This window comes from Lissotriton helveticus, chromosome 1_2 (genome assembly GCF_964261635.1).
Source record: "Lissotriton helveticus chromosome 1_2, aLisHel1.1, whole genome shotgun sequence".
NCBI classification, from domain to species: Eukaryota; Metazoa; Chordata; class Amphibia; order Caudata; family Salamandridae; genus Lissotriton; species Lissotriton helveticus.
Window position 1 is genome coordinate 267,635,996 of NC_136058.1, and position 72,089 is coordinate 267,708,084.

The following is a 72,089-nucleotide window of genomic DNA, read 5'->3' on the forward strand; positions in this document are numbered from 1 at the left end:
GGGCTCCATGCGTCCCGGGCATTCCTCCCCCCCGGGCGTCCGTCGCTCCCTTCTCCGGGCCGACGGCAGGTCAGATTGCCCAGGACGGGCTCCATGGGTCCCGGGCATTCCTCCGCTGGGTGTCCGGCTCTCCCTTCCCCGGGCCAACGGCTTGTCAGAGTGCCCAGGATGGGCTCCACGGGCCCCGGACGTCCGGGGCTCCCTTCCCCGTGCCAACGGCATGCCAGAGTGCCCAGGACGGGCTCCACGAGTCCCCGGCGTCCTGACGGGCTCCACGGGTCCCGGGTATCTGGGACTCCCTTCCCTGGGCCAACGGCATGCCGGAGTTCCCAGGACAGGCTCCACGGGTCCCGGGCGTCCGGGGCTCCCTTCCCCGGTCCGACGGCTTGTCAGAGTGCCCAGGACGGGCTCCACGGCTCCCGGGCGTCCGGGGTTCCCTTCCCCGGGTCAGCGGCATGTCAGAGTGCCCAGGACGAGTTCCACGGGTCCCGGGCAGTCCTCCCCCGGGCGTCCGGGGCTCCCTTCCCCGGGCCGTCGGCAGGTCAGAGTGCCCAGGACGGGCTCCATGGGTCCCGGGCAGTCCTCCCCCCGGGCGTCCGGGGCTCCCTTCCCCGGGCAGACGGCAGGTCAGAGTGCCCAGGACGGGCTCCACGGGTCCCGGGCAGTCCTCCCCCCGGGCGTCCGGCGCTCCCTTCTCCAGGCCGATGGCAGGTCAGAGTGACCAGGACGGGCTCCACGGGTCCCGGGCAGTCCTCTCCCGGGCGTACGTGGTTGTCCGACAGATTCGGGCAGATGTGCTTTTACGAACCGGATCGGAGTCGGCCCAAATAATAATAATAATAATAATAATCCACATTTGTAAGGCGCACAATCGCCCGTAAGGGTCTCTAGGCGCTAGGGGCCGTTGGGAAGATTAAGCAAGCTATTGCCCAGAGTCACATGGTGCTGGGCTAATCTGCCGCCGGTGCCGGGGATCGAACCCTGATCTCTGGGATGCTCGAGGGTTACTACGCGCTCTACAAAAACCTTAAATAAAAAAATCTCCAGATTCCGGAGTCAGCCGCCCTAGCCGCGGCGCCAGCTATTTCCCAGAGTCACCTGGTGCTGGGCTAATCTGCCGCCGGTGCCGGGGATCGAACCGTGATCTCCAGATTCCGGAGTCAGCCTCCCTAGCCGCGGCGCCAGCTATTTCCCAGAGTCACGTGGTGCTGGGCTAATCTGCGGCCGGTGCCGGGGATCGAACCCTGATCTCTGGGATGCTCGAGGGTTACTACGCGCTCTACAAAAACCTTAAATAAAAAAATCTCCAGATTCCGGAGTCAGCCGCCCTAGCCGCGCGCCAGCTATTTCCCAGAGTCACCTGGTGCTGGGCTAATCTGCCGCCGGTGCCGGGGATCGAACCGTGATCCCCAGATGGGGATATCCCAAAAATCTGGCATGGATACGGCCCGCCAGGACAGGTTTGGGCACCCCTGTGCTGGGCTAACCTGCCGCCGGAGCCGGGGATCGAACCGTGGTCCCCAGATTCCAGCGTCAGTCGCCCTGGCCGCGGCGCCACACCTCTTCCACATCACTTCTATGCTTACAGTGTATTGGTTGGCAATGGCTGTGTGTAGTACACTCAGGTAACAAACTTGCACCTTTATTGGAATTACATTTGTGTTTTCCAGTTTGTGTTGACTGGCTGAGTTCTTTGCTTTAAATTTGTTATTTTCTAAAAAGTTGTCTTTTGTATTTTAGGAGCACTGGGGTCGATGTTTTCAACCGTGATGTGACCAGTGATGTCATTTGAGATGTCATCTGTGATGTCATCAATGATGCCATTGAACAAATCATCAGTGATGAAATATGTGGATTTCACCCACTTGCTTCCAAACTGTAGTCTTGTCGCTTTTTGCATGGATTCCTTTGTTTTTTAATCTTGTAAGCTATACACTTAATTTTAATGCACACCTACATTCAGTGAATATATACATATATGTATTTTTGCTTATGATAAGAGGCAGTCAATAGAGTTGAAGTAATCTCTTGGCCAGACGTAGAAATAAAGACTAGAAAGCAGTCAATTGAAACTCAGCATGTGCTACTTCTATCCATCTGCTTCCTCTTTTATAAATAACTCAACGTTTCAAATCTTTAATACACAAAAGCCAGAACCTGCATTGTGGATGCTCCTTTCATTTTGCATCTTTTTCCATGTTTGTATTTATGTGCAAATCTGGCGCGGCTGCAACCAAGAGGTGTGCATAATAACAGGGTACTTAACAATGCATTATCAAGCGCAGAGGAAATTGTCTTTTTTTCATTCCAATTGTTTGCTTTTACAATTTGATAAATGAATTACTTGAAACTGCATAATATATTATTTCTAAACACATGCTGACAATGTGAATAAATGCCTTATCTTACGACCCAACCTGGTCTACTCTCTTTCAGTTTACAGCAGAATTATTTATTTATAAGGAATTACATATTTGCTTGATAATAGTATATCGTAATCTCACTTGCTGTGTTTACACGGCACTGTTAACTTATTTTTTATATCATATTACATAATGTGTCTACATTCTTCCTGTATATAATTGAATGATACTTCTCAAAACAGATAATGTAAACAACGTTTTCACAGTTAAATGATACATACAATATGGAAGCTACACTATTTTGATGCATAGCCATATGGGGTGCAATACCCGAGTGTCATGGGCAAAATATCACTCTATCAAACTGTTGTGGCCAAATTCCTCAATACCAAAATTTTGTGATGGTGCATATATATAGGTGAGTATAGATTTATTCTATATATATATATACATATGTCCGATTCTTCTGCTTTCTTCTGCCATCCTTTGGCAAAACAGACACGGACCACACATTAGGTGCAGTATTGCTGGTTTACTTTAGTTTGCCATTACGCGTTTCGCCCGTTCGGGCCTTGATCACATGATACATATATATATGTGTGATTAAGGCAGTATATGCCGAAACGCGTTGCAGCGTAATTCTAGAATAAATACTTTATTTCCTGAAATCGCCGTGTGTCGGTGTCCGGTTTATTGTGTGAGGAATCAGCTGTGGTGTTCACAAACACACACACACATATATATATATATATATATATATATATATATATATATATATATATATATATATATATATATATATATATATATATATATATATTTATATCTATAAAGCGCATAGACAGTTACGCTCTAATGATCTTCATCTAGCGTCTATTCCCAGAATTAGGAGGTCCAGAAGCGGCGGACGTCTTTTCTCATATAGTGCTTCCAAACTTTGGAATACCTTGCCGCTGCACCTGCATAAAGAATCAGACCACTCCACCTTCCGTAAGAGGCTTAAGACCTGGCTCTTTCAACACTGATTGCCTTAGTCTATTGCGGTTCGACTCTAGCGCTGGGATGCCTTTGGGTAACCATCCGCTTTATAAATGCTACTTCATTTAATTTCATTATATATATATATATATATATATATATATATATGCAAACAAACGTCACAGCAGTCATGTAGAATGACGAGACGAACCCAGGAATCAGTGCCAGTTATTTTATTCCGCTCACCACCACACCACCATATATATATATATGTTCATACCAATTGCCCTTGAGCTCACAGAGGTCACGCAATGCAGCTCCTACCATCTGGTCTGAGCACTTCGAGGCTGCTTGCAATTCTTTGCATCCATTTCATTTCTCCACTCCCGACGCGTTTCGATGCAGAACGCCTCTTCCTCATGGGCTGCTACACAGGGAAAATGAATGGCTCACCAGTGTTGTCTTCATGATTGCTTTATTGAAAACACCACCCACAATGGGCGTGGCACACAACAAATGCCCGATGTCATGCTGGTAATTGTGGTCCCAAAGGCGAGTATTTTATAAAAACCTTGAGTAGGTTCATTGTCTCTGTGTTAAAATTAGAAGCATATTCGATCCTTTAGTAGGTTGGATTCCAGAACTGCAAGCTCATTATGCTGTGGAACTGCAAGCTTCACGGAAGAAAGGGTTTCTCTCCAAGCCTTTCCAAGTCACAGTTCGTAGGAAATGGTGCTCCTCTGCCACGGCCAAGGCTGCCATGCGTTTAATGTTCATACCAATTGCCCTTGAGCTCACAGAGGTCACGCAATGCAGCTCCTACCATCCGGTCTGAGCACCTCGAGGCTGCTTGCAATTCTTTGCATCCATTTCATTTCTCCACTCCCGACGCGTTTCGAGGCAGAACGCCTCTTCCTCATGGGCTGCTACACAGGGAAAATGAATGGCTCACCAGTGTTGTCTTCATGATTGCTTTATTGAAAACACCACCCACAATGGGCGTGGCACACAACAAATGCCCGATGGCATGCTGGTAATTGTGGTCCCAAAGGCGAGTATTTTATAAAAACCTTGAGTAGGTTCATTGCCACCCTGCCCCTCCTCCTCCCCATGTCACCGCCCGGCAGGTACTTCCCTACCGACCGCGGCTGGCGTATTCTAATCCAATGTTGTGTATATATAAACACGAGCTTAATCGAATCCAACGTTGTGTCAAAATTTGAAAGCAATCGGTGAAGAACTTTTGGAGATTTAATATTTTGAACAAACAAACAGTGATATTTTTATGTGTCTGTTCTGGCTTTCGCTTAAAAACACGCGCGTATTCGACGGGAAACATCCTTTACAACGCAACTTTTACCACGCAGTGCCTTTACGACGCAACTTTTACAACGCCAACCATTACAACGCATTGCGCCAGGGGGCGCTCTAGGATAGGGAATAGGTTTAATTTACTATCCAACACCTTCCCTACTATCCACGGGGACTGGAGTTGGAATAGTAAATTAAACTATTCACTATCCAGCGCCCCAAAGCACTATGTGTTGTAAAAGCATGCGTTGTAAAAACAGCGTTGTAAAGGTATGCGTGGTAAAAGCATGCGTTGTAATGTCATACATCCGTATTCGACACCCGCATATTCAAATCCAACGTTGTGTATATAAAAACACGCGCGTATTCGAATCCAACGTTGTGTCAAAATTTCAAAGCAATCGGTGAAGAACTTTCAGAGATTTACGATTTTGAACAAACGAACATTTACATTTTTATTTATATAGATCTATATATACCTCGAAGGTAAGTGGATGTGTAGTTAAGAATAGTAAATATTTACCTAACATACACTTACCTTCATGATATTTTGTTACTACTTCGGGGAAGCCGGTAGGTGGGGTCGCGGCTATAAATCACCACTCACTTAGGTTTACTGCCCTAAATATCACTGGCATACCCTCAGTCGACAGCCTCATCTTAAAATTCGAATCCTCCCAGTTCCCTTTTATCTGCGCCCTTGTTTACCGCCCCCTCAACACATGCCCTGTTTCCCCTTACTGTTCGGCGAAATGCTGTCCCAATTGATCATCAACAACTCTAAAATCCTGATTATAGGTGACTTTAATTATTGGCCCACAGATGCTAAGGGGAGCACCATCTCCTCAGACTTCACAGACCTCCTATCCGGTATGAACTGCACTCAACATATACAGTCCGCTACACACATTAATGGACACATTCTAGACCAAATGTGGAGCTCCAACCTCGAAATCACCTAACCCCTAATCTCCCCGTGCCCTTGGTGGCGGGATGCCTGACTTTCACCTTGTGGATACCCTGCTATCTCACAGGGGAATACCAGGAAGGGTTCCCTAAGCAAGCGCCGGGAAACCCACTGCGGGTAGCTGTGCGCTATATAAGCTCAACTACATTTACATTTACATTTACATTTGGACAGACCACCACATCATTACATTCTCACTGGCCTGCGTCTCCCACATCAAACAGGAAACCATATGGCAAGAAACTGGAACCGGACCAACCTCAACGAGTTCTGCACCTTACTTAACGGCTCGTCGCCTACTGAACAGGACTCTCTATATAGTCAGGCTACCAGCATCAAGCATTGGCTTGAATCAGCCAGCAACATTGTCGCCCCTTTTAAGCAAACCAAACTTAAGCGCCCCCATGACGCCCAGCGTTAGTTCTCAGACAAACTAAAAAATAAGAAACTTACACTCAGGCAGGCTGAACGTAGCTGGAGAGGAGACTACGCCCCAGAAAAAAAAGCCCTATTTGTTGCACTGCTCAAAGACTATAAAAAATCAATCCTCCAGGCCAAAACTACATACTTCTCCCTGAAGATCACTTATTCTGCTACCAAGACCAAAGATATATTTTCCATAGTTGAGCAGCTCTCACACCCGGACAGAGTAACAATTAAGCCCCTCCCCTCTCAAACTCTTTGTGATTCCTTGAACATATACTTCACGGCAAAGATTGCCACAATCAAAAGCAGCATTCCCTCCCTCACACCCCCTACAACCCTTATTACCACTTTTAAAAAACCCCAGGTAGTGGACCACATACCCCCGATATCCAGGGATGAGTTGTTCGCTCTATTAAAAAAGGTTGGCTCAGGCTCCCCCTCAGATTGCTGCCCATCCCACGTCCTACAAGAAGTATTTGCCACCTGTCCTAACCCCCCTCTTGCACTCCTCAACCAACAACTCTCTCAGACTAGACTCCTTTAAAATAGCTGAAGTCCGTGAGCAAACATGCGCAGGACCTTTTTTACCTTCTTTCAGAGTTTAAACCTGCTTGTCTTTTCTTAACGGAAACATGGTTGGGCGAATCATCTGGTCCTGATATCGCTAATGCTCTGCCCCCTGACTACCTTATGCTGCGGAAGGATCGGGGCTCGAGCAAAGGGGGGGGCGTGGCGATGGCGATTGACCGTCGTTTCGAGTGCTCTATTGACACCACAGACGATATCCCGGGGCCGAAGCTATGGGATTTTGCCTGACTATCTCACCAGCTCAATCTTGTGCGGGCTTGTTAGTGTACAGGCCCCCTGGGCCGATTGGGTCCTTTCATGAGGGGCTATATTCTGTGATTTCGGCTATGAGTGTGCAGTTTAAGCACTGCGTACTTCTTGGCGACTTCAACATCCACATGGATATGCCGGACGCAGCTGATACTATCAGGCTGCTAGATACCACCAAACCTCTTGGCCTGTTACCCTATCTGGCTTCCCCTACCCACAACAAGGGGCACATGCTCGACCAGATTTTCTCTACAAGTCCCATCACTGTTGCCCTTCCTCAACCTGTGTTGTGGTCTGACCATTTTTTGGTCAAATTTGATATTCAACATAAATCAAGCCTCTCGTCCAGAGGGACCTGTCCTATCTCCCCGCCTTCGTGTGCCTTTCATAAAGTCTCTCCTGATATGGTCGCGCAGTATCTACTGTCCCACCCGTGCCAGTCAACAGGCTATTTGGAACAGGACCTGGACTTCTTTCAAACTTGGTTAGCGCAGTGCCTTAAGGAGCTGGCCTCTCCTCAGCGAAGTTTAAGAACTCTCAGCGCGCCTTGGCGCCTGGTTTACGCCCATGCTTAATGCCAGCCGTAGGCTCTGCAAGAAGGCCGAACGAGCTTGGCGCATAGACTATGATGAGCCCCTTAAGGAGGTTTACAGGCAGTGCGTTAAGGCTTACCACAAGGCAATTTTTGTGGAAAAGAAAATGTACTTTGCTAAGAGGATTGAGGAGTCCTCGAATACCAGCAAAGAAATGTTCCTGATTGTAAAGGAATTCACCTCTCCGGCCTCTATCACTCCTAAACGCTCCTTTTCGAAGGCCTGGGTTACTCAACTGGCAAGTTTTTTTGCTAATAAGATCACTAGTATCCAGGCAACTTTCTCTCCAGCTATAGGGGCAGCAACCTCCTTCATGGCTCAGCCCTCCCCCCTACCAGCGTTGTGGCAGCCCTTTTTAGCTAATTTCCCTCCTATTACACCACAAGACTCGCTGGAGATTCTATCTAAGATGCGATCTGGGTCTCCTTTGGACCCCTGTCCGGCCAAGTACCTGGCCAAATTGGCACACGCGATTAACCCCATGGTTAACCCAATCCTGAATTATTCCCTTGAGACAGGAGTCGTGCCTCCAGCCTGGAAGGAAGCCTTGGTCCTTCCCCTTCTAAAGAAGCCGGCACTAGACCCCGGCTCCCATGCCAATTATCATCCTATCTAGCTGCTCCCGGTTTTGGCTAAGGTGACTGAGAAGCACGTGCAGGCAGTTCTGGCGGATTTTGTGGAATCCCATGGCATCCTTCATCCTACGCAATCTGGTTTTCGGGCCAACATGAGCACGGAGACGGCACTGCTCGAGGTGTCGGAAGCGATCAAGGAGGTACAGGACAGGGGAGGAAAGGCACTGTTGGTGTTGTTAGATCTGTCGGCGGCCTTTGACACCGTTCCCCATGACCGTCTCTTGGTTAGACTCTTGGAGATTGGGCTAAGGGGAACGGTGCTCAGGTGGTTCGAGTCCTTCCTCTCAAATCGGCAACAGACAGTCTGGGCCCCGCCGTACTCGGCCGCTGTTCCGCCATTGGAGGTGGGAGTCCCCCAGGGGTCGATTTTAAGTCCCACCCTTTTATATATCTATATGTCCCCTTTGGCGGTGCTGGCCGAGGCCTGTGGTGCCCAGATTGCCTCATACGCCGATGACACCCAGCTTCTCTTCACCTGTAGCAGGAATAGGGACTTTGACGGAGAGCTTATTAAGAACTGCCTGGGTGCCGTGTTCGGCTGGTTTCATGTAAACCAGCTGAAATGCAACCCCGACAAATCTGAGGTCCTCTTCTTCGGGTGTCCACCGGACCCATGTTGGAAGTCCTGGTGGCCGTCTGATATCCACCCTCCCTCCGCGGAGACGGGGATGGCAAAGAATCTGGGAGTCAAGATGGACACTGGCTTGTCCCTTAAACCACAGATTTTAGGCCTGGTGGGCCAATGTTTCAGGATACTGAGAATGCTTAGGAAATTCCTTCCTCTCCTGTCCATTGCCCACAGGAAAAGTACAGTGCAAGCCTTGGTTGGATCCAGGCTTGATTACGCCAATGTGCTCTACCTCGGCCTCCCTGATTATCTTCTCTCACGGCTGCAGGTGGTGCAGAACTCGGCCGCTCGTGCAATCTTCGGCCTCGGTCGGAGGGCCCACACTACGGCCTGCTGAAATCTCTTCACTGGCTTCCGATACGGAAACGCATCGAGTTCAAGACGCTGACCATGGCTTTCAAGGCTCTCCATGGCACTGGGTCAGGCTACCTAAGGAAGCGTTTGGGATTTCATGTTCCATCTAGAGCACTTCGCTCTGCGTCCCTTTCATTGGCTTCCGTCCCAGCAGTTAGGCGTGCTCGCATCGGGGGTCGCTCTTTTGGATATCTTGCACCCCGTGCCTGGAATGCACTGCCACTGTCACTAAGAAAATGCGGGACCCTATTGTCTTTTAGGAAGGAGCTTAAGACGTGGCTGTTTTGCAATTAATCCCCCTCTGCTGTGAAGGTTGTGTTGTGTTGGGTCTGATAGCGCCGGGACACTCGGTTCGAGTAGCTGAGCGCTTAATAAAACTCTATATAACATAACAAGTCGTTCCTATTCTAAAAAAAAAACCATGCTGATCCTTCTCTGAAGAGCAATTTTCGCCCCATTTCGCTGCTCCCCTACCTCAGTAAACTTCTTGAAGCTCATGTCACTAATTTCCTTAGCTCTTTCACCGAACATTCACAGTTCCTTGATTCCCAACAAGCAGGATTTCGGCCAGCACACTCTACTGAGCTAGTCATTCTCTCAGTCATTGACGAACTGAGGAGGGGGGCCGACCACAAAATCAGTCAAGCCTTGGTGCTCCTGGATCTGTGTTCCGCCTTTGACACGGTCGACCATAACATCTTGATCGACCGTGTCGGCGAAACAGGCATCCAGGGAACGGCCCTTAGGTGGATTTCCTCCTTCCTCAGTAACCGACACCAGGCCGTCCGCCTCTCCAACTTCTCTGCGGAGAAAGTTAGGCTGACTTGCGGGGTCCCCCAGGGATCCTCCCTTTCCCCCTTCTCTTTAACCTGTACCTGGCTCCCCTTATCCGATCCCTGCGCGAAAGTAAAGTCGCTGCTTTTAACTACGCAGACGACATCCAGCTGGTGTTTGACATTGACTCATCGGACCACTCAGTCAACAACTTCCAGTCCACCATGTGCTTCATTAGCGACTGGATGGTGGCCAATCAATTAAAACTCAATCCAGACAAGACTGAGCTGATCCTGACTGGAGGCCCCTCCAACCCGTGGAATTCTAACTCCTGGCCCCCCCTCCTAGGCACTCCTCCCTGTCCGGCAGAATCTGCAAAAAGCCTGGGGGTTATAATCTGTAAAGACCTATCCATGAAGCCCCAGATTAGCACAGTGGTGTCATCCTGCTTTTTCCACCTCCGCAGAATTTGTAAGATCTCCAGATTCTTAACCACGGAGGCCTTAACCCTTGCTGTTCTGGCCCTGGTCATCTCCCGCATTGATTATGCCAACTCTCATTACGTTGGCATCCCTGCCTATCAGCTCCGTCATCTACAACTTGTACAGAACCAGGCCGCTAGGCTCATCTTCCACCAACCTAGACACCACCATGTTCGTCCCCTGCTCAAGAGTCTTCACTGGCTCCTGGTGGCCAAACGCTGTGAAATCAAATTAGGCTGCATCACCTTCAAAGCATTGGCCGGCATTGGCCCAGCTTTCATTTCCTCTTTGATTCACCGCTATCTCCCTTCCTGCAATCTTCGCTCCTCCCACTTGGCGTTGCTTTTCACCCCCACCTTCAAACGTAAGAAACACGGTGGTCTCAGATTCTCTTTTCTTGCCCCCTCCCTTTGGAACTCACTCCCCCTGGAATTTAGACTAACTATATCCTATACCCTCTTCAGATCCCGTCTGAAAACCTTGCTGTTCTGTCAGGCCTACGAGTAACGCAATGCCTCCTTTCACTTCTTTGCTGCCCCTATGTTCACAGCGCCATGAAACCGCCTGGTGAAAGTGCGCTTTATAAATAATTTTAACATAACATAACATAACAATGCCAACTCACACTTGCTTAACCAAGGTAAGGAAGATTCATTTGGTAGACACACACTAAGGGCCATATGTATCATGCTCCAGTTTTGCGATTCTGAATTACCGATTTTTCGCGAATCGCTAATTCAGAATCGCAAAACTGTATTTATGTAATAAATCGTAAAAAAATAGCGATTCCCCAAAAATCACTATTTTCATTGCGATTTCAGAAATAGCGATTCCTTAACGGAAAAAATCGCAAATTTCGCAAATCTGAGAAAGGAAACTCAGGTGCAGCTTGATGACATCACTACCAGGAAGTGTGACTACCCATGCTGCACCTGTGTTTCTGAAGCACAGTCAGAGAGAAGGAGTGGTGGAGAGGGAACTCTGTAGTGGAGGAAAGAATGCAGGACACAGGAGACATGCCCAGCCAGGACACCCCCCAGCAGCAGCAGGATGACAACCAGATGAAGAGGAAACAAACATTTTCAGAAGCAGAGCTGGAAGTTCTCATCCAAGAAATGGTCACAAGCCATGAGCTGCTGTTTGGCAAAAAATCTCTGAGGGTGCCTGAGACACGGAAGAGGTGCATATGGGCAGACATACAACAAAAGGTGAATGCTGTTGGGGTAACACACAGGAGTGGGGAAGACTTAAGGAAGTGCTGGTACGACATGCGCCAGCGCTCCAAGGAGAAGGTGGCTTCCAGGTTGGTGCAAGCCAGGAAGACTGGTGGAGGGACCTCCACTGCCACTGACTCAACACCTGTGGAGGAACTGGTGGAGGGAACCCTACTTCCTGAAAGCGTCATGGGCGTGGCCGACCTGGACAGCTCCGACCCCCCGGGACCAGGACAAAGTAAGAGGCATGCCATCACACCCCTGACCCCACCCAAACTACCCCCCACACACCCAGCAGCGACCCAGGGGCAGGACAAAACTAGAAGGCCTGTGCAGGTACACAAGCACACACTGCAGTGCATTATGGGAGATGTAGTCACATGCACATTACAGTTGTGCATTTACACTCGGCCAATCCCCAAATGCATGTGCACATCATGAAAGGAAAAAACAAGATACATGTAATCCCAACAAGTGATATTTAATAATTGTCAAGTGCAAGTCAGAACAGAAAATAAATGTGTGCTTTTACGTCCACAGCATCAACTGCAACTCAGGCAACAGGCAGTGGGAGACAGGGCAATTCCCCTACCAGACCAGCGGCTGCGCAGGAGGATGAAACTGAGCACGAGGCTAGCCCAGTGAACCCCCCACAGCGCCACAGGATGAATGTTGTCCAACCACTACCCCCTTTGGAGGACGAGGGCCAGGACACTGATGGCGATGGCCAAACTGATACCACACAGCCAGAACTACAACAGCGCCCCCATGTAGATCCAATACCAGAATTCCCAACCAGGCGCAGGTCCCGTGCTTCCAGCAGTGCTGCAGATCCAGGGGATGGGTCCGTGTTTGCCGGTCTTGAGCTGAACATGTTGCAGGTACAGCGCTTGCAAGCAAAAAATATAAAGTCTCTCCAAAGGGAAGTCAGGGCAGGCTTCAGGGGCATGACATGTTCTATGGAGGCACTCTGTGTCGAACTCAGGGCCGACCGTGCACCAGGCGTAGGGAGATGCAGCGCCTGGACTTGTACCCACGGGTGGTGAACCGCCTGTCCTCTGCCACCAATGTTTTAGCTAGGTGCAGCATCTGTATGCAGCGAGTGGTGGCGCACAACAGCTAGGACGTGGCAAGGGCCCTGCTCCAAATCACTACGGCTGTAGTTGAGCTGCGCCCAGTCCACACTACTGGGCCAGGAGTCCTGACTCCCACTGATGAGGACGCCCTACCAGGAAGGAGCAGCGCCACCCCCCCACTCACCATGGATAGGCGCCGTAGTGGCTGTAACAGTAGGCCTAGTGGCCCAAGTGAGGGAGGCACTGTGCATCCCCAAACAGTGGCTTCCTCCCGACAGCGTCGCTTGTGAGGAGATGTACATGGGACCACAGGATGGGTGCAGCTACCCACTGCACATGGACACTTGCCCCTGATGGGCGACTTGCACTGTGCATGAACATGTGCTGGACATTTTGATGGACATTGTTTGTCACTTAGCCTGTGTGAAATTAATAATCCTGATGTTAAGGAATAAAAAACACAGTCTGACAATTGATATATAGCATTGTGTCATTTTCTCTTGCCTAAAAATAGTTGCACGTGATCTCATCCCACCTCTGGCGCCCATCAGCTGCACCAACTACACCAGCTGGCATGCGTCCCGGAGAAGGCCCCTCCACATCAGATGTGTCAGATTCACTGACCTCCACCGGTGTGCCTTTCCTGGTGGCGATGTTGTGCAGCATGGCACATGCTACCACTATCTTGCAACAGGTCTGTGGGCTGTATTGTAGTGCCCCTCCACTCTTGTGTAGGCATCTGAATCTGCTTTTGAGTATCCCAAATGTCCTCTCAATGGTGGCTCTTGTTGCTATGTGGGCGCTGTTGTACCGCCGCTCCGCTGCATTGGCTGGATTCAGGTAGGCCGTCAGTATGAAGTCACGGACCGCATACGCACTGTCACCTGTGGGGTGGGAGGTATATGGTTAAACACTGTCCTGCACATGCTATCCTTAACAAGTGTGTCCTCTGTTCAAATGCATTTACCTAGTAGATAGCCCTCGCCATACTCCCCACTTGTGAGTCTACGGTGTATCCCACTGTGGCGGAAGATGAAATAGTTGTGCGTGCTGCCAGGGTATTTGGCAACAATGTCCATGACGATTTGTTTGGCATCCCACACCACCTGTATGTTCAAAGAATGGTAGGATTTGCGATTCCTTCGGGTGATTTTCACAAACTATTCGACAATAAACCTTTGTTTGCTTATACTAGGTCAAGCAACTTGAAAGAACTTTTGACAAAAAAGAAAAAAGAGAAACCAGAAAAAACAGGTACCTTCAAATGTTGGAATTGTATCCACTGCAGTAATGCGATCTTGGGTGATACCCTTCTACACCCACAATCAGGAGAAAAGATTACTCTACAGAATCAAAGTACTTGTGATTCCGAAAACATCATATATACCATCAAATGCCCTTGCGGGCTCTTATATGTCGGGAAAACCGAAAGAAAAATGAAAACTAGAATCTCGGAACATAAGAGTCGTATACGAACAGGCAATTTAACATCTCCACTGGCAACCCACTGGAAAGAAAAAAGACATACAATAGCACAGCTCAAATTATTGAACAGGTGGATAAGCAACCTGGATCTGATTACTCAAATAAGCTTCTTCAACGAGATGTTTACTGGATTAAACGTTTGAGAACCCTTAATCCAACGGGACTCAATGACAAATGTCGAATTTTCTCTGATGTGTTCATTTCACCCCTTAACAACATAAACATTTACACCTTAACATGACACTGTGATAGTAGTGAATACTAGATTTTGAATATAGTATAGTGAAAATATTATTGCAAGTATTCCGCAATGTATGATATCTGAATGACTTTAGTATGTATTAAGTATCTGTATGTATAACCTAAACCAGAGATAGAATTAGCCCTCTGTCTATTTTTATGAAGGAGCACTCAAAGTTGCACCTGAGTCTTTTTTTTATGTTTTCTTTTTTTCTTCCTTTCCTTCACTTTATTTTGGTTGATTGTAGTAATCTACAAGAGAGTATCTTGATAATTGCAATAAGAGTGGGAGAGTCTTATTGATTATTGAAGGAGAAATACTTATGTTGTACGAGAATGATCGTTTCGCGACCGCGAAATTAGAAATAATAGTAGTTTTTTATTTGTATAGGATTTACATTTGGTTCATTTTTTCATGGCCTAAAACACTAGAATATATAGAATATATATTTGCCATCGTATTCGATCCATACAGAGCTCCGTATTTACTTTGGTCCGTTTTTGAGCTTTATGATCGCCCCGCCGCGATCACGTGACGCGGAAGGACTATTTCTTGCCCTGAAGCAGGGAGAGCGTAATGGCGGTTGTTGATAGCGCTGAGAACGGGTGGAGATGCAAGCAGGATTCTAACTGATCGGTAAGATTAGTCAACCAGTAGTTTTATTGGAGGTTTCTTTGATCGTTAAATATACAGAATGTTAATAGTTTGCCCTCCGATTTTCATTTATAGATCGCTCTGGCTTCAGAATTATCTGAATATTGCTTTTAGGTAAGAGCAGGGTTATCAATTTCTCTTGTGTATTTTTGCTGTTGTGTTTTTCTGATTTTTGACGAGGGTTCATATAATTTCACAGTGCCAGGAATACAGGGTACGTCCCATCTTGGTCAGAATGTATCCTAAGAAACTAAGGTACATAGGTGTTGTGGTGTACGAGTTTAAATTCAGGCAGAAATTGCTGTCAGATTCTTGTTAAGTCTGTGTTTGTTTTACAGTGGTTTCTTGTAGGAATACATTGAGGACTTCAAGTAAGTTGGATTGATGAGGCATGTTACACAGGTGTTGGTGATTGGGCATGATTAATTGATTTACACAGAATAGTGCTGTTTGCTTTTTTAAGTCTTTTGCTTTTTTCATATGAATTTGTCTCATGATACATTTTCTTTTGCAGTTATACCCCTGACGAAGAAACCTCGGTCTCGAAATGCATTGGGTGTGAAGTTAATAATGTATATTGTGTTATTGGTTGTAACATATGAAATTGTACAAATGTAATTGAAAAGCTTTTGGATGTAATAAGTCCTTTAAGAATCTTGTGGAAACATAAAAGTTTATTTGAATGAACAAATGAAAAAAATTGATTGAACGTCTTTATTGCCAAAAATCATTTATATGTTGATGCATGTTGTTGTCCCAGTCGCCCTAGCGGGGCTGGGCCTCTAAGGTGATGTTGTGCAGCATGGCACATGCTACCACTATCTTGCAACAGGTCTGTGGGCTATATTGTAGTGCCCCTCCACTCTTGTGTAGGCATCTGAATCTGCTTTTGAGTATCCCAAATGTCCTCTCAATGGTGGCTCTTGTTGCTATGTGGGCGCTGTTGTACCGCCGCTCCGCTGCATTGGCTAGATTCAGGTAGGGCGTCAGTATGAAGTCACAGACCGCATATGCACTGTCACCTGTGGGGTGGGAGGTATATGGTTAAACACTGTCCTGCACATGCTATCCTTAACAAGTGTGGCCTCAGTTCAAATGCATTTACCTAGTAGATAGCCCTCGCCATACTCCCCACTTGTGAGTCTACGGTGTATCCCACTGTGGCGGAAGATGAAAGAGTTGTGCGTGCTGCCAGGGTATTTGGCAACAATGTCCATGATGATGTGTTTGGCATCACACACCACCTGTATGTTCAAAGAATGGTAGGATTTGCGACTCCTTCGGGTGATTGTTTGCACTTTACAAATGTAGATTATTCCTGAACACGTACTTATTCTGGGAGGGGGGGGGATATTGCAACGTGTGTCCCATCTATGCACCCGATGACAGGGGGAAATTGGGCTATTTGATAAAAGTCCTGTTTGGTCTGGTCTAGTGCCTGTGAGGTGCTTGGGAAGTGAATGTGGTGATGCAGCCTCTGTACCATGGCATCAAGGAACGCGTGGAAAAAGCGCGAAAGTGCACTCTGTGACACCCCTCCTACAGAGGCAATCACCCCCTGGAAACTACCAGATGCCAAGAGGTGGAGTGAGCACAGGACATGGATGGGTGGGTGTAACAGGGTCGGGCTGCGTGATAGGAAGGAATGGTGGAACCCTGACTGTGTCTATGACTGTGACTCTTCTAATCTACAGACTGCGACTCTGAAGAACGATTGGGAGGTAGAGCAGCCTGAAGAAGCGTACTCAAGTCCCTTTAAGTGGGAGGGCGACGACTACCAAGAAGGACCGCCTTCTGCTGACGTCGACAGTCCGGAATGGTTGAAAACAGGGGAAGCCCTGTACGCAGCGTGTGACGTCATCGGAGAGCCAACGGACGGAGGACGCGAAGCACACCGACGGAAGGAAGAAGACGTAGGAGAAAACCGAGGACGAGAAGCAGACGGAAAGCTGGGAGAAAGCCGAGGACGAGAAGCAGACGGAAAGCCAGGAGGCCAACGTTCCTGCGAGTCGCCGTGCCATACTCCCGGGGGAGGAGTATGGCTTAACCAGGTACGGCGGCGTTGGGCAGCCTGGGTGGGGAGAAAGAGCGCCCCGAGTGAATAGTGTAAAAAGCCCTTGTACGTTCTGCTCCCTGTGTATCCTTCCTACCTTCTCTTCCGTCTCCCCACTACTCTTACCATACCTTCTTCCTTACCGCACTCCTACCCTAAGTGTTATCACGTATTCGCACAAGAAGTGTTTGTAAATACACCGGTGTCCCTCACAACCACGGGAATCCTTTGGGTGCAAACACTTATCAGATATAGCGACTAACGGCCTCCCTCTGTCCATTCTCTTCCATGTTACCGGACCGAGAAACGAGACCCAACTTACAGCCCGTAATCAACCTGGAGTGGTCCCGACGCTGAACCTTCTTGCGAGCCCTGGAAACTCCATGCTGTAAAACTGCGTGTCCCGAAGATCACCACCACGGATAATATTGAGTTTGCGAGGGAGAGACTTACGTTTCGCACAAAGAGAACTTTAAAAATAAAACCCAGTTTAAAACGGTATACTGGTCAAGTGTCTGTTGAGCCTGTTGTTACCACTGTGAGTATTCCTAGCCCCCCTGCCCCGGCTACAGTGGGGAAGGAGTGTGTCCTGCGTGTGGGATGTTCAAGGAAGGGTTTGAGTTCATAAATTAAATCAAGGATGCTCTCTTCATCCAGCCTGTAGTGTGTATGAATGTCCTCCTCAGTGCGCTGGAACAGGGTAATGCGCGCACGGAATATCGTCTCCTGGCGTCTCCTCCTCTGTGCAGCAGCTCTGAGTCGCAGCCTCCTGGTTATCACGTAAAGCCCAGTCATTGTGGAAAAAAGTCTGTTGCATTGTGGGACTCCTTATATAGTTTGCACCTGGCTACCACCTACTCCTACTTGGTGTTAATTGCGATTCTCTAAAATGCGAATTTCGTGAAACTTTTTTGATACATTCCATAGCGACTCCTTATTTTGCGATTACTCCATTTGCGAATTTCGCTAACTGAGGTAATCGCAAAATAAGGAATCGCTAGGGAAATCGCAGAATTCAGGCTCTCGCAACGTAAGTAATCGCTATTTTAGCGATTTCTTATTTTGTGATGAGATTGTGCTTCATACATTGTGAATAGCGAATTTTTATTCGCAAACGCTGTTTTTTGCGATTCGCAGCGATTGCGACTAAAAATTAGCTTGATACATATGGCCCTAAATCTCATGCATTATATCACATTCCATACATCCACCTAACCACTAATTCACAAAGTATGTATAGGTAAGTAGATGATACATGTCAACACTCTTGATTCAGGCAGAGATTATCGATTTCAAGGCCCACCCACCCAACCCGGTTCTGAGTTTTGTTAAACTGACAAAAATAAAATGTTGTTGCCTGTCACACACGCTCCACCCTCCCCCTCCAAGAATGACTTCTGACATCAAAAGTTACCTCTTTGTCCTTAATTCTTGGTGGAGGAGATTAGAGCATGTGACACCTCTCTACATTTTATTTTTGGCAGTTTTATATAGCGCAAAAACAAAAAACAGAGGAGCATATCGTCAAGGGTGGCGATAGGGAATTTTCGCCACTTTAGCGGCCTTTTTCAGCCGCTAAGCGGCGATAAGTCTATCGCCCTATTAGCAAGCTGTTGCTAACAGCAGTTAGCGACAGCTTTTAGGTGATAGCGCGAGGTTTGGGGCCCACTTTGCATGTTAGCGATATCGCTAATGACATGCAAAGTGGGCGTACCCAAACTGTTAGCGACTGAAAACAGTCCCTAACATCGCTATCGCCTATTAGCAAGGCAGGTGTAGCGATGGAAATATTCGCGCTAAGCGCGAATATCTCCAAATACTATTATGGGAGGTGGATACCATGGCTAGGAGCATTTCGTCGCTAATGCGTGAATATCGCTGTATTCTCAGCGATATTCATGCATTTCGCCGCTATCGCCGGAAAATTTATCGCTTTGGAGATAAACGTTGCTAATAGCACGTTATCTCAGCGATAAATTCCGGCGATGCTCAGCGATAAAAAAATCATCTCTAAGCCAATTTAGCGATAAATATCGCTACTTGTTGGTAATATGCCCCACAGTTGTTAAAATCTCCCACTTGTCTGCTCTTAAATGTTGGCATGTATGGTAGATGTGGAGGTAAGAATTATAATAATATATTTGCCGTTACGATGCAGTAGTAGATAGTGTACTGTTTGCCATAGAATTGTAGGCTATCATAGACCTCAATATAGTGTCATTCATTTATTAACTTTAGTGTCCTTGTCCACTGCTGCATTACAAATTTGTCTCCTATCTGTTGTCGCCACCCACACACCTCCCTGAAATTCCACCGAAGCAATAGCTTAAGACTTTTGCCCCATCCTATCTCTAACAAAAAACTTAGCAAAATGAAGTTTTAATTTGTATATGACACTGGAGTGAATAATACGGGGCATTTTACCAACAAGTAGCGATAATTATCGCTAAATAGGCTTAGCGATGATTCTTTTATCGCTGCCTATCGCTGGATATGTTAGCGGAGAAAACATGCTATTAGCAACGTTTTTCTCCATTGTGCTAAAATATCCAGCGATAGCGGCGAAATGCGTGAATATCGCTGAGAATACAACGGTATTCACGCATTAGTGACGAAATGCTCTTAGCCATGTTATCCACCTCCCATTGGATAACATGGCTTAGAACTGGTCTGAGCAGGCGTTGGTTTTTGGCGATAGCGGGAATATATCCATCGCTACGCCTGCCTTGCTAATAGGCGATAGCGACGTTAGCGACTGCTTTCAGTCGCTAACAGGTTGGGTACGCCCACTTTGCATGTGATTAGCGATAAATATCGCTGACATGCAAAGCGGGCCCCAAACCGCTCGCTATCGCCTAAAAGCTGTCGCTAACATCAGTTAGCGACAGCTTGCTAATAGAGCGATAGAATTATCGCCGCTTAGCGGCCTAAAAACGTCCGCTAAACCGGCGATAATTGCCTATCGCCACCCTTGGTAATATGCCCCTACATTCACAAACGAATTACCGTATGAAAAGAGTGCCTATTGTTTGCACAGCACTGACACATATTAAACACACCTGGAAAAGAGCAAAAACAGATTCTGGCGGCAGACTCTAGCACAACTGTGCAGACCCTGATACTATGTCGCCTGGATGGGAAATTGCAGTCTTAGCAGCGGTTTCATATTCTTTCATGGATTCTTGGAAGATTATCAGATGACTTCATGTCCCCAGGGACTCAATGCCCTTGCCTAGGCTTTTCTTTTATAAATCTTTGTTTTCAGATGTTGTAGTTCAATTGGGTCAAGTGAAATGCGCCAGGACTACAGCTCCAATAATTCAGTAGGTTATGAAACTAAAACTCAGGGGCCTCATTTATGAAAAGTGACGCATCGCTGCGCGAAAACAGCGATGCGTCACTTTTCATTGCGCCCTCCTTGTGATACCAATGATGTGTCATATTTACAGTATGACGCATCATTGCGCAAGGAGTTACAGATATGTCAGTATTTCTGTCGTATCTGTTTGGCGCAAAAGTGACCAATTGATGGAGTGTCTCACAAAAGTGACGCAACTCCAGCAATATGTCCTTTCACATGGGGAAAGCCCCATGTGAAAGGGCTTGCGTATGTCTTATGCCTGCTGTGAGGCAGGCGTTAGATATTGACGCATTTGCATCCTAGAAGTGGCGCAGTGAAATCTTATAGATTTCACTGCGTCACTTCTAAGACCCTTTCTTGCGTCAATACGCCCCCTTGCATACATTATACCTGGCGCAGGTATAATGTGGCGCAGGGGTTTACAAAGTGACGCATCTACCTAGATGCGTCACTTTGTAAATATATGGCGCAACAAGGCACATTTTTTACGCCACTGGTGCATCACAAAAAGTGACGCACCAGTGGCGTAAATGTGACGCACAGCCTCATAAATGAGGCCCCAGGAGTGGAATACTGAAATCATCTAGTAATCTTCCAAGCCTGATTTGCCTGCTGCTTCTTGTTTGATGGTGGGTGCTCCAGTAAGTTCAAACAGGGTCATGCTGGGGATAGTGTTTTAGGTTTTAGGGTAGTGACGTGGTGTTTGTGTAGTGTAGGGTAGTGTTTTAGGGTTGTTAGAAACCAGGAGTCTGAATATACCATTAGTATTGTACAATTTCTATGTCTTACTGTTTCTGTCTTTGTGTTCCAATTATGCGGGTCATAATTGAATGTTATTTTTTATGACATGTTTTTATTTAGATCTTAGTATTATTTTGTTTAGAACTCATTGTACTCTATTGTATTTTATTGTATGTATACATAATAAACTGTGATCTTTTTCCTGATTAGCTTGTGGATTCGTTAAAAATCTTTTTAATCTAGGCATGTATTGTTTATGTTATTTTATTTAGAGCGTAGCTCAAGGGAACGTCACTTTAACTTCAGTGTAGGGACCGGACAGGGGGTAGGGGCAGGGTCGTGCTGGGGGTAGTGTTTTAGGTTTTAGGGTAGTGATGTAGTGTTTGTATAGTGTAGAGTAGTGTTTTAGGGTTTAGGGTAGTGTTGGGGTGTCGTGCAGGGTAGTGTGTGGGTGTAGGGACAGGACTGGGGGTCGAGGGAGGGTTGTGCATGGGGTAGTGATTTAGGGTTTAGGGTAGTGTAGTGGTGTTTGAGTAGTGTAGGGTAGTGTAGTGTTTGAGGGTTTGGTTAGTGTTTCAGAGTTTGTTATGTGTAGGTTGTGTATTTGTATTTAGTATTTATTGTAGTGTTGGGGTAAATGTCTGTTTTTATTACTAGGCAAGTTTTTAGTTTGCATACATTAACACTTGCAATGTAAAGGTATGCAAACTAAAAACTTGCGTAGTAACGGTATTTGCTAAGTAAAAACGTTGTAGTAAAAAGCGGCGAAGTAAGGGTATGTGAAATAACGAGTCATATTCCAGCTCAGCTGGTAGATCCTTTACAATATCTCTCAAAAAGGATAAATCTGTGTTATCAGGAAATTTCAAGTGATTCCATCATTTAAAGCCATTAAGCTTCCAAGCACCCTTTACATTTGCAGATTATCCAGTTGCGCATATTTACTTTTTTTTCAGGCAAGCAGGCACCGTGCCAAGAGGGCTTGCTTCTCGTTTATCTGTCTGCCTACCTTTCTGGGGTGAACTGGGGTGGCAGAGTGAGCTAAAGAATGGTGATGAATTAAACCCAGATCAGTTGACTGGGGGTGAGTGTTTGATTTGTTCAAACGCTCCGTCCATCATCCCCTTTGGTATCGCTTTGTTCGCCCTAAGTTGGCAGGGTATGCTCAGACGTGAGTCCCTTGCTCACTTTGCCACTGGATTCAAGATAGCCTGGCTGATGAGGATTATGAATCCGAAACCGGTCCCAGGATGACTGTTTCTGGTCCAGGGAAGACATGGCTTGGCAGTTTGGGCTGGACTGTTCCCATGAGGCACATGGTCAGATTGATTTACATATGACCATGTCTGATCTGGGGTGGCAGAGTGAGCTAAAAAATGGTGATGGATTAAACCCAGATCAGTTGACTGGGGGAGAGTGTTTCATTTGCTCAAACGCTCCATCCATCATCCCCTTTGGTATCGCTATGCCTTCACTTTCACAGCAAAGAAGACACCCTACCTAACATTTCAGCTGGAGCATTTAAACTATTGTATTTAACCGCCCGACAAGGTTGTCTTTTCACAAAAAGTAGGACAACTGTTTTTCTTAACTCAAAAAAAGTATAGGCACCTCGCGACCCTCCGATCCCGCCCACTTTGACCTCAGGGTGCACTTTGGAACGACCAGGGTAAGAATTTAAAATTATCTAGTTTTAGATATCACTTACAGCTCTGAGCTATCTGGTGCCATTCTCTCCTTTCTATATAAAATACAATGTATACATTTTTTTATTTTACAGCTTCAAGGTGGCCGTCTGCCATTTTGGAAAAGTAAATTAAAAAAGAAGAAATCGCTGCTGCGGCATCACAATGAATAAGTACACAGGCATGATGATACATGTGCACATATAAGTCATCACTCTGGCACTGAGATAGTTTCATGATGCATACATGGCATCAAGCCTCATGCACACGTATACATCATTCATCTTTTTTTGCCAATGATGCTCAGCAGTGGCAAAACACACTGGAAAAGCTAAAAGAGGAGATTTATTTGCTTTCCCAATGCTTTTTTTCATTCTTGCTGTCATTCTCTGTCCCAATATCCTCCCTTCTTTTGACTTCATGGCCTTTATTGTTCTTTGGATACAAAACTCCGCTGCATGGTCACAAAGTGCACCCTGCCCTCAGTGCCCCAGCTGCAGTGACATTTAGACCCCTAGTAATGATTATTGGTCATGTGAGGACACAGATCATGTGTGTCTGCCATTACCAGGCCTGTCTCATTGTAATGCGCTCTTGCTGGAACAGGAAGGGCACACCAAGCACTAACCTTGAGATGGTAGAGGGCTACTTCCCAAACCATGAGTTAAATAACACAAGCACAGTGATGGCAGCATACCCATTGTGTGTTTCATAGTGACCACGACTTGTTATCTGTATCGTGACAGCTGATTCTACCAGCCTACTCATGTAAAGTTCCGTGGCTGTGTACTTAACTCACCCTTGGCTCACATGGATTGTGTGTAGCACTAGACAGTGTGGGATGCTTGCATGTGCATGCTGGGATGTGTGTCTGGTTGTGCATGGTACAAAACATGGAGGCCTGTGGGCTCCACTTTGGATACACAGGACCTGGAAAAGCTAGGAGAGGTGGGAGCTGCAATCCCCAACAGGAGATATGTGTTGCTAACATTCCCGAGGGCTGGGGTGGAGACACATACTGAAGAAGGGAGAGCAGAGCATTGTCTGTGCACATCAAAGGTCTCTTTGATTCCAGGAAGAGTTACTGGTCAGGGGGGTCTGGGCTTATTGCCAGGGAGATGGTGGGACTGATAAGTTTGACACTGTGGACTATGGAATCTTGATAAAGAAAAAGGAAAAGGATGATACATTAATAGGAATATTTCAGGGAAGGCTGACAGCCAATTTTGATCCAAAGTTACTCCCTTGGCTTGTGGTTAGGGTCAGTCAGAATTTGAGCCAGTCCTGCTGCGGTAGACTATCCCTTTTACAAGGACAGTACAAAGGAGAGAGCACTTCAAAGGAGCTGCCGTCCACAACACACATTTCTAAAGATCAGAAACTAAATCACATTTGTGTCTATAAAGGTGGGAGCATGGGACCCACACGTTGTTCAACAGCACTGTTCATCAGGAGAAAGAATATCACCAAGACCTCTAGCTGCTGGATCAGTTTTAGGGATCAAGGACTGCTAGTTTTCTTGTTGGGTGAGGGGCCATCACCCAGGAAGTCAAGACGATGTGCCCTAAGCCTGCTTGCCAAGACCAGAGGACCCTTTGAGGAGGAGGAGAAGAGCACCTGGAGTGAGTGGGGATCCTGGTGAGTTGATCCCAGTGAGTGAACTGTGAGATGCCTGGTCAAATCGGTACTGCTGCAGGAGTGTCGACTGCCCGCCAAATCTTGTCAAAGCCGGAGACCTCTGTGTCACCAGGAAGGGGATACTATGACATGTAGGCTGTCGTCCGTGTGAGCGCAAAAGTTGGTGGCCAACGTGTAACCATAAACAGGCCACCATGCAATGCGGACCGTCACTTGTGTTTGCGCCAAAGTTGGTGACTCCCTTGTGACCAGGAGGGGGGACATCATGACGTGCGGGCTGTCTCCTGCATGTGCGCCAAGGTCAGTGACCCCTCTTCTCACCAGGGAGGTGGCCACTGTGCATTCAAGGCCGTCACCCTGTGCGAACCAAAGTCGGTACTCCCTGTGTCACCAGGAAGGAACCACCAGGTAGACTATGCCATTGCCTGTGTGTGGGCCAGGTCGGCAACCTCTCGTGTGACCTGTGGGGAAGGCACTGTGAGTTAGGGCTAGTGCCCTGGGTCTACACTCAAAGGAAACAAGTAGAAACACTTAATGAGTGCCATAGGATCTGGATGAGGACATCCAACCCTTACAGGGACTGTCCAAGGACTAAGAAGATGGACCTGTCAGTTTGGAAAGACTGCAAGACGTTGCGGGCCATCAGCAGTGGGAGACCAGAGCACGTGGAGGATTGCCAGCTGCCATCGGGTCATGTATGACTCTTTCAGGCCGTCTGGCTGGCAGGCCTGCAGGGTATGTGCACAACTTTAGCACATAAACGCTGCTAGCAATGACTGTGAAGGCGATACATAGACTTTGAGGCAAATCATCCCTTATCATAAAAACAAGTATATGAATGCCCAATCATGTTATGGCAGGTACTGTGTGTACTTTGAGTCTTGAGCCTGTGCCACCACCACCCACTCCTACTTCGAAGAACCTTGAGCTGCTTGACCCGCGTTACCACTGACATTCAAGTGCTGAAGGGGTACTCCTTGGCCCAATAACAAGACCCATAGTAGGTTGGGCACAGGACATAAGGAGTAAAAATCCCACACATTTGGGCCCAGAAGCTCCTGCTTGCCCCGTGGCCCTCAGAAAGGGTGTCTAACAGTTGCTAAACACAATTGTATTCTGTTGTACTCACTTTGCAATCCATGCGTCAGTTATATACTTACAACATTGCGGATCAAGATTTTCATTAAATAAATTATATTGTTACATATGATAATTTTGGAACAAATCAAAAGTTACACATTACTGGTGAGGTAGTAAATCAGCACACAACAATAACATTATCATGCAGTAACCAGGCGACTGCAGTAAGCAATTAAGAGTTTAAGCCCATGGAAAGGGGAATTACAGCGTTTGGACTGGATTTGCTCGTGGGAAAGCCACACGAAATTCCCAGTTCCATGCAGTTTAAGACATATATTTACCACCTTCTGTAAGCAGGTGGAAATGTTTGCTGTTGCCTCTGTGTGTTGTGGAGGTGGAGAGAAGGGTGTTGAGAGTATTGGTGAGAAGGGAAAGGTACATTTTGGCAGGGGGGAACATCGTATACCACCCCTTCACAGAATGAGAAAAATGGGACAGAGGCTTGCTCCTCTGCTGCTGCAGCCAAGGCCCCATGTGATTTGTCAAGACAGAATTACCGTCCCGTAAAATCTCGCCAAGTGCTGCAACACCCAGGAAAACCAGGTGGAAACACTATCCCCCTCAGACTCAGGGGGAGCAGAATTCCATACAATAATTCTGCTCTGTCTAACTAATAATTAGGGCCAAAGTAGTAGCATTATCAGTGTCAGGAACATAACTGCACTCTTTCTGGAGTTCATGCTGTGCTCTAGCTTTGAAATTGTAAGGCTGCTGCTCAGAAGGGGTGAATAAAAGGTTGATGCATAATGCTAGCCTCCTGTCTTGACATAAAATCACATCTCTGGATAAAAAGCCCCAAAGCAATGAAAATATCCTGAAATGTTTCCACACGTGCTGCAAGCTTACCCCATAGATCCCCAATGTTATGCAGTGTTCCAGAGAGTGCTTTGGAAGGTGAAAGGTAGGCCACCCCTGAGCCTTGATCCCACCAAATTGTGTACGCAGCCCCCAATGTTGCAGGCTGCTCCCTAGGGTGGTGAGTGCTGCTGACTTCACCACCCCCTGCCTCCCTGCAACTCTGCTCTACAATACTTTCCAAAAGGAAAGAGAAGAAAGGATTAAAAAGAAGATGCCTGCTTGGCTATAATTAGGGCTCTCGGTTTTATGGTATTTATTTTTTTAACATTTTCATCTGTATTTATCAATATTTATTTTTTAACCATCTTAATGGAGTGTATCCATATTTATTTCGTGTTTTGAAAGTAAATGGCGTCAGAAAAAGGTATATTTTCACATTTATTTAACAGATACACTTGCACTCATACTTTGATGCCTGTTGTGTTCTAGAAAATTGGGTAGCCAAAAATAACAAAACACTACACCTTCAGGTAAATATTAGCATTATATACAAATAGGTGTAAAGCTACGCCTGTATTTAAGGACATCTCATCCCATTTTTTACCTCCTAATGTTATGTTATGTTATGTTATGTTATGGGGGGGATTTGTATAGCGCTCAGATACTCCAAAGGAGTGTCCCAGCGCTTTCAGACCAACAGGCCAGCAGCTAACACATAACACAACAGATAAAAAGAATCAGTAAAAGAAGTAGAAACACCAGACTAAAGACCAAACAACCAGGTTTTAAGTCCCTTCCTAAAGGCAAGCAGATTGGCGGTGCTGCGGAGTGACAGGGGGAGAGTGTTCCAGAGCTGGGGGGCAAGACGTTTGAAGGAGCGTCCACCAGTCCGAGCCTTCTTCACCACTGGAACCACCGCAAGAGAGAGAGTTTCTGATCTCAGAACCCTGGTGGGTTTATAGAAGGCTAGCCTTTTCTGAATATAGGTCGCTCCAGTAGAATAGAGCGCCTTGTGGGCCAAAGTGAGGGCCTTGAAAGCAATTCGCTTTCTGACAGGGAGCCAGTGCAAGGTGGATAAAAGATCAGAGGCACTGGCCGGACGGGGGAGACCATAAATGGCGCGGGCGGCCGAATTCTGGACTACCTGAAGACGCTGCATCAGGTAGTCAGGCAAACCCAGGTAAAGAACATTGGAATAGTCCAGCCTCGATCCTATGAGGGCATGGACGGTAATCTTACGATGGTCAAGAGAGAGCAGAGGGAGAAACCTCCGCAACATCCTAAGCAAGCCAAAGCAGACGCCCACAAGGCCAAGAACTTGGGCTTTCATGGTCAGGCCATTATCAATTTTAACCCCCAGGTTTTTCGCCACGGTGGAGGAAGATGCCGGTGGAAACATGTCATGCGGCCACCATTCCTGCCAGCTCGGGTCGGATTGGCAGCCGAAAAAGAGCACCTCAGATTTTCCAGGGTTACACTTAAGACTATGACCCTGAAACCATTCAAATACAGCTCCTAGGCAGCCACAGATACTGTCTCCATCAAACTCAGCCCCCTTTGCACACGTGAAAAGGAGCTGAGTATCGTCGGCGTATGATATTATCTGGGCCCCAAAAGACTCAGCCAGCACCGCCAAAGGGGTCAGAAAGATATTAAAAAGTATCGGGCTCAACACGGAGCCCTGCGGTACTCCAACCCCCAGCGGCGGCACTTCGGCTGAGTGGGGGGGGGCCCAGACCACCTGCCGGCGACCAGTCAGGTAAGATTGAAACCACCTCAACACCGTCCCACGCAGACCTATCTCATACAGTCTGCGGAGAAGACCTTCATGAGGGACGGTGTCGAAGGCCGCCGACAGGTCAAGCATGACCAACATGGCCCTGCCCCCTGAGTCCAGCACCTCCTTGATAGCCTCGCTGACTTCAAGAAGCGCCGTTTCAGTGCTAAAGTTGGTACGGAAGCCAGACTGAGAGGCATGAAGCAGGCCGTGTGACTCAAGGAAGGCAGAAAGGACCCCATGGACATGCTTCTCGACGATTTTAGCAAAAGCAGGTAGGAGAGAGATCGGGCGATAGTTCGCATGAAGGTCAGGGTCGAGTCCCGGTTTTTTGAGAAGCGGAACAACCCTCGCCTCTTTCCAAATACCGGGAACAACACCACTGGTCAAAGAACAATTCAGCACAGGATTCACAAGTGGATTGACCACCTCCGCCATCCTTGCCAAAAACCTGGCAGGACACGGGTCAGCAGGTGAACCGGATTTAAGCTGAGAAAGCAAATCATGCGACGCAATAATAGATAGAGGTGGAAATTCCGATAGAGTGTACTCGGAATCTTCCACCAAATTCCCATGGATCTCCTGGCACATCCTAGCCCCGATGACAGGGTTTGGGAAAGAGTCCTGGATCAGCTTGATCTTGTCATGAAAGAAGCTGGCCAGAGCGGTCACCCACGGTTCCGAGAACTCGTGCTGAGATGCAATAGCTTTGGGCGACATAAACTCCTTCACGATAGCGAAGATCTCCTTACAGGAGCTAGAGGCTGACTCTATTCGAGCCGCGAAATAATGCCGTTTTTCTCGGCGAATGTCAGCATGATAGGCTTTAATAGCTAACTTGTAATCAGTCTTAGCCACATCCTCGTACCTATGGCGCCACCGTCTTTCCGCACTCTTACAGGTACGTCTGGACGAAGCCAGGGCCTCAGTAAACCAGGGTGCAGATGACCGCCTAGGAATTTTACGAGGAGAGGATTCGGGAGCAAGTTCATTTAGGCGCTCCCTGATCCAATCTTGCAACTGAACAAGGTCAGACTCCAGGTTTCCAGACAGCCGGCAGGGATAATCAAGGCAGGCCTGTCCCAAATCTTCAAGAGAGACCTTATGATAGGCTCGACGAGACTGCCCCGCTGGACAAGTGGCGGCACACACGGGCTTACCAACCCCGACAATCTGAAAAGATATCAGAAAGTGATCTGACCAGAGCACAGGGATTGGGAGGGCCATGATGAGAGGCAGAGTGGAAAACACCTGGTCAAGAGTATGACCTCTATTATGAGTTGGTACAGCCAAGTGGGGGATAAGGCCAAGAGGGGCGGTGACTTCCAAGAGTCTAATCGTGTCACCCTCATCTCCTTGATCCATATGGATGTTAAAATCCCCCAAGACCAGACAATGTTTACCCTTCAAACAAAGTTCCATGGCCCTTGCCTGCAGATCCTCATAAAAAGAACCAAGGGGCCCCGGGGGGCGATAAACCAGAAGCCCCAGAAAGGATTGGTGGGCAGAAAGAGTCATGGAGAAAGCTAGGGCCTCACAGCCCGGGATGGGCTCTATCGGGACTACAGCGCAGGTGGCCGATCTCCTAATCACAATCGCCACACCACCACCTCTCCCTTTCACTCTATCTTGCCTTAAGATGACATAATCAGAAGGGATGGCGGCTGCGATATCGGGATTCGATGTTTCTCCCAGCCAGGTTTCAGTCAGCATTAAACATAGCGGCCTCTCTGTTACAAGGAGCTCATAGATATTAAGCGCATGCCTGCCCATGGAACGTGTATTGAGAAGCAAGCACTGATGGTTGTTAGTGACCTCAGGGGCCACAGGTGGCCCTACACGTATATTACTTGGGAGCCAGCCGCAGCCAGGGCAGCGCCGCTTCCCACAATGTCTACCCGGAAAAACAGTACGACATGCTCCCCTCCCCGCCCTTATAGCCAGCAGCTCACCAGCCGTATATGATATTCTGGAGGTAGCGCCTCCCGCCGCCCCGTCCGCCTCCTGGACGCGGACGGGCGCAGACGGGCTTTCCTCTGGCGCTCCTCCGGCGCGACGCTGCGCGCATGCGCTGCGCGCTAGCATATCTAAGGATTAAATAGTATGGGTCAGACACCCAAAATGGCGGTCGGCAGTGAGGCGGCGATCAAAACCCCAAACTAAAGTCACTGGGGTGAAGTGTGGGCAATGCGGTCAGTTTTACCAATTTCGAAGCGTCACAGATTTTAATAATGCTGTTTATGTATTCAGATGTTGACCTAGAATTCATAAAGGACAACATGAAAATTCATTCACAAGAAGCACAATTTTTTGTATTTTTCTGCATTTAAAAATAAATACAGACAGGTAACACATTGTTTTCTGCCTGTATTTCTCTGTAGAAATCAGTAAAAACGGAAAACTGGGAGCCTTAGCTATAATATTCAGATTAGTCCAACCACTATAATCCTTTACAACTGAGCCCAGGCGGAAGACAGAGAAGATGAAGAGCAACAGTATTAGACATTCAGATGAGTTGGTAAAGCCATAGAATGTCTTTTAGTCACTGAGCATGTCATCTTAATGTAAATGAAAGTCTCAAGCATTCTACTGAAAAGAATGAGACTGTTTGAACATGATTTTCATGGTGGGTGATAGGTGTGCTCTCTGAAGTAGATGATGGGCCTGGGCTGTTTGATGTTCCTATGCCCTGATAGTCAAAGCCTAAAAAAGAGCCATATAGCAGTTCAGTGAGCGCAAAGCAGCACCTGGTTTCCATGGTTCCTAAAACAGCAGCATCACAGGCTCCTGAGTGTTGCTTTTGAAATTAATCCAAGTTATCACATAGAAATGTCTCCAGGCAATTTCATTAGAGTGTTTGGGCTTCATCGAACCAAAGAGTTGACTTCAACTTTTTGCCAATGGCCAGTTGGGCTGCCACAATGACTAACCTCACATGCAGCTGGCTGCACAGACCAGACGAATAAATCAGCAGATGGTGTGCATGCATCCTTCAGAAGCCAAAGAGTTTCTACATGGTGCTCACACCAGCATTTGTACACTGCTGCCCATGTGTGAGGCAGTGGAGGCCCCATTAGGGTAGAGGAAAGTCGCCCCCTGCTGCCAATGCAGAAAAGTAAAAATTAAAACAGTAATAAAATGAATTACCATTTTATTTTTCACTGCTCCCAACCCGAGCAGTGTTTTGGTTTTGGGGCAGGGCATTGCTTCTGACTGGCCACAGGGGAGTGGTACTCACTCCATCAGTTTAGACTGCACAATTCACTTTGGTAGGCCATCTTGCGATGGCGAGGCTGACATGCACAGTGTAAACCTCTCCACCTAGCTGACCCAGATAGCTGGGTGGAGAGCAGGCACATGCCTCCTGTGCCTGCTGGAGTGTCGAGACAGCCTTCTCCAGCCAATCCTGGCACTGCTCTCCTGCTGCTCATCTGCAAACACAGGTAAGTACATTATAAAAACATTTAAAATTATCTTTTTGCCCGCCCCACTCGGTTTGTCTCTCAGTCCCCCTAACCCCCCCGACACCTCTTCAGGTTTGAAGGTCACTGCCCGTCACTGGTGTGAGGGCCTTTCAGTATTTCAAGTCTGTGAGGGCCTTTCGGCCTTTCAACCTGCCTGTCTTACACATGGGACAGTGTACAGTGTGGTATCGAAGGTAAAAATACTGCTTCTTTCTTGTCTGGAGTGCCTTTGCATAGCTGCCCTAGGTAGGAGGAAAGGTATTAGGTTTGCCTCGACCTAGACTCCTAGGGTCTTATTTATGAGGCCTTGCGTCAGTTTTGCGTTTCCGATGCATCACTTTTTGTGACGCATCGGCGGCGTAAAACATGCCTCCTGTTGGGCACTATTTACAAAGTGACGCATCTAAGCAGATGCGTCACTTTGTAAACCCCTGTGCAACATTATACCTGCACCGGGTATAATGTATGCAGGTGGGGGCGTTCTCCCTCAAAAACACTCGTAGACGTGACGCAGTGAAATCTACGAGATTTCACTGCGTCACTTCTAGGACGCCATTGCGTCAATATCTTGCGCCTGCCTCACAGCAGGCGTAAGACTGACGCAGGCCCTTTCACATGGGGCTTGTCCCATGTGAAAGGACGCATTGCTGGAGTTGTGTCACTTTTGAGACACACTCCAGCAAGGCGTCACTTTTGCGCTTACAGATACGTCAGAAATACTAACGTATCTGTAACTCCTTGAGACATGATGCGTCAGACATTAAATATGACGCATCAGGTATGTCGCAAGGAGTGGGCACTGAGAAGTGACGCATCGCTGCTTTCACGCAGCGATACGTCATTTCTCATAAATGAGGCTCCTAATGTCCTTTCTTCAATCCCTCTTATTAGACCTCGCCCTTTTCCATCTGTCAGAGTTGGGGTGAGATCACTTGCGTGACAGCTGAACAAGCCAATTAGCTGGGTCAGTCACAGCAGCCTGAAGTAACAGAGGTCTTTTCTATTGGTGACGTGAACCAAGTGGTCGCCGCAGTAGTGCGGGACCTTTGCATCTGACAAACAACTGCAGGGAGTATGACATATATTAAGCCCACTACACCAGTACCATGTAGACTAGATGACACATGTCATCAATTGAGAGGATCTTTATCGTCAGATAAGCCATTTCTAGTAATGCTTTGTACCATGCCATCTGTGAAGTAGTGTGTGGCCATTGAAACCTGCAGGGGTGCTGGTTCATCGATCCTCAACCTAAACCAAGACCTGGAATCGACAAACTCAAATTTAAAGTATTTTGGGGCATATTATCAAGAACAGGCGATAAAATTATCGCCGCTTTATCGGCAGGAAACTGCTGCTAAAGCGGCGATAATGGGCTTTATAATATGTCCTTGTGAATTCCCATCGCAGCCCAGGTTCTGGTGTTAACCTGGGCTTCTATGGGAATTCACAATGGTATATTATCAAGCCCATTATTGCCGCTTTAGCAGCAGTTTCCTGCCGATAAAGCGGCGATAATTTTATCGCCTGTTCTTGATAATATGCCCCTTTGTTCTCTAAGATGTTGCAGTTTCTTTCCTAAGCAAGAGTAGAATTGACACAGTGTGTGCTAATGTAGTTAATGTACAGAGGAGCATTGGCTACCTCTATTTACTACTAATCTACATTGCATGGCCGAAGGATTTCTCTTTGCACATAGTGTCTGCTTAGTCATCTCAGCATCAGAAGTTCTTAATGACGTAACTAAGGGCCAGATGTACGTACCGTGAATTCGCAAAAAGTGTTCTCAATTTTCAAATCAACTTTTAGTGAATCCTGTTATATTTTGCGAACCGACTGATGTACTAATAAGATGGTTTAACAAATTGCAGTGGGTGGCAGTTCGACCTACATCATGAATATTAATGAGTTAGGACACAAAATGCGAACCAGTACAATTTGAGCTATCACTGGGATGAAGGGGTGGATGTAGCTTGTGTAATTTTATGTACAGTAATTACTCATAATACAGCAAAATTATGAGAGATTTCATCAAATTATGTGACAAGCATAACCCAGTACAAAACACAGCCTCTCATCCAAAATTGAGCCAAGAATTAATTTTGCGCCGAGAAAATAGCTCTAAATGCAACAGAATATGAACAGAGGCAGGCACTCAAGCTCGCTAAATTCATTACTCCTGCAATACGTTTTTGTGCCAAATTACTCATAATTACGTGGAAGGGGAAGAATTGCATAATTTTTGGTAATTCTGCATCAACAGAGTAACGCAAAATTACTAAAATTACTAAAATTACTCTGCCATAGTTAACATTTTTTCCAGGTCTACAGGGATGGTTACCTGCTGGGATCAGCAGACCACCATGTCTGTGATTTAAAACATAGCTTTTTTTTTTTTAATGCAGCCCGTTTTCCTTAGAGGAAAGCAGATTGCATTTTTAAAACAAAAAATGTTTTTAAGAGTAGGCAGTGGTCCAGTACATCACTGCCTGTTCCTAAAAGATTTTTGGGACCACTCACAAAGGGGAAGTGGTCTTTTGGGTACCACTTCCCATTTGTGAATGGGTTACCACCTTCTTTGAGGTGTCGGTAAAATATTAATGTTTTGTGACCAGATTTCAGTTCAGTTGTTTGGAAGGAAACCCCTAAACATGCCCCTTACAAAAAGCAGCTTCTTATAATTTTACAAACCCATTTAGTGATGCAGTAACATGTCACTGAATCGCTAAATGCGTTAAGTACTTTCGAAACCAATTTTGTTTGTCACAAACCCTGGGATTTACCGTATCACAGGGTTTAAGAAGAAAAAAACATCTGTACATTTTGTACTCTGGCCCTTAATCTTTCTTGTAAAAAAAAAATAATAATGGCTGCTTCACAAGATGTCTGCCAACACATTGCTACAAAATGTATGAATTATAACACCCTGATGGCTGTAGGTCCTTCCCAGCACATACCCAGAACAGCTGTTTCATTCCTCCAGCATTTCATCTTCACACAGCATCATGAACTTTGACACAACATCGCCATTGGTATTTGTGTCAAGGGTATTAATAGTACTAAGACATCTTTTTTTCGCAGACGCCTAGTAATAATGCTGACCACACCTTTCAGCAACTGTCCTTTGTAAGTGCTCCATATTTCAGCATCCAAACATGTGTTCACTAGTGGCACCATTTTGGTGAACCTGCACGAATATAAAATCGTCTCAGGATAGAACATTGCAGGGTATTAACCCGTTGTGTGCATGCGTCGGAGCACTATCTCTGTAGTGCTGCGCATGTCCGTTGGCCGACGCGGCCCCGCGCGGGCAATAGAACGCCAGCACCGCAGCATATTTTGCGCCACGGTTAACGGGTTACCAGCAGGAAATTATGCATGGCAATCCACTGTTTTGCCACCCATTTTTTTAATGTTTTCTAGGGAGGGGGACCACAATACTCATGTGGAGGAGGGGTCGCAGGGGGAGGGGGTTAAGGGTTGCAGACTACAAATCTATTGAAAGTTTACATTTTTGCTCCTGTTGTAATCATCCAAGACACCTGTCTGTCCATATCTCCCGAAAGGGCCTGTATTCCTATTCTTTCCCGAGGACAGCCATAAAAATCAACCCAAATATTCGGGGACAGGAGGATTTACTATTTTAACTCCAGTCCTCAACTATTTGGTAAAAGTTTATGTTTGTGACCAGGCCCGGTTCTAGAGGGTGGGCCGGGTGGGCCAGGCCCACCCAAACAGGAGCCTTGGCCCTCACAGTGAGGGCTTGAAGGCAGGCGCGCAACGGCATTTGTCTCAAAGGGCTGTCTGTGTGTCTGTGCGCCCGGGCTGAGACAACTTGCCTGGCGCGCACACAGACAGTTCTTGAGATTATCGCAGCCGCACCCGAGTACTTTACAGGTCTTTAAAAGACCATTGATATGTTAACAAGGCTTTGTTTATTTTTTTACCCCTTCATCTCCACTGGCGAAAGGCGACAACGGTCACCTTTGCCTACTGTTCTGCTGTGTAGATATTTCATTTTCTATGCGGCGCAAGAGAAAAGTTTCTTTAATCCTAATCACCTTTCCTGACCCCTGCAGATGCTTATCAGATCAGGCTGCACACAAAGGGGTATATTATCAAGGGGTTTATCTCCGCTTTTTTGGCTTTAAAAGCCAAGAAAGCGGAGATAAAATTATCTCCCTATTACCAAGCTGTCGCTAACACCAGTTAGTGACAGCTAATAGGAGATAGCGACCATCTTGGGCCCCGCTTTGCATGTCAGTGATATTTATCACTAATGACATGCAAAGTGGGCGTGCCAAGATGTTAGCGACTGGAAACAGTCGCTAACATCGCTATCTCCTATTACCAACTTTTGGAGATATTCGCGCTAAGCGCGAATATCTCCAAAAGCTAACACCTGCCCTGAGCAGTTCTTCACCATGTTATCCAATGGGAGGTGGATAACATGGCTAAGAGCATTTGCTCGATAATGCATGAATATCGCTGACTTTTCAGCGATATTCATGCATTGCGGCCGTTTTTTATCGCATTTGCGATAAACCTTGCTAATAGCAAGGTTTATCTGCGATAAAAATCGCCGATGTGCGGCGATAATTTTTGTCTCTAAACAAGTTAGAGACAAAAATTATCGCTAGTTGTTGGTAATATACCCCAAAGTTTGTTTTATGAAGTAGGTAAGAGAATGTGTTACTATTTGTTTATCTTTTTTAAATTTGCACAGGCCCAGCAGGGCACATACTTCGTGGCACAGTAACTACACTTTATTAGATGCCTTCATATTTTTTACAGTGGTTATTTTTTAGCTGTTTGCTTTTATGTTTTTACTTTAATTATTTTAATTAATTGTGCAGTTAATAAACAAAGTCAGTGTGTGCTCAATTCGAACAGTTTTTATCATTATCATGGCTGACGCAGGACAACAAGACAATAGAAAATGCCCACATAACCCTGGTGATTAATGATCCTGCTGGAGAGCAATCATTTGTCTGTTAGTCGTTTTTAAATGCAGATGAACTGTATTTTATGTGGAAGCTCAGTGGGTTACTGCCTTTTTCACAGAGATCCTTGTGTTACTTGCAGTTCAAAAGTTACAACCCTAACATAAAACAGTGACCAATGAACTGTCACCAAAGAGCTGCATATAAACATGAACGGTAGAGTTAGAACTTTGCTTTTTTTGTTTTGTGATATAGTTAGAACTTCCTCAGTCTTTCATTATTCTAATGTTGCTAAAATGAGTATTTTTGGGCAGATATACATTTTTATCAGTAAAGCTGACCCTCATGGAATACTCTTTAAATTCTACGATTGTGTTTTCCCAGACCAAACCCTCTTAAAAAATACTACCCACCAGTATGGATGATGTGATTCCTGCACCTTGTAATCCTCAATGGCTTATGTGGTATTCCCTTGCAGACTGATTTACATACCTGTATGATTGATTATCTCTGTATAATGTGTGCGTGATGTAAAGTACTGTGACACCCTACACTGATATGAGTAGCGCTATACAACAAATGAAATGCATTTGAGCGAAGGGCTACGGAGAGATGAGTGGTGCTGGAGCAGGGTGGTAGTGAAGGAGTCTGAGGAGGAGGTCATGAGGGGGAGGCTCTACGGAGAGATGAGGGGCACTGAAGGAGGGTGGTAGTGAAGGAGTCTGAGGAGGAGGTCGTGAGCGGGACGGGCTACGGAGAGATGAGGGGCTTTGTTGGAGGGTGGCAGGGAGGGAGTTTGAGAAGGAGGTCAATGGGGGGGCTACGGAGAGATGAGGGGCACTGTTGGAAGGTGGTTGTAAAGGTATTTACGGAGAAAGAGGTAATTGGTGTGGCACCAAAAAAGACTTTTGCATCAGCACTAAAGCCAGCCCTGTCATGGCCTTTCTGTTGTTGTTTGATTTATTTAGCAGTCGGGTCATAAGGGCTACTGTGGAACATACTTTAAAGTGCGTACTAATTATATTTACTGCTATATTCAATATTTTAAGTTTGAAGGTGATTTTACTAGTGTTTTTACCCAGAAAAATGAAAGTGGAACCCAATGGTGCCTGATATGGGGCTGGGGCCCAAGGTTAGCTGTGAGATAAGGTGCACTGGAGAGGAGTTGTGGATAATCAAACCTGTAAGGGAGTGCGTGGCAGAGTCCGGGGTCAGGTCGAGGTAGTAATGAAGAGGGATTCTCCGTGAAGGCTCGCTCAGAGGGAGCCCGAGAAGTGTCACTTGCCTGATACTCCCACCTCAGAAACCTCCTCTACCATCAAAGGAACATTACATGGAAAAAATACTTTTTGAGAGTGATCATATTTAGAAAGAGATCTGGAAAAGAGTGCGTCTTACTGGGCCTTGTAAGACTAAGAAGTGATAAAGGCGGGCTCTGAAGCAGGCCTGCTCAAACATATATGTGACAAATCGAGCCCGCAGTGGTCCACCCAAATGCACCCTTGGCCCACCTAAATAAAAATTCCTGGAGCCGGGCCTGTTTGTGACCCTTGCCATTCTTCCTACAGCCGGGGAGAGTGAAAATACAGCCATGTCAGTGCGCATGCGTGAAATAATTTCACATGCGTCCTGCAGTCTTACGGGAGTGACAGACATCATGGGGAGCTTTAACAGACGATGGGCCAGATGTACAAAATCATGTGTTTGTGATTTCCAAATAGCGAATGTTAGTGATTCTACATTAAGAAATCACAAACTGCGATTTACAACAGTGTGTTTGGCACTGTTAGTGATTAGCCGTGGGTCGCAAATGGACCTACCTCATCAATAACCATGAGGCAGGTTGCAATTTGCGACCCATTGTGAATGGCTACGATCACAGGGATGGTGGCCTGCTGAGGACATCAGACTACCATGTCTGTGATTGCTTTTCAAATAAAGCAATATTTTTTTTGTAATGAAAGCCCCGGGATGCATTTCAAAAATAGAATTGAAAAAGCGACCTTTTCATTTTTTAAGAGTAGGCAGTGATCCGTGGGACCACTGTCTGCTGTTAAAAAATTTTGGCGCCCACATGCGCCAAGTGGAAGTTGTCCCTTGGGGACCCATCCCCATTTGCTGATGGGTTACCACCAACTTAAAGTTGGTGGTAACTGCGAATATTTCATTACTGCATTCCCGGTTGCAAAACATTCATATATACCAGTGCTATTCGGTATTAGGAAGAGACACCCTAAACGCCCCTTCCTGATACCAAATCACAATGTTACTGAGTCACATTTTGCCTTTTGTACATGGCAAAATGCTTTGTACATCTGGCCCTAACCTCTGCCACAAAACACCCTTTGGCTCTCAATGGGCTGTTTGCGACTGGTAGAATGCTTCGTACATCTGTCCCTAACCTACTCCTCAAAACACCATTCGTCCCTGCTTTTTCAAAACCTCTTAGAGAATGCACCCCTCAAGCCCTAAGTATTGAAAGCTGGGCTCACAGGCTTTGCTGCTCCCTCTCTCAGTCCATTTTGAAATAAGTATTTACATCATATGGCTTTCAAGGTTCACTACCTGCAACTCATTTTGTGCAACAAAAATGGAGCACGTTGGAGAAAACTGCAGGATAACACCAGTCGCAAAGACCATCCTCATAGGTTATACCACAGTGCTTATGGGAAAACTCAGAAATAGTCGCAAAACCCCAGGCAACAGTATTTTCCTCAGCCACGTTTTGCACCTGATTCTTGCACTCTGCCTTGCAATGAGCCTGTTAGTGTCAAAAGCAGAGCTGTTGTTATGAGTAGGTCTCGTGAGACAGCAGGTGAAGGGAAGCTGCTGTTGTGTGGCAAGGGATGTCTGGTCCCTAATGATGCTGTATTTATTGCCAGCAGCTTGGAGCCAATTATGAGTGTCCTTCCCTTTGCAACTGTAACTCCTGTGGGGATCTGTTTTTTTGCAACCCGATGGGGGTCGAATGGGGCTACCAAGAGGCTAGGGAGTGAAGTGAAGAATAGGTTTGGATGTTGCTTCAAGCAGAGGCTGGACCTCATACAAGACCAAACCTTCAGGCACCTCATGCCCAGGTGGAGGTTGCAGCCAAATGCCATGCGCGTGCCAAGGGGTTCTGAGCTGATGCTGTGAGTCATAAGGTCCCAAGTAATGACCTCGATTTGGTTCCTCTCTGGTTTCAGACTCCCAGAAACTCTTCCCACAGTGGCTGCTCACATTTCTTTCCTGCTTTCAGGCATGTTGTAAGCTGGTCAGGGCTTCTGTGGCAGCACAAGGACACATTGCAGGATGATGTGGTCTCTCGGAAGGTTGTGAATCAGCACAACCAATCACATCCTTGTTTACAGTGACAGGTTCAACTATAAAGCTGGTTCACACCCTGGGCTGTGGGATCATTGACTGCCCTCTAATTTTGCCATGGAATGGAGGCAAAACAACTGCTTGCGCTTGCTCCCCATTGCTTAATAACAACAGCACCACAACAAACGTATTACAATGGCGGGGGGGTGGAGGGGGGGCAGGGGGGGGGGGGGGTGATCAGTGGAAACTAATGTGGCCAAAATACACACTCATTTAATCTCCCCCTCTGGGCAGATGCGCAAGCCTTAGGCCAGGCATATGGATAGAGTTCTTTTGTTTGGCAACTACTTTTGATTTTTCTTGGTATCAGCCTTTGCTGTGATGCACACACCTAATGACCAGCCGTAAAATACTTTTGGGAGAATTATTAGTGCTCCCTTCTGCTGTGATGCGTACTCCTTGTGTTATAACACATTACGGTTACTTTCTCTCTTGCTTAAGGTTTGTGTTTATCCCTGGGTGGACTTCGCTGAGTTGCGCTAAAACAAACTCCGCGAAGTGGTAAAAAAACTCCACCACACTATGTGGATTTCCGCGAGCGGTGAAGTTTGATAGAAAAATGCTGTTCGCGGTGATTGCACAGTGCTGGATGCTTGTCCGCGCTGTGCGATCATCGCAAACAGCACCATGCACAGCGCAGGCTTTCCTTTTCTGCCGCTCGAGTAGATTTTTACTCGAGTGGCAGCTTTCTCAACGCAAACGGGCAGTTTCTCAATGCGAGCGGTCGTGAGCATACGCGACCACTCGCAATGAGAAACCTGAGCCCCCCGCGCTGGGTAATCTTGCTCGGAGGTTTATTTTTCACGCTCGCGCTCGCCAACTTGATGTTGACGATCGTGAATGAGGAAAAATGTCACGCAACGCGGAGTGCGGAAAACTCTGCGAGTGGAGCAGAGTTCACCACCAAGGCCTACTTGTGTGCACTGCCAGCCTTCACGGTAATGAGCACACCTCAAGTAAAGCTTGCATGCACTACATTTCTCCATTCTTCAGGGCGTGCATCCTGCACTTTGACATTATGGTGATGAGCACACCTCAGTTGATCTAAAAGAGGTATTATGTTTCATCGTGCACTAGGCAATTATGGTGATACGTGCACCACTTCTGCATCGAAAGGGTTGACAAGTCTGCGCACTGATCCAGCTATAGCCTTCTCATACACATCTACGGCGATGCGCTCACCTTAATTCTCTTATCCTTGACTCTTTAATGTGGGAACAGTTCTATTTTATTGTATTCACGTTATATATATTCTTTAAGGGGTAAATGTAATAGTGGTGAACTCTTAGCGCCAGTTTCTTGTGGATACTGCATGAAATATTTTAGTGTTGCAATAGTAAACCAGATGTACTTCTTAAGTATAGCAAATAATTATTAGCAATAATTACTTAAAGTCTGGATTTGCATGATATAGTCCTTGTTGTTAGGTTATTGTTGTATAGTATAACTTAGCTATCTGTGCCCAAACCTTCTCGTTCACTCCACCCGTGCTATTTGTACCACTGCCTGGTGAACGTCAACTGAGTGGAAAGAGTACTTTATGAACTGTATGTCATCAACAGAAGAGCATGTTTTTCTACATCAAGAAGAAAATACTACTTAATAGTTTAGGACAGGAAAGCCTAAGAGTATATGGTCAGATGGAAAAGAAAGTAAGATCTATAACTCATGGGAATCTTTTTAAACATGCACTAGAAAATTTAGATAGTTACTATCAGCCAGCAGTATACGCTTCTATTGACTGTTTCAATTTTTTTCAAAGGAAGCTGGGAAAGCCTGAACCAATTGAAGACTATGTTTCTGCACAAAAATAAATCGTAGTGTCTTGCAAGTTTGGCACACTTCATGATGAACTGATACCTGACCAATGTTAACAACTTTCAGGTCAGATTGTGGGTTAGCGGAGACTAATCATGAAAAGAGGTGGTGGGTATTGTACAGAAAGGGGCGCTATCAAAAGGGTGTGCTAGGGCTGCCACTCCTACCAGTAGCAAGAATAAGGATGTAGTTATGTAGTTTCTAAAGTCACTTAGGTAAAAGAGAAAAAAGATGGGGGGTACAAAGAAAGTATAGGGTGCTGCAAAAGTTGAAGGCAAAGATAAGGTACTTGCTTGCTTCCTTGTGGGAGTAAGGAATATTTAGCAAGGGATAAAACCTGTCCTGCAATTAAAGTCAAATGTTCTTTTTGTGGGGGAATTTTGGCCACTTTGCCAACGTTTGCAGGTGAAAGAACAAGAGACCTAATACAGCTGCAAAGTATGCATCTGAAAAAAACAGAATGAGATCATTTAAATTTGTATAATGTGTTAATACCATATTGCTATCAATCATACAATGCGATGATACCTTCTTTCATAATATCTTGTAGAGTTTCTATAATGTCGTGTGGAGTTATTTGCAATAAGTCTTTAGTTGTTTTATTATCTGGGGTATTCTTGCTTTTGTATTTGTATTAGGAAAATATTATATTGGTTATATCTTATGTTATATTTGTGTAAGGGGAAGGATGTGTGGTATCAGGATGAGCCTGATACCATCCAGGTGCTATGGAAATAGTCACCATGGACATAGGGGTTGTTGAATGTCGAGGGACCGGCAGTTGGAGAGATACCTGATGTGGAGTACATGTTGTTGGAGGAAACACTACACCCCTAAAACATGGTACAATTGGCTTACCCCTGATTGGTATATTTGATGTACTTGTAAGTCCCTCGTATATGGTACCACAGGTACCCAGAACATTAAATGCTACTGATGGGGAGCAGCACTTGATGTGCCACCCACTAAAAGTAGCCTTTTGAAACATGTCTCAGGCCTGCCATTATAGCCTATAGTACAGTTTTAAACTGCAAATTTAATCTTGTAAAAAAAAAAAAAATTGTCAGGCCTAAACCTTTCTTTTTAATACATATAAGTCACCTCTGAAGTAGACCCTAAACAGCACGGGGTACAGAGTGGATTTTATGTAAAAAGAAAGACATGTGTTTTCCAGTTTTACATCTCCTGACAGTGAAAAACTCCTAAATTCGTTTTTCACTTCTGTAAGGCCTACCTCTCGCATAGGATAGCTTTGGGTTATCTTATTATATTTAATAAGTGCTAACTTTTGAGAGGGAGCAGGGAGAAATATCATGTTTGGACTCAAATTACTTGCAATTTAAAATCCTCGTTAGTAGTAAAGGTGGATTTTAGATTACTCTTTTAAAAATATCACTTTTAGAAAGTTGCTAAAAAGTGGGGTTGGGCCCTTTCATGGCGAGAGGAAACGCAAGGCCACAGAGATATGAGGAAAAAAGAACGTTGCCTTCCAGTTACATTTGTGAACTAGTTAAAAACATAGGGCCCGATTCACAGAACTAACTTAAGACAAAACCCTAAACTTACTACCATTTTGCTATTCACAGAAGGCACTTACTCATTTTGGTATTCACAGAAGGCACTTACTCATTTTGGTATTCACAGAACTTAGTAGTCCTAACTTTAGGACTCCTAAATGTGTTCTGTGAATACCAAAAGTCTGAAAGTTAGGATTTTTCTCAATTTAGTAGTAGCAAAGTTAGGACTCCTAACTTTAGGACTCCTAAATGCCTTCTGTGAATACCGAAAGTCTTAAAATTTGGATTTTCTCGATTTAGTAGTAGTAAAGTTAGGACTCCTAACATTAAGACTCCTAAATGTGTTCTGTGAATACCGAAAGTCTTAAAGTTAGGATGTTTCTCAATTTAGTAGTAGTAAAGTTAGGACTCCTAACTTTAGGACTCCTAAATGCCTTCTGTGAATACCGAAAGTCTTAAAATTAGGATTTTTCTCAATTTAGTAGTAGTAAAGTTAGGACTCCTAACTTTCGGACTCCTAAATGCCTTCTGTGAATACCGAAAGTCTTAAAATTTGGATTTTTCTCAGTTTAGTAGCAGTAAAGTTAGGACTCCTAACTTTAGGACCCCTAAATGCCTTCTGTGAATACGAAAGTCTTAAAATTAGGATTTTTCTCAACTTTACTACTACTAAACTGAGAAAAATCCTAATTTTAAGACTTTCGGTATTCACAGAAGGCATTTAGGAGTTCTAAAGTTAGGAGTCCTAACTTTACTACTACTAAACTGAGAAAAGTCCTAATTTTAAGACTTTCTGTATTCACAGAAGGTATTTAAGAGTCCTAAAGTTAGGACTCCTAACTTCTGTGAATACCGAAATGAGTAAGTGTCTTCTGTGAATACCAAAATGAGTAAGTGCCTTCTGTGAATACGAACATGGTAGTAAGTTTAGGATTTTGTCTTAAGTTAGTTCTGTGAATCGGGCCCACAGTACACCTCAGTCTACTGTATATACATAGAAAAGTATTTTAATCCCATATTCTATTTCATTAATTGCTTGGCATCTTATAAAGTTCAAACATTCGATGATAGGTTACAAATACTTCAGCTGATTTTGTGAAAACAACATGAGAAATTGCATAATCAAAACAACATAAAAGATGAAAGAAATCTAGCTCATGTTTTTTGAATGTGCAAAAACTTGTTTGTGAGTTGTGTCTATGTAAACATTGTAACTCCATACACGGTGCTTGATAAACCAAGCCGGCACCAGTGCATCCGATGTACAATGCAAATATTACACAAGGGGCCAAATGTACAACCCGCAAAATAGTGCCTCCCAAATTGAGAGTTTTTTGCATCTCGCAATTTGCGAGGCGCTTTTTTGCATTACAACAGTGTGTTTAATAGCGAGGCTCATGAATGTTAATGAGCCTCTCGCAATTTGCGAGCCCATTGGGACTGACAGGCCCTCACAGGGATGGTGGCCTGCTAGGCTCAGCAGACCACCATGTCTCGGACTGCTTTTAATTAAAGCACCTTTTTTTAATAAAATGCAGCACGTTTTCCTTAAAGGAAAACGGGATGCATTTAAAAAAAAAAAACTTTTTGGTTTTATTTTTTAGGGGCAGGTAGTGGTCCCTGAGACCACTGCCTGCCCTTAAAATATAATATTGCATGCATTTGCAAAGGGGAAGAGGTCCGCTGGGGACCTCTTCCCATTTGCGAATGCATTACCAGCTTCTTGAAGTAGGTAGTAATTTGCAAGTGTTTTTTACGACTGCAGTTGCGATTGCAAAACATTTGTACATAGCTCTGCGGTAGCTATTAGTAAGGGAACGCCCATTTCTAATAGCGAGTAGCAAAACAGTATTTTGTGAGTCGCACTTTATTTGGGAGTCGCAAAATACTGTTGGTACATGGGCCCATGCATTTTAGTGTGTGTAAACAGGTCTAAGACCTGTTTGCGTACGCTAAAATGCCTTGTATCTCTGGCCCAAGATTTTTATATAGAAGGCAAATCAATCTTTCAACGCCAGTCCAGATATTTTGCAGACTAGTGGGTACCAGAAAAACTTCAAGCATTTCAGGCCCATACTCAGTTACAAAGGTTTGGTCAAGGAGAGCAGGTTGAGGGGGATTCTTCCTTTGAAACAGATTTACCTCTTCCATAGTTGTCTTAATGCTGTTTTTTGCTATAATGGACTTCCTTGGCCATGTGGGTGTCAAGGACTCATCCCTGTTCAGCTGCAAGTCACAGACTATGCACTGGAGAACCAGTCTTAGGCTACCACGCCTGGGATAGTGGGAGGGAGAGTGGAAGGAGGGTGCTTATCAATCAAGGCAGTTGCCTCCCACTCTGAGAAACTTCAGAGGACCCTCAGGAGCTGTTAGGGAACTCCTTACCAGCCTCAAGGCTGGGGGTCAGGCCTGCCAAAGGCCCCTACTTGGAGCCTCTACCTGACAGTTGATGGCCTAGGGCCTAGCTCTTGCCACTGACAGCTGTCAGTTGACTCTGCTGGTTACTGTCCATATGGGCAGGGTTTTTCTTGGGTTGGGGATAGATGTCTGATTCAAGGGGCATAATGGGCCAAACTCACTTTCTTGGCCATGGTGGTACTGTCTGCCTACTAGGAATCATCGGTGAGAAAGGTAAGTTTAGGAGCTTCACAGATGGGGTCCATAAATGAGGAGAAGAGCTCCCCAGGGGTCAGCCCGTGGCTCAGGAGAGTGTTGACAGAGGGATCCAACTGAGTTCAGAGGGTCGACAAAACTTACAAGTGCACCTGCAGAAGACGCCCATTGTGCACATTCCATTGGCTAAGCAGGAAAGCACATCAAGGTAATGATTAGTCCACCCTGGCTTTTGGCTGTAGGGGGTTGTGTTGGACTCATCCCTCTCTGCAGAGTCACCCCCAAACATTTTTTATTCACCCCTCCTGTTTTCTAAACACGTTTTGTTGGCATTTATGACTCTGTGGGGCATATTTACAAGGGCTTTATCTCCACTTTTTTGGCTTAAAAAGCCAAAAAAAGCAGAGATAAAACTATCACCCTATATACAAGAGGGTGCTAACATGCATAATCGCATGTTAGCACCCTTTTTCCCAACGCCTCCCTTTGCATCTCTAATGAGATGCAAAGTGGGCATCACTGGGCGTACCCCAGATGGACAACCTTGCACATATCACTGATGTTCACATCGCGATATTTACAAGGCTGCCCCAGCATTTTAGCACATGTTAGTTTTTGGAGAAAACTTTTGTTTTCTCCAAAAACTAACGTCTGTTAAAATGCAGGGTTACCTATCCCCAACATTGAGGTGGAATATGCTGATATGACCCTGTGGGTCGTATCAGCAAGATTATCGCCGTTTTGCATGCAGGGAATATCGCTGGAAAACCAGCGATGATCCGTCCAAAGCGGCGATAACCTCGCTATCTCAGGAATTTTTATCGCCCTAGAGAAACGCGTTGTTAATAACGTGCTACCAGGGCGATAAATTCCAGAGATAGCCTGCGATAATAAAATTATCGCTAAGCACGGCCAGCGATAATTATCGCTGGCCGTTGTTAATATGCCCCTGTGTACTTTAACACTGCTAACCAGTGCTAAAGGCTTATGCTTTCATGCTGTAACATGGTACAGTTGGTTTACACATGATTGGCAAACTTAACACCCAGCAGCTACCTCACATGATTAAAAACATTCTCAAGAGCACAAAGAAGATTACAATCTCTTGAGAAATTACAGATTAATGTGAGATTATACAGTTCTGTGCAATTACAGGCTTCTGCCAGAGCAAACAGTGGCCATCTTGTCTCTGGCACTATTTAAACTAGGCCCACTCTGGCTGGCAGTGCTCTCCATCTGCCCTCACATCAGAAGATGCAGCTTTCATGTACATATTGCAGACTCCTGATTCAGCACCTGCAGCACTCCAATCATCTGAAATAGAAGTGGAAAAAAGTGTGAGTGCTTTGGTAGCATAAATAATGATATCATTTGAGTAAAGCATGAATGTTATTCCAGAAACATTGTTTACGTGGAGCGAAGAAGCCTTGTTTTAGAGAAAGAAATTGTACAACTCACTGGCAGGACATTGTGAATCAAGAGGATTTCGGTATAAAGCAGAAAAAAAGAAATTCAAGAGACACAAGAGAATATTATGCACATTTCTTTCATTGACATTTCAACACACAAGAAAATTGTGCAAAGACTCTATGTGAGATGACGCCCACTATAAGACAAGAGAGACATGGGTGGGAATTGGTTTTAGTCTTAGAGCCCAGTGAATTCCATCAGTCTAGTAATTTTGGTTTGTTTCTCCATTGGGACCGCCAAGGTGAGAAGATGAAAGACCTACTTGTTCTTCAGTATAAAAGCTGAAAGCTATAAGTTGTGAGTGGGGCAGCCTTGCAACCATAAGCCCATCTGCACCTGGATGCGGCTAGTTTGAAGTGATACTCTTCCTTAGAATGGACCCTGAAGAGATGGAGTCAGTTCTTAGAGGATAGGCTTGACCTTCTGAGATCCAAGGCCTGGATGGTGTGGCCCTAAGCCATTGGTGGTCAGATTCTCTTCGGCCATCCACGCTGTAACCTGTTGATACTAGGCATGTGATGTAGAGGACGGAGAAGAATCATCAGAACCCAGACTCTGATTCATGAGTAGAAACTAAGGGGCCGATTAGGATGGCGGATGGATTGCCCCCGCCAGCTGGCGGTAGCCACCGCCGGCCCGGCGGGGGCAATCCGTCCACCATCCTCACTCAAATGACAACCCCTCCACATTAGGATGGCTGGGGAGTCCGCGGCGGACGGGAAGACCGTCTGCCGCTTTTCTGCCACGGTCACCTTGCGACCGTGGCGGAAAAGGTCTAATATGGTGGCGGTGTTTATTAGACACCGCCAGCCATGTTAGGATGGGCTTTGGGGAATGCATCTCCGTGGCGGCGAAAGGCATACGGTCTTTGCTTTGGGGGCCTGTTGTGGGCCGCCAAGGTTAAGGGGGGTGAGGGGTGCACATGGGGGTACCTATGGTACCCCCCTGCATTTCAAAGTACAACATGGCAGGCACCGCGCGGTGCCTGTCATGTTGTGCTTTGAAACGCCCACCGCAATGTTAAAAATGCGGGATGCACCAGCCACTGTGGCGGGTGCATCCTAATTCGACGCACGGGACCTCTGCCATTATGGCGGACGGTCCCTTGCCACGACAGGATGGCGGACGGACAAAGTCTGTCCGCCATTCTAATCGGCCTCAATCTAAGTGGTTGTCATGCTGGGGTTCACCACTTCCTGGACTACTGGTGGGTGAGATTTAGGACACTGGGTGGATACCCGCTTGGCTGCAATGTCTAGCCCTGCTCACTGTCATGTTAGAATTCCTAACGTTTTTTAGATAATATCCATAGACAGCCTGTGCTAGAGGTAAGTCTTTAGGTGTGTTGACGCTATCTTATCAGATATTCTTAGAAAAAGTGCCTACCCAAGATCGAGGATGGGGTTGTCCTCAAGGTCATATGAGGCCATATGTCCCTAAGGATAACAGATCGACAGCAAATAAATCAACATAGTCAATAAAATAAGCATGGCTGAGACCGGCAAAAGTTAGAAAACTTGAAGGTATGTGCAATACATAAGGCAAAAATAATAGTAGTAAAATGCATGCTAAATCAATACATGAAATTAGCACAAGGCTCAGACAAATGCATGCAGCAAAGAGTATGAAATCAAGTGAAGTCTCAGAGCAAAATATTATAAGTCCTAAGTAAAAGAGAAGTAGACAAAGGTCTGCTCCCATAAGTGTTGAAAAATAACTCTTGGCTCTCACCCAAATTGGTTCTCTTTTATAATAAAATCCACAGTAAATGTCATCTAGTCAAAACAAAACAAAGTAACAGTTTCATGGTTCGACCACTCACAATACAGCAGTGTCCCGAGATATAGAGCTAAATAAAATAATAAACAAGCCGTATTAGACCTTATGTCAACAGATTTAATGTCAACAGGTGTGACAGTACAAATCTAGCTACACACAAAACAATGACAAGAGTATAAATAAATAACCTTACAGATGTGCAGGCAGGAGAACCATGTATTGTTACAAAGAAGGGAAAACTGCCACTGAGAACAGAATGTCAATACAGAGCATTTGAGACAGGGGTAATTGGGGGTGAAAATATGTGAATGTGTGTGTATGTGTAAGCATGTGTGTGTAAGTCAAAGTAAAAATCAAACGGTGCGTGTTGTCACTTCTGCTACCCTAGGCATTTTGGTGAATTGACGCCCATTCTTCTATGCCAAACTTCCTGGAAGGGAAGTGGTACTGCTGTTCAAGGTGAAAGACAGAAAAGCATAACAGTCCTTCCCAATTGTGAGTTTATTCCACCAGTGCTTATTTATGTGTTTTCATGAAAGAGTGAGGTTTCTGTTTACCCACCTAATCCGGATGGCCACTGCTTGCACATAGCTCAGAGCTCCTGTCCCCTGCAGCGACAGGTGCACATATGCAAATAAAGTTTCATGGACTGGAATCTAGCCAGCTGAGTATGTGTTGTTCTTGGACTGGGATTAGACTGTGTAAACAGGGATTCCTGGACTCTGAAAACCAGGTGGAGGCACCAAGGATGTTAATGACCATGATGTCTTACTTCCCTGACCTGGACTCACGCACCATTCCAGGAAGTAGGCGTGCTCGCGCCATCCGTTACCACCAAACTCAATTATGAGGGGGAGATGATGTCACAAAGTTAGGAAACTAGTGATGTATGGCTACATCATTAACTGATGGAGAGGGGACTATTTGGCCTACATCAAATAGGAGAGAGAGAGGAGAAAGAAAGAGCACGCACACGCGAGAGAGAGAGAGAGAGAGAAGAGAGAGAGAGAGAGAGAAGAGAGAGAGTGAGAGAGGAGAGAAAGAGAGTGAGAGAGAGGCGAGAGAGAGAAAAAGAGAGTGAGAAAAAGAGAGAGAGCTAGATTTCACTTACAATTCAACAAACCTTTAGGGCCTCATTTATGAAAAGTGACGCAAGGCTGCGAGAAAACAGCGATGCATCACTTTTCATTGCGCCCTCCTTGAACACTAATGATCGTTAAATTTACAGAATGACGCATCATGTCGCAAGGAGTTACAGATACGTCAGTATTTCTGACATATCTGTAGGCGCAAAAATGACGCATTGCTGGAGTGTGTCACGACGCAACTCCATCAACGGGTCATTTCACATGGGCAAGTCCCATGTGAAAAGTGCCTGCGTCAGTCTTACGCCTGCCATGAGGCAGGCGTAAGATATTGACGCATTTGGGTCCTAGAAGTGGTGCAGTGAAATCTTATAGATTTCACTGCTTCACTTCTACAATCCTTTCTTGCATTGGAACGCGCCCCAGCATACATTTTAACTGGCGCAGGTAAAATGTGGTGCAGGGGTGTACAAAGTGGCGCATCTACATAGATGCGTCACTTTGTAAATATGTGAGGCACCGGCAGTGTAAAAGTGATACCAGGGCTCATAAATAAAGCCCCTATTGTTTTGCAAATGACATTGACCCTGTTTAACAAATCCGCTTGGGACACAATCAGTACTCTCAGCTACATTCTGACTAGGCCTGGGTGGAATTTAACGTACGCCAGAGTATTCTGAGTAATTTCAGTTACTCAACGTTACTCATCGACCGATAATTATGCAATTACTCTTGCATGCATAATTTGGGGGATAAAAATTCTACCGCAGGAGCACATTTAGCTTATCGGGTTCTGCTACATTTGTGGCAATTTAATAATGCAAAAAAGCATCTTTGTGTCCATTTTGGACGTGCGGCGGCGGTTTTGCTCAACGAAATAGTGCCAAAGGCAGAATTGCTCTTCTCCTGTGATTCCACAGAATTCTTTGGTAATTCCACATGATTACGTTAAACAGCATTACGCGAGTTACGCCCACCCCTAGTTCAGACATGTAAAGTCCCAATCCAATCCTCTTGGTGGGGGGAAAGATGAGGGCGAGAAATCAAAACAGCAATGTTTCCCACGTTAGATGGAAGATGAATTTTGGCCTCCTGCAATATCAAAGACTACTGGAGAGAATTACATCAAACTTGGCATATAATCAATCAATCAATCAATCAATCAATCAATCAATCAGTACATTTATATAGCGCACTACTCACCCGTAGGGTCTCAAGGCGCTAGGAGGGGGGGTGCCGTTACTGCTCGAACAGCCAGGTCTTGAGCTTCTTCCTGAAGGTGAGGTGGTCCTGGGTCAGGCGAAGGTCGGTCGGGAGGGAGTTCCAGGTCTTGGCGGCTAGGTAGGAGAAGGACCTTCCTCCTGTTGTCGCTCTTCGGATGCGTGGGACCTCGGCGAGGGCGTGGCTGGTTGATCTGAGGTGGCGTTTGGGAGCGTAGAAGTTGATTCGGTTGTTGAGGTAGCTCGGGCCTTGGTCGTGCAGGGCTTTGTGTGCGTGGGTGAGGAGACGGAAGGTGATTCTTTTCCTGACGGGGAGCCAGTGCAGGTCTCTCAGATGTCCAGAGATGTGGCTGTTTCGTGGGAGGTCAAGGATGAGTCTGGCTGAGGCGTTCTGTATCCGCTGGAGTCTCTTCTGGAGCTTGGCGGTGGTTCCGGCGTAGAGGGCGTTGCCGTAGTCCAGTCGGCTGGTGACGAGGACCTGGGTGACGGTCTTCCTGGTCTCGGTGGGGATCCACCAGAAGATCTTCCGTAGCATGCGTAGGATGTTGAAGCATGACGAGGAGACGGCTTTGACTTGTCTGGTCATGGAGAGGGAGGAGTCCAGGATGAAGCCCAGATCCTTTCGTGGCTTGGTCTAAATCTGTAGTTTTTTAGCTACTTGTCTTACAGTAAAGTGTCAGCACATTTTAAATAGTTAATCGTACATATATGCTGACTGTACATCCTTGGAGGAGGATCTGGTGAAAATAAATTAGAAAAGTACAGGAAACATGTTTTCCTTCATGAAAGGCACAAACTAGGTTATGTGAAGCAAACAGGGATCCTCGAAATCTGATTGACTGTCTACAACAGAAAAGTTTTATGTGTCGCGACCGCTATTATGCAATGTGAATTCCTGCGGATTCGGCAGCATAGTTAAAAATATGAGGAATATAATGGGACAAAAGGCTCAGTGGAGCCTCTTCGACTGACCGGAGCATCCCCCTCCACCCTCCCCCCCCCCATCGCCTAGAGACCCTCACGGGTGAGTAGCGCGCTTAAAATTCCCTGATTGGTTGATGGATTGAGTGGAGGTAAATCCCCCTTTATGGATAAAATCGACTGTGCACAGCCTTCAACTGCATACAAAGTTCCCGGGTTCAAGTCTTCAACTAAGCCCTGTGGCTCTCACCTGAGCTCCCTGGTTTGGGCACAGGGTCTGGAGTGTAGTCTGGTCTTCTGTTAAATTATTAAATGAGCATAAACCACAATACACAACCTCTGGCCAGGCACAGCAAGGGTTGATCACAGGGTCTGGCCTTTGGCCAGTCCTGCACTCAACCATCATTTAGACCTAAATCAATGCACTCAGCCTTTACTCTTGACCATGGTTCAGGCCCTGATCTGAGTCATTAAGTGGTCCTAGCCTAATAAGAATAGACTTCGGGGTTGGGCGCAGAGCCTGGTTGATTACTATCGTTTGACCCTCTTTTTTAATTTTTTAATCTGTGGTTCTGGTTGTGTATTTACCTACCCAAAATGCTGTATGGATCAGCAGTAGTGAGTGGCTCCTTACACAGATTTATGTCTGAAAGGACATCTTCAAAAATGGCATTGACAAGTATTTGTGAATCTAGTGGCATGTCCATGAATCCCAAATCGACCACTGTGTCATCCTTTCATTTTTAGGTGCAATATCTTCACCTTTGAACCCACTCCACACTCTCCTGCAGACCCAGGGTGTTCTCCCTTACCTCTTTTAGTACCACTGTAATTATTTTCTTGTCTAAGGAATCTAAAATTGCTCCATGAACCCATTACGATGACTGGCTCATTGAGCTCTATGAATCTGCAGTGGATTCACACCGTAACTACATACCAAGCAGGAGCCCCAGAGATTGCAAAACTTCAGCGGGAAAACTGTGAACTTCTTGCATCTTTGTGCAGCAGTATCAATCCTTCTGAGACCAACCCCCTCCTACATGCTCTCTAGGGTCAGGGAAAACAACTAAAAGAACATGTAGTATGGCAGTATGCCCAACTACGTGTGGTTGATGGTCTGCGTGAATATTACAAACAGCCATACTCTGATGCAGATATGTGTGTTTGCAGCAAGACCAGCAGTGGAACAGTTCATGAGGGTGACAAAACTGGTAAACAAGTGCTTGCCGATGAGGACTTCATTGTGCACATATGAGAGAGGGATGGGATTGTCCAAAGAAAACCAAACAGGTAGAACAAGTACTTGTAAATGAATGCATCAAAATGTCAGCTGTTACTGGTGTATTGTAACTTTGTATTGGAGCTCGGAATCACCCTTGCCCTGACATGGACCTTCTAGTTGGTGAAGGTCAACCAGGCATCCTTTTTGCCCCAGAACCTCTTTGGAGAATGCCCTGGAGAGCACTTCTACCTCATTTTTAGAACAATTAAGAAACAATTATAATACTGATTAGATGTTGAATGTTAATGCTTAGCAGCTGCCAGCTGACTGGAAACTTTCATGAAGTCAATATAGGGTACAGGCCAGTAAGCATGATTTATGGGTGGTACTAACAACCAAGATGCAAAGGGGCTTTTGTGGAGTTTGGTTGAGTGGAAGTGTCTTGATGGTTCTCCTGCCCCACCGAACGTAAGCTTCCACCTCTGTATTTAGACCCAGGGGAAGTGCCAGGTTTGCAGCAGCTGAACCTTGCCGGCTCAATTTGTGTAAACCACTAGCTGGGGCCGTCCCAATGAGCCCCAGACGGTTGCCTCTTCAAATGTTCCTGAAATATTTTTGTGTGCCTAAATGTCTGATTAATGGGTGACCACAGAAAGATATTTTCATCTCTTGAGACAAAGCAGGAATTGGTAATTACTGGAAAACTAAATGGGTTTACCTTTAGAATATGGGATAGGTAAGTCTAGCAGTGCTTTTAGAACTTAAAAATGCTGCAAAAAAGGCAATCAATAATCTAAACAAACAAGAGCCAACACTAATTTCCATGTGAACATGGGTATCAAGTGTAGAACTAAGAATAAGTGTAGAACTTGGAATAAGTGTTTGCATGGAACTAATTTTAGGAAGCTAAGGGCCATATTATCAAGAAAGGGTGATGATACATTATCACCGCTTCTGGTTCTGGTGTTAACCTGGGCTTCTATGGGAATTCACAAGGGCATATTATCAAGCCCATTATCGCCGTTTTAGCGGCAGTTTCCTACCAATAAAAGTGTCGATAATGTATCGCCCTTTCTTGATAATATGGCCCTAAATGTAATAAGGAAGGAAACCCTGTATAGTCTTAATCCAAGTAACACAAATTACATTTAGGACAGACAAAGTAGTAAAGTAAAAGTCTGTCTAGAATTATCCACACGTACTATCACGTACATACGTGTCTAGAAGGGGGACATATTTTATTTGATGAAAATGTTGATATATTCTCCAAGGGGCTTCAGGATGGAGTCACTGTCTGATAATATAGGTCTGTCCTGAGGGTTGGTGGCCTCCTCGTGGACTTTAAGTAGTGTTTACAATACGAGGGTTCTTGGAATTGTATTATTTAGAAACTCAAATTCATGTTTGGTAAGGGAACCTTGTTCAAATATAACCAGTATGTGCCCTCACATCTTTTACCAAATACTTTCAGCATGATTTCCCCAATCATTGTACGTATCTCCTCTGTCCCCGGGATCATTTCAGTCCTGATGAGACCCTAGTATCTGGCAAATTGTTGAAACGCCGTTAACACCAACAAAAGACAGACCCTATTTTTGTATAAATTTCACACTGGGACCTTACCCTTTGTTTTTAAGTGTATGAAATGTAACTGGTTATCTTTTAAAACAATAACCAATATACCATTTAGGCTCACTCTTGTTTTCTGTATGCTTTTGGTTTCTGTTCACTTGGGGTTCTTGCTAAGAATCTCTTCACTACTCACATGATTGCGACTTCCTAGTCATGAATTTATTTTTCCTAAAGGAATAAATTTCAATTCGGCTGAATGCAATATAACTATGACATACTGGTTGTTTTTCATAAATTTTCCTGTAGATTCATTCTAGATAGAACTTAATCTGTCCTAAATGTAATTTATCTTACTTAGATTAAGTCTAAACAGGATTTCCTGTGTCATTACATATAGGGCCAGATTCATCAAACCAAAATCCGCTCGCAAAGGCCCAGATTCTGAGAATCGGGGCCTTTGCGAGCGGTATTTTTGCATTTGGGATGCATCATCCCAAATGCAAAAATCGCAATTTTAGAAATCGCTACATTGCGATTATTTGCATTTAAGGAATCTCAATTTGAGATTCCTTAAATGCAATGCATGAACCATTTCAAAATTGCGAATTCGCAATCTGGGGTTGCTATTTACCGCGAAGTCTGACTACGTGGTAAATAGCAAAAACGTAGAAAAATGCACTTTAGTGCATTTTTCTAAGTTGTATGTTACACACACACATGTCCTTGGGACATGTGTGTGCGCAACACCAGTGCACATTACCATTTCAGGGGTGCAACAGGGTGTCCTTTGGACACCCTGGCACCCTTGAAATTGCTTCCTTATTTGCGATTCGCTAATTGCGAATCGCAAATGAGGAATGCCTCCCCATTCATTCCTATGGGCCTTTAGGCCCATAGGAATGAATAGGAAAGCCATTCCTTATTTGCGATTAGCAATTAGCGAATCGCAAATAAGGACACAGTAGAAATCGCTAAAAATATTGCGATTTCTACATGCATCCCGTTTTGCGAGTCTTTAATAGCGAATCCTTAAAATTCGCTCTTAAGGACTCGCAAAACATGACTTTAATGAATCTGGGGGTTAGTTTCTTTAAATGAGTTCCATGTGAACACTTGTTCCAAGTTCTATGTTGAAAAGGAAAGGCATTTATCTTTAAGATTAAACTCCTTTTGTAGCAATCAATCAATCAATCAAGGACATTTATAGAGCGCACTACTTACCCGGAGGGTCTCAAGGCACTTGGGGGGGGGGGGTGCTGCTACTGCTCGAACAGCCAGGTCTTGAGCTTCTTCCTGAAGGAGAGGTGGTCTTGGGTCAGGCGCAGGTCTGTCGGGAGGGAGTTCCAGGTCTTGGCGGCCAGGTGGGAGAAGGACCTTCCTCCTGTTGTCGTTCTTCGGATGCGGGGGACGGCGGCGAGGGCGTGACTGGCTGATCGGAGGAGGCGTTTGGGAGCGTAGAAGTTGATGCGGTTGTTGAGGTAGCTCGGGCCTTGATCGTGTAGGGCTTTGTGTGCGTGGGTGAGGAGACGGAAGGTGATTCTCTTGTTGACGGGGAGCCAGTGCAGGTCTCTCAGATGTCCGGAGATGTGGCTGCGTCGGGGGATGTCGAGGATGAGTCTGGCTGAGGCGTTCTGGATCCGCTGGAGTCTCTTCTGGAGCTTGGCGGTGGTTCCGGCGTAGAAGGCGTTGCCGTAGTCCAGTCGGCTGGTGACGAGGGCCTGGGTGACCGTCTTCCTGGTCTCGGTGGGGATCCACCGGAAGATCTTCCGTAGCATGCGCAGGATGTTGAAGCATGACGAGGAGGCGGCGTTGACTTGTCTGGTCATGGAGAGGGAGGAGTCCAGGATGAAGCCCAGGTTGCGTGCGTGGTCTGTCGGTGTGGGTGCGGTGCCCAGGGCGGGGGGCCACCAGGAGTCGTCCCAGGCGGAGGGCGAGGAGCCCAGGATGAGGACTTCCGTCTTGTCTGAGTTCAGTTTCAGGCGGCTGGTCGTCATCCACTCGGCTACATCTTTCAGTAGTTCTTGAGTTCGGTGGGGTCCGCTGTTGGTTTCTTTAGTAGAGCGCTGAGTTCGGCGTGCTTCCAGCTCTCCGGGAAGGTGGCGGTGTCAAAGGAGGTGTTGACGATGTCCCGCAGGTGGGGTGCGATGACAGCGTCGGCCTTGTTGAAGACGTGGTGAGGGCAGGGGTCGGTCGGAGATCCGGAGTGGATGGAGTTCATCATGCGGACGGTGTCATCGGTGCTGATCGGAGTCCAGGCGCGGAGGGTGGTGGTGGACCGCGTTGCTGCGGTCGTTGTGTGCGATGGTTGAATGCTGAAGCTGTTGTGTATGTCCGCGATCTTGTTGTGGAAGTAGGAGGCGAGGGAGTTGCAGAGGTCTTGCGATGGGGTGATGTTGTTGTTTCCGGCGTTGGGGTTGGAGAGCTCTTTCACGATGTTGAAGAGTTCCTTGCAGTTGTGTGCGTTGTTGTCCAGTCGGTCCTTGAATGCAGTTTTCTTGGTGGCGCGGATCAGTTGGTGGTGCTTCCGGGTGGCAAGCTTGAGGGTGGTCATGTTGTCCGGTATTGGTTCCCTTCTCCAGACTTTCTCGAGGGCTCGGCAGTTCTTCTTGGAGCTCTTGAGTTCGTCGGTGAACCATGGAGCTTTCTTGCTGCCGGGTCTGCTGGGCGGGGTCCTCAGAGGGGCGAGTTCGTCCGCGCAGTTGCTGATCCACTTCGTGAGGTTGTCGGCGGCCTGGCTGGGGTTCGCTGAGCTGGTGGGAGGGTGCTGACTCAGGGAAGCGGCGAGCTGGTCGGCTGTGATCTTGTTCCAGCTTCTTCGGGCAACCTGTTGCTGGTGGTGGTGGGTCGTCATTCTTCTGAAGGTGAAGTGGACGCAGCTGTGGTCCGTCCAGTGGAGTCCTGTGGCGTGGCTGAAGGCGATGTCTTTGCTGGATGAGAAGACGGCGTCGAGTGTGTGTCCGGCGAGGTGGGTGGGGGTGGTCACCAGCTGCTTGAGTCCCAGGTTTGCGAGGTTTTCCAGCAGGGTGGTGGTGTTGCGGTCGTCGTTGTTCTCCAAGTGGAAGTTGAGGTCCCCGAGGAGGATGTAGTCGGCTGAGGGGAGGGCGAGCGGGCTGATGAAGTCGGCGATGTCCTCGCTGAATTGTGTGAGTGGTCCCGGGGGTCTGTAGATGAGGGTGCCTCTGAGGGTGGTCTTGGGGTTGACGTGGATCTGGAAGTGCAGGTGTTCGGCGGGTGCGATGGTGTCGTCGGTGTTGGTCGTGATGCGGATGGTGTTCCTGTGAATGATGGCGATGCCTCCTCCTGTCTGGTTGACGCGGTCTCTCCGGATGATCTTGTAGCTGTCCGGGATGGCGATGGCGATGTCGGGCGCTGAGGAGGCGTTCATCCAGGTTTCCGTGAGGAAGGCGACGTCTGGGGCTGTGGTGTCGAGCAGGTTCCAGAGCTCGACGGCGTGTCTGTGGACGGAGCGGGTGTTGAGCAGGATGCACTTCAGGTGGGTGCTGCTGGAGTTCGGCTTGGTGGGTGCTGGTGCAGTGCAGGTCCGGGTGCAGGAGAACTTGCAGGACTGGCAGATGAAGGGTCCGTGGGTGCGTCTCGGGGTGGCTCGGTAGCATCCAGGGGTTCGGCCGGCGTTGAGTGCGTTGAGGGTGGCGGCGTCGTACGTCCGGCGGGTGGGCTGGGGTCTGCGGGGGCCAGGGGTCCTGGCGCTGGGCGCGGGCCAGGCGCGGACGGGCGCAGACGGGCCTACCTTTGGCGCACCTTCGGCGCTCAATCGGTGCTCCCGCTGCGCGCGTCCGCTGCGCGGTCACTCTGGGGACGTCATAAGAAGGGAGCCGGTCGGGAGGGTCTGCGGGGAGGCGGGAGCGCGAGCCAATCGGCTGTCGGGGGGCGGGGCCACGGGCTGGGGCGGCGGGAAAAGCTGGTGTGGGCTCGGCGGCCCTCGGGAGGCTGGGGCGGCGGGAAAGCTGGTGTGGGCTCGGCGGCCCTCGGGAGGCTGGGGCGGCGGGAAAAGCTGGTGTGGGCTCGGCGGCCCTCGGGAGGCTGGGGCTGCGGCAGCGGCAGCAGGCACAGGAGCGTGGGGGTGACCAGGCCGTAGGCGCAGTGGTCACTCCCTGGAACTTGCTCTGGCTCCCCTTAAGAAGGGAGCCGGTCGGGAGGGTCTGCGGGGAGGCGGGAGCGTGAGCCAATCGGCTGTCGGGGGGGCGGGGCCACGGGCTGGGGCGGGGCGGCGGGAAAAGCTGGTGTGGGCTCGGCGGCCCTCGGGAGGCTGGGGCGGCGGGAAAGCTGGTGTGGGCTCGGCGGCCCTCGGGAGGCTGGGGCGGCGGGAAAAGCTGGTGGGGGCTCGGCGGCCCTCGGGAGGCTGGGGCTGCGGCAGCGGCAGCAGGCACAGGAGCGTGGGGGTGACCAGGCCGTAGGTGCAGTGGAAGATAGAAAGGGTAAAAAAACGAGTGAAAACGAGTGAAGTAGCAGAGGGAGAGAAAGGGAAAACGGGCAGAAATAAGGCACAAAAGAGCAGAGGTGCAGAAAGGTGAAAGATAGAAAGGGTAAAAAAACGAGTGAAAACGAGTGAAGGAGCAGAGGGAGAGAAAGGGAAAATGGGCAGAAATAAGGCGCAAAAGAGCAGAGGTGCAGAAAGGTGAAAGATAGAAAGGGGAGAAAAACGAGTGAAGGAGCAGAAAGAAAGAAAGGAGACAGAGGTCCACTGGACCACCAGGGATGAGGTGCAGGGAAACCTTCGGGTGGAGGAGGGCCTCGATCACCAACACTCAAGAGTGCAGGGGCAGGGGCACCTCACTTAATGGTGGAGCTGCGAGGGTGGGAGAGCAATTTCACTGACAATGAGTCAGTGGTCTTGCTCCTAGCAGAGAATTTGTTTACAGAATCTGGATATGATGCAAGATAGGAACAAATATGTTTTGCCTTAAAGGGTATGTTACATTGCTGCTAACATCTCCCCACTGATCATTACCCAGCCTGCACCAGGCTATGGCAATATGCACCATGGCAGGTATGCGCAGAAAGAAAGGAAAGAAGATAGGTTTCCGCTGGGCATGCCCTGTAAAGAAAAAAAGAAAGAGAGCAGGGGCAAGGTAGGGACACTTCTATAAAAATATTCTTATAAAACACAGAGTTAATTCCGGGGCCCCAGAAGCATCAGAGGCAGCACGTGATCAGTCAATGGAATTATCATGCGTTTGCTAACCTGTTGTACACTTGTATGTCACCGGTCCAGACATGCTCATCCTATGGGCTAGGCTTTACAAACAAATGACTTCAATAAAATGAACAAATAACAGCAAAATCAAGTGAACAGTCAGTGAAATTTGGAAGTAAGAGTATATTTTTGTATTTTTAAGGAACACGACGATTCAGATTTACATTTTAAATGACATCATGTTGTGTACTCTACAAAAAGTGACATCCCTCTTATCTAATAAGATGGGAAACACTTAGGGCTGTTTAGAGTCTCAGTGCATGATAGCTTAAAACTTTATTCAGAGTTATAAAATGGCTTTGCATTTGGAAAACAAGTGCTGCACATCCTGGTAGGTTAAGTGTGTACAGTTCCCATTCAGTATGTATGACATGGGTATTGCATATGCAGTTTGCATTGAGAGTGTAAAGCCCATGCTGCAAACCCTAGCAAATCATAGGGTATAAGGACATTCACCAGTGTTTATTTTGTACCAGTGCTTGCAGGTGATGGGCACCAGCACTCATTTATGGAGACCAGGACTGATTGTTCATTATACTTTGACCCAAAATAAGAGAGAGAATGGCAGAAAATTAAGAAAGGAGGCAGAATAAAGATCGAAAAACAGCAATAAAGGAGAAGACGCAGTGATGAAAAAGCACATGCAAGAGTAAGAAAAGAGGCAGGAACCATAGGGTCTGATTCATCTGGTGCCTACTTTGAATTTGAAAAGTTTTTATTGGTTGTTTCAAAACATAGTATACAGAGGTAGGACAATAGAGCAAGTATAAAATACCATATCAATAATAAATGACAGTAGCAATAGTAATGACGGTTTGCTTGCAGAGAAAAGAATACAAACAATAGTGAGGGGAGGGATAAAGAAACAGAAAATCGATGTGAGAGTGTTGGATAGGTATTGCAGATCATTTTAATATATAGGCATCATCTCACAGTACTTTGAAGCCTACTTATCTTGGCACGAAAAATCACAATATTGGCAACAAACTCAAGAAACTATCTTGTGCTGATTTGCCGGAAAATAAAAGAAAAAGTTGGTTTATTGCATGCCAATTTTGTCCCATTAAGAACATCAAAGCCATTGTTTCTTGTTCTCAAATACAATAATCAGATCATTCCTGGAATCAACCAACTAATGTCATGCCTCTCTAATTCAACCTGACCTTGAAAATGCTGCTGAAGCCTGCAGATGGGGCACCTGAGCAGATCTTGTCAACGTTGTGGTCAATAGTGAATGGGGTAGAGGGCCCCGCTCCATCACTTTCTCCAGCATCAGTGGGGACCTCCTGAATGGACCACTGGTGTGAACGGTCTTAATGGTCGGATACCAAAAGATTCACCGGCAAGCAAAACATTTTTCTTTATGGCAGCCAGAATTGCTCAATCGATTATGTGTTTGTCCAAGCCTGGGCTCACAGGGCCCGATTCACAGAATGAACTTAAGACTCAATCCTAAACTTACTACTATTTTGGTATTCACAGAATGCACTTACTACTTTTAGCATTCACAGAATGCACTTACTACTTTTGGTATTCACAGAATGAACTTACTACTTTTGGTATTCACAGAAGTTAGGATTTTGTCTTAAGTTTGTCTTCAGACAAATTTAAGACAGACTTAAGACAGACTTAAGACAGACTTAAGTCAGGATTTTGTCTTAAGTCTGTCTTAAGTCTGTCTTAAGTTTGTCTTAAGTCTGTCTTAAGTCTGTCTTAAGTCTGTCTTACGTCTGTCTTAAGTTTGTCTTAAGTCTGTCTTAAGTCTGTCTTAAGTTTGTCTTAAGACAAACTTAAGACAAAATCCTAACTTCTGTGAATACCAAAAGTAGTAAGTTCATTCTGTGAATGCCAAAAGTAGTAAGTGCATTCTGTGAATACCAAAATAGTAGTAAGTTTAGGATTGAGTCTTAAGTTCATTCTGTGAATCGGGCCCTCGGTATTCACAGAAGGCATTCAGGAGTCCTAAAGTTAGGAGTCCTAACTTTACTACTACTAAATTGAGAAAAATCCTAATTTTAAGACTTTTGGTATTCACAGAAGGCATTTAAGAGTCCTAAAGTTAGGACTCCTAACTTCTGTGAATACCGAAATGAGTAAGTGCCTTCTGTGAATACCAAAATGAGTAAGTGCCTTCTGTGAATAGCAAAATGGTAGTAAGTTTCGGATTTTGTCTTAAGTTAGTTCTGTGAATCGGGCCCTCTGTCATGTGGAGAAACACGAGTTACTACCGATTGAAGGGAGTGATCATTATCCCCTGAGTACAACGTTAAAGATAGGTATTCTCTGCAAAAGAATTCAAGACCTCCCGCTAAAAATTGGCTTCCTGAGATGTTTATGTATGAGAATATCAGAGAAGTATTTAAATCAATTAAAGACTTTCCAATATAATTATAAGGAGTTTAAGGTAGATGAGATATCCTGAGACTTTATTTCTTGAAACTAGGAAATGATCAACCAAGTGTATCTTGTTTAAAGGTGACGCTCAAAGTATTTTACTATATAATAAATAGAAATAAGTCAGAGATGCATATAAAGAACTTTTGGTTTGATGCAGAATGCAGAAATTTAAAAGGACGGATAAGGAAATTAGAAAGGTATATAAGGTATTCACAGACTAAAGATGTTAAAATTAGACTTTTTGACCTAAGGAAGATGCTTAAAATTTTGATAGCTACACAGCAGTGGGTCCACTAGGAAAAAAGCTGGAAAATCATGCTAGAAACGATAGAGATGAACAACATAAAAAAATTCTGGGAACTAGTAGACCATGGTCTAGAAAAAGCAAGGAAAGCTGAAATATCAGGTGGTTGAGGAAGCATGCGTCGCATACCTGAAAGAAATGTATAATAAAGATGCGTCAATCGTCCCGCAACTAGCTATTCTTAACATAACCAATAAAATGAAAGAATAATTTTTATTAGAAAGTATCAAAAAGACTATCTTATCGTTAAAGCTTTCAAAAGCAGCTGGTTCAGATAATATGACAGAGGTAAAAATAAAAACAAATACTGACCGGTGATCGAGAATGATTCATCTATTATTCCAGGATATTCTTTTTGTGGGCATTTTCCCAGATCGTTGGAAGGCGGCCCATGTACAAAAAAGGTGAAACATCTTCTCCAGGAAGCTATAGGCAAATAAACCTGTTGTACGTGGGTAGGAAAGTATTTTCTGAAATCCTACTGGGGTTATTGAAAGAATGGAGGGAAGTGCATTCGATAATCCCTATAGAGCAAGGTGACGTTAGTTTATGGACCATAGCTAAAAAAATCACTAGAGCAATCTGGAGGGTTATATTGAGGTTTTATGGATTTCCACTGGGCTTTTGATACCATTGACTGGGCCCTGTTATGAGAAGCACTAAGGGGCAGATGTAGGACCCTACCAATTTGAGAGTTGCAAATAGGAATGTACAACAGTGTCTCAGGGCCCGATTCACAGAATGAACTTAAGACTCAATCCTAAACTTACTACTATTTTGCTATTCACAGAATGTACTTACTACTTTTGGCATTCACAGAATGAACTTACTACTTTTGGTATTCACAAAAGTTAGGATTTTGTCTAAAGTCTGTCTTAAATCTGTCTTAAGTCTGTCTTAAGTTTGTCTTAAGACAAACTTAAGACAAAATCCTAACTTCTGTGAATACCAAAAGTAGTAAGTTCATTCTGTAAATGCCTAAAGTAGTAAGTGCATTCTGTGAATACCAAAATAGTAGTAAGTTTAGGATTGAGTGTCAAGTTCGTTCTGTGAATCGGGCCATCCGACACTGTTTGCGATTCCTACTGGGGTCGCAAATTGTTTTCTTCATTAATATTATTCAGGTGCAATTTGAGACCCCCATTAGGAATGGCTAGCACTTCCAGGGATTGTGGCCTGCTGGGGTCAGCTGACCACCATGTCTGTGCCTGCTTTTTAAATAAAGCAGTTTTCCTATTAAAATGCATCCAGATTTCCTTAAAGGAAAATGGGATGCATTTAAAAAAAGAAAAAAGAAATGTTACTGTTTTATTTTTTAAGAGTAGGCAGTGTCCGTCGAACCACTGCCTGCTCTTATAAAATATTTTCAATGCCAGTCACAAAGGAGGAGGGGGTCCCCTGGGGACCCCTTCTCATTTGCGAGTGGCTTACCACCCACTTGTAGTAGGTGGTAAACTGTGAGTGTTTTACGACCGCAATTGTGGTTGCAAACTAATCGGACATTGAAGTGCGAGTCGCTATTAGGAAGGGACGCCCTTGCACGCCCCTGCCTAATAGAGATTTCCAAACCCTAATAGGTTAAGGACTCGCAAAATAGGGTTTGTACATGGGCCAGACCTATTTTGCGGTCGCAAAAACGGTCATACATCAGGCCCTAAGTAATTATGATATCCCACATGGTTTACTTTTGACCTTGCAGGAATTGCACAGAGGTAATTGGGCCCAGTTGGAACTGGCTGTTGACGGGTCTCTTTCGCGGAGAATAGATATTAGAAATGTCCTCAGATAAGGCTGTATTCTGGCACCTATATTGTTCTCCATATGCCAAAAATATTACAGCTACCTAACAGTCTTAGCCCCGAAATGAATGGTTCACATATAAGTTGTCTCTTCTATGCAGATGATCCATTGATAATGAACTTACAAGAAATTGGTCTAGAGAGAAAGTTAGATGTCTGCTGTTTACTGTGACCTGAAAAAATCTAATAGTCAACCTGGAGAAAACAAAAGTGCTTCCATTCAGGAACAAGAAATTAAAGTTTATTTGCTTTCTAAATAATGTTAAAATCGAGACTGTTAATAGCTTTAAGTACTTGGAGATGTGGTTTGTGAGGAACATGTCCTGGAAAGAACAAATTGATTCCCTGCAAGCAAAGGTTCTTTCTTCAGTAGGGGGATTCAAGAATTTTGATAAAATGTCTGAAGGTCCCGCTTGAAGACCAATATTGGTGACATACAAGGGGGGGATTCAGCCACAGTTTCAGTATGGTGTGGAGGTACTCTGTATAAGTGGGAAGTCAAATTTGAATCTCAAAGAGGGTAGATGATTAAAAAGAGTACTCTCCCTACAGCCTCCTACTAGGATCCAGGCCATTAGAATAGAAACAGGGCTAACCGCATGGAGCTATTTAGCTTTGGTGGAAAAGCAAAAATTCTGGTTTAGAATAGATAAGGATGAACCCCTAAAAATAGAGGCACTTTGTAAAAATGAAACTATTGAAAGTGGATTCTATTGGGCAACATCTGCAAGGGCAAAAATAGATGATATATGTAAGAAACTGACATCACCTAGCAATATGATCGGCCTATCAAATGTTAGTAAAGCCGAGATTCGAAGCTGACAAAAGCTAAAGCCAAGGATGGTTGTCTGGGATAATTACAGAACAAGAAATCTAGAGGAGGAATCATTTCCCTACTTAGATAGCTTACCAAATGTATGTCTAAGATCGAGCCTGAGGAAGTTTAGATGTGGCATTAATCAGGTTTTAATTTCTAATGCGCAGTGCTCTTTTTTGGACGAGAAGAAAATGTGTAAATGTGGTCTTAATATGAAAGGGGATTTAATGCACATCTTACTAGATTGCCTGTGGTTTCTTGGATAATGAAAAAGATTGCTGAAACCAATTTTACAAAAATACGGGATTACAGAAAAGGTGGCAAGCGGCCAATTTACTATTGGACGTGCTATTTTAGACTTATCCTGTGATCTGGGGCGATTTTTATTGCCTGTGAATTAATGTTTAGCAAATGTTTGAGCATTTTATTGGTGTAGATATCTGATGGAATTTTAAGTAAATCATTGTGGTTATAGTCATAGTTTTAGCTGAAACTGTTTTACAATTTGTACGTACTAATTCATTATATGCAAACGTTTTGCACTGTGTAAATGTTTTAAAGACTAATGTCTAAATAAACATATTTTGGCTGACTGACACTGATGTGGAGCATCCTCACTATATCTCTTCTTCTGGCCCTTACATCAGTGCAAACCTACTGTATGGACCACTGGTGTGGAGGTGCCCTGCTCAATCCCTTCCTCCAGCCTCAGCATCAGCAAGGACCTACTGGTTGGACCACTGGTGTGGAGGTTCCTGCCTCATCACTTCCTCCAGCCTCAGCATCAGTGAGGACCTACTGGATGGACCACAAGTGTGAAGGTGCCCTGCTCTATCACTTCCTCCAGCCTCAGCATCAGTGAGGACCTACTGGATGGACCACAAGTGTGGAGGTGCCCTGCACTTTCACTTCCTCCAGCCGTAGCATTGGCGAGGATCTACTGGATGGACCACAAGTGTGGAGGTGCCCTGCTCCTATCCCTTCCTCCAGCCTCAGCATCAGCAAGGACCTACTGGTTGGACCACTGGTGTGGAGGTTCCTGCCTCATCACTTCCTCCAGCCTCAGCATCAGTGAGGACCTACTGGATGGATCACAAGTGTGGAGGTGCCCTGCTCTATCACTTCCTCCAGCCTCAGCATCAGTGAGGACCTACTGGATGGACCACAAGTGTGGAGGTGCCCTGCTCTTTCACTTCCTCCAGCCGTAGCATTGGCGAGGATCTACTGGATGGACCACAAGTGTGGAGGTGCCCTGCTCCTATCCCTTCCTCCAGCCTCAGCATCAGCAAGGACCTACTGGTTGGACCACTGGTGTGGAGGTTCCTGCCTCATCACTTCCTCCAGCCTCAGCATCAGTGAGGACCTACTGGATGGATCACAAGTGTGGAGGTGCCCTGCTCTATCTCTTCCTCCCGCCTCAGCATCAGTGAGGACCTACTGGATGGACCACAAGGGTGGAGGTGCCCTGCTCTATCCCTTCCTCCAGCCTCAGCATCAGCAAGGACCTACTGGTTGGACCACTGGTGTGGAGGTCCCTGCCTCATCACTTCCTCCAGCCTCAGCATCAGTGAGGACCTACTGGATGTACCACAAGTGTCTAGGTGCCCTGCTCTTTCACTTCCTCCAGCAGCAGCATCGGCGAGGATCTACTGGATGGACCGCAAGTGCCGAGGTGCCCTGCTCTATCACTTCCTCCAGCCTCAGCACCACTGGGGAACTACTGGATGGGTCACAGGGGGGCCCCTGAAATATCACTCCGTCCGGGCATCAGTGGGGACCTACTGGATGGACCACTGGCATGGAGGGTCTCTGCCCTATAAGGTCCTCTGGGCCTAGCTTCAATGAGGACCTATTGATGGACCACTGGGGTAGAAGGTCCCTGAAATGCCACTTCGTCTGGGCCCAGCATCAGGGGGGAACTTAATGGATGAACCACAGGTGTGGATGGGTCCTGCCCTATCACTTCCTCCGGGCCCAGCATCAGTGGGTACTTACTGGATAAACTACTGTTGTGGAGTGCCCCCACTCTATCGCTTCTTCTGGCCCTTGTGTCAGTGGGAACCTACCGGATGGACCACTGGTGTGGAGGGGCTCGCCCTATCATTTCCTCCCACCCCAGCATGAGTCTGGAACACGCTACAATCTCTTAGGACATGGTTCAAAACCACTGATTTGTGTGTGTGACTGGCAAGAATATGCATTAAGTGGAAATTGCATAGTCTGTATCCCAGCAATACATCCTGAGCTATGGGTACAGCTCATTCCACAGGTCTGAGGAGGACATCCCAGCACTTGAGGAACCTCTCTCACAGTCACAGCTCCCCAGCATTTGCAACCAGTAAGGGAGAAGGATGGTCCTTTCAGGGTGATGCCTAACTTATTGTACATATCATGGCACTGATGGGCACGTCATGACATATGGCCTTTTGGGAATCTCATGTCATTGCTGGGCCAGTCATGCAAGTCATAGCATATCACCATGAGCATCTTATGGCACCTTTAAAGAACTAAAAATACCAGAGGATTACTATGCGCTGCTGTATGGAAGCTGCCAGGGGCCCTCAAAACAAGTGTGTCTTGGGCACCTTCCTGAAGGAGGCGAATTGGTCAGTAAGTCTTAGATCTTGAGAGAGGTCATTCCTTAGATAAAATGCCATGCTGGAAAAAACCTACCCAATACTACGTATGTTTTCAATCGAAGAAGAATAAGAAATGTTTTTTTATCAGCAGGTTTCACGTTTCTATGAAATAAAAAATGCACTAAAGACCGCTGAGGTATTGTGAGGCCTTCATGAACACCTTTTTGCACTACGGTTAGAGTTTTAACACAAAACTGAAAGGCCATTCAGCGGCAACGCAGCTTACATAAGGTGGGATGGCATAATGGCAGATCATTTTATTGTATGGCTTTTTATTGTGTATGTGGTTTCATTTCATGACATCATATTTCTACATAATTATGGATTTGCTGCATATGTCCCATAATCCATCATCGCTTCATAATTAGCAGATGTTATCAAAATATTGTGATTTTATAACATTTACCAATATTTACTAAAACACTGCCACACATGTCGTTGGACAGTGGCAGACCCTTTACAAAGTTTAACTGGTCACCATTCAGGTGCTGATTCATGGGTGTAGGTGTTAAACAGATACTAATGAGATTATGTCTTTGCCCAGACAGTGTTAACATTTGTAAACAAGTATTGACAATGCTAATAGGTCTGGCTTTAAAGAAATGTTGTTTGGTAATATGAAGCATTAGAAGTAGATAGTATGAGAATGGATATGTATTTGTGTGGAAGCAAAGAACTGTAGAATAATGTTGGTGTAGGTTAAATGGTCAGGTGACAGTTTCACTGTCAAGCCAGAGCTTTGCCCTCCTCCTATCTGTGCTGCTGCCAGAGAAAAACACATCTTTATCTAGAACGTTTAAGTAGCATTACAATGCCATGTGTGTGCCCCTTACAAGTCAGGCTCAGGCATCTGGATAAATAAACACAATTATCACAACTGTGTGGGTAGCATGCTCTTTTTTTGTGGAAGCACACAACTTCTGCCCAATCAAAACATGTAATCCTGGCTCCCAACATGCGGGTAGAGCCAAAACCCATCTCCAGTGATGCTCACTGAATTTTCTGGCGACATGCTGCACTGTCAAGCCAGGCCATAAAAGAAACATGCATGTGCAATGCAATAGGTCTTGCATTACTGAAAGTTTTAGCTGTTGGCATTGCTAATAATAATGCAACATCAATAGTACAAACTTTCAGTTATGCAAGACCTATTGCATTGCAAATGCTTGTTAGTAACTTTCTTTTTCTTTTTTTTTTTTTTTTGGTAATCCTCATATATCACGAATGGAACTCTTGATGGGAAACTGGCACCTCCATGCACCATTGGTCGTTCTGTACCGGCCCTCGTTGTTTACGGACAAAAGCAAAGTAGTAAGCCTGCACCCTCAAGTAGCCACTACCTTCCCCTCCGTACTCCTTTTTTTCGCCAATCTTTGGGCACCCATGCTACTTAGGAGTCCGGGGAACCAGCAGGGCTACAGACAAATCATTGGAATACCAATCACCGAAGTTGCCATGCCACCAAGGCCTCCCAAACATTGATCTCACTCGTAGGATCACAAGCCATGTCTGATTTACTTGTTATCATGATCTGCCGTAGACAATTAGCAAAGGTAGGGGGAGTTGGATCCTTCCACACCCTACAGATCTCACGCCTTGCCAGCAGGATGATGTAAAAAACAAATTTCGTGGGGTTGTCGTTTACCTGGTAGGTCGTGATAAGACCTGATACTATTGTGATTGTTGGAACTGATATGGGCATTAAAAGGACATCTTCCAAAAATTCCCTTATTTTACTCCAAAATTCCTCTAATTCGGGACAATCAACGAACATATGTACATCATCTGCTTTCAAATAGCCACACCTCGGACAGTGGTAATCTATGTTAGAATATTTAGCCAATTTCTTAGGTGTTATATAGACCCTATACATTGTAAACAGATGATTTCTTTTCAGAGCTGCTGGCTTAATTACAGCGTTTAACATTCTGGAAGAATCGTGCCAAAGCTCCATAAAGGACCCACTAGCCGGGTTGATAGCGTTGCCCCATACTTTGCTTATTTCAGCCTCTGTCACCTCTTTACCCTCTAGCAGTGCTGAGTACCAGAAAGATATTTGACTCTTCCACTTGCCCCCTCTTGTTACCGCATCAAATTTGGGATTAGGGGGATTATTATCCGCGGGTCTTACGGGTCTCATTGCCCACCAACCTGATAGTTGATAATATTTAAACCTAGTCAGGGTCCCCCCTTGTTAGGTTGGAGAGCTTGTCCCAGCTTAAGAGCTGTCCATCTTCCTGCAGATCCCCCCAGCATTCCAACCCAGCCTGTGTTAGTGGTAGTGATAAAAGGTCATTTTGGCATGCTGGAAGACCGGGAGAATCCTATATCGGGGCCCATGACGTATATTAAGGGATGTTCAGTTTGTTCCTCACAAATACCCAATTTTTCAAAGCTGTCCCCAATATCTTCAGCCTTACTTTTTTGAAGAATTTTGGGTCCCCAAACTTAAAAAGGAAGAAACTCGATCCCTGAGGGATATCTTTTAACAAGGCTGAGAATAGCAAACCCATTGATGATTCGTCCAACCGACTCGCCATGGTTCTAAAATGCTTGAAATGAAAAGCTTGGCAATACAAAAATAAGTCGGGAAGAGCTAGCCCTTTTGTCTTTAGACCTCTCCTTAATTTTTTCCAAGCTATTCGGGGGCCTTTGGCGTTCCAAATGAATGACCCTAATTTCCCTTGTAGTTTTTTTATTAAAGCTAACGGGAAAGATAAAGGGATAGCATTAAACAAAAAAGTAATTTTTGGAAGGATTATCATTTTCAAGAGGTTCACTCTTCCATAAATATTTAAAGGGAGAGAGGACCAACGTTGTAGTGAAGCTAATATGTCTTTAGTGACTCTTTCCAAGTTAACTTTTGGGATATCTTCTATCTTGTTCACTAGATGGACTCCCAAATACCTCATGTTATTTTTTTTCCCTACCGAGTCTATCTGCTGGTTCCATTCCATTATTTCAGTTTTTTCTACATTGATAGAGTACCCAGAGATTTTACCAAACTCTTCGGCGAGATCTAATAATCTAGGTATTGCTTCTTCTGGATTTACGGTATACATCAGCAAATCATCTGCATACAATGCAAACTTCAATTCCATGTTGGCGATCTTAAAAGGTTTGATTAATGGTTCTGCTCTTAACTTACAAACAAAAGGCTCAATATATAAGTCAAACAAAAGGGGGGATAAAGGACAGCCCTGACGCGTGCCTCGGGTAATGCATATCTGCTCCGTCAAGGAGCCATTCACTAAGACTTTTGCTGTTGGGGCCGAATATAGTAGCTTAATGGCTGTTATGAAACTATTTGGGAAGCCAAATTTTTCCATCGCCATCCAAAGGTAGTCCCAATCTACCTGGTCAAAGGCCTTGGCGGCGTCGACTGCCACAATGGTCAGGGGCAACTTCTTCTCTAGAGCGACATCTATCGCGGCAACTACTTGAAAGGTCAGCTCGTTGAGTTGCCTATCAGGAATAAATCCCCTTTGATCGCTATGTACCACTGATTTTACTACCTTGGCTAGTCTGGTTGCCAACACCCCTGCGAATACCTTATAGTCTACGTTTAATAAGGATATGGACCTATAAGACTCTATCCTACTCGGGTCCTTATTTGGCTTCAATAGTAATGTTACTATAGCCTCAGCCCATGATCTTGGAGCCTGCCCCCCTTGAAGTAAAATTTTGTTGAATAGTAAAGTCAAAACACCTATTACCTGC